Below are 66,730 nucleotides of genomic sequence, written 5' to 3'. Positions count from 1 at the left end.
GAACAGGGTGGGCGTGGGGGCGGGGAGCAGCCAGCTGGACGCCCCCAGGACTAGCTAGGGCCCCAGTGGGGCGGCTTGGGGCTCTGCAGACTGTTTATCACTGAAGCCAGGGAGATAAAGCCTTTGACCCAGAATGTCACCTGCAGGGACCTGTCCTCTAGTTAATAATTGCAGAATCGGTATGGATTCAGCCAGGAGGCCACTCACCCAGCCTCGCTCAGGAGGGAGAATGCTCAGACCACCCTACATGCCCATCAAGAGGCAACGGGTTCCGTAAATTAGGGTCCGTTCAGGCAATAGAACCTGGGGCAGCCCATGAAGTGGGCGCTCAGACTGACCAAGCCCCTTCTATAGGAGAAGCCCATCTTCCGGGGCCCTGTGGGTCTGCCCTGGGACCCCCACCCCCCAATCCCCAGGGCCACAACCCAGCATGAAGCCCCTTGAGAAACCCAAGATGCTGGGCGGAAACTAGTCTGTCTGGGGTCGGAGGGAAGCTTTTTTTTTTTGTTACCACGACCAGACAAGTTCTTTTATGGACCATCAAGGTGAAAACACACTTAAAACTTCGCTCGGACCAGCAAGGCCCCAGGAAGGGCCCAGAGGACTCGGATTCTGTCGAGAGAGGCCGGTGCACCGCTGGCCAAGGTCGGGCCGCCCAGAACAACCCAGCCTCGTGGCTCAGGCCCCGGGCACGCCCTCCTCAGGGTCTGGAGTCAGGTCATGGGATTGGTGTGGGCTCCAGGGGAGAGCTCTCGTGGCCTGCTGTGGGGCCACCATCTCGTGTGCCCTCGCAGGTGGAGGTAGGTGGGGAGACAGAGACGGAGGGTGGGGAGAACTCGGGTCTCTGCTCACAAGGGCACTAACCCCACCAGCCCCAAGGACCCCTCCTAACAGCATCCCACGGGGACGGTCAGAACTTCAACACGTCCATTTGGAGACAGGATCCAGCCCCAGTAACCAAAAGTAAGAACAGTTGCGATCAGCAGCAATGATGACAGGTTTGCGCAGGGCGCAGGGCTGACACACACGCATGCCCCTAAAAAAATCCCACAATCACATGGACGTTTGCCGGTCTATCCCCAGGCGATACCAAAGTCATCGCTGTGGAAATAGTCACGGTCATGCCTATTCTCGCCCATCTGTCTCGGTCACATGGTGTTCGGCCCCGTCACTGGTCACTGGTCACCGAACGCCGTCTCTGCCAGCGTGAGGTCTGGAAGGCGCCGCCGTCGTGGACAGAGCTGGACCCGAGGGCCACCACACGCTGAGCTGCAAGACCCTCAGCCGAGCCGGGGGTGACCCTTCCTCCCTCCGCCTGCCCCCCTCTGAAGTACACAAGCAAGGTATGATCATTTAGAAATACCGAATCCGGGCGTGTGTTACTCCAGACGGGACGGCAGCCCTCCGCATCCCCTGAAGGAGTCACGGCTGTTGGCCACCTTCTCGTGGCCTGTCCTTAGCCAGGGTGGACAAGTGCACGTGTGTTCTAGTGTGCACGCACACACACGTGCACACGCACGTTTACTAACGACACACAGGCTCATGACGAACAAACAGTCTCATTCTACACACGTGGCTTGGCTTTGCAATTCGTTTTTGTCCCTGTAGTGGGAGGAATGACGCTCCCACACCGCAGTTATGTCCCCCTAGGGGTGTGACCTTACTGGTGACATTTGCAGAGATGACCAAGGATCTCCGGGGAGGGCACCCTGGATTGCCTGGATGGGCCCTGTATCCCAGCCGGCGCCCTTCTGAGAGGAGAGGACACAGTGGGACTGTCGTCTGGGAGCCCTGTGACTCCTGCCCCGGCTGTCCCCAGGCAGACAGAGATGGCCCCAGGTGCCTGGGGAGGTGGCCCTCCACTCCTGACAGTATCCAGCCTGTCCTTCCCGACCCCCCCAACCCCTGCACACATCCCCCTGGCCTGGAGGGCTGCCCCTACTGTCATGAGATCTCCCAAGCGTCCTCTTTTCTCCGGAAGCAACCACCTCCCCCTCCAGCACCCCCCCCCCCCCCCGCACTGAAAGTGTCTCTTCTCTGCATGCATAGAAAGCACAGCCCTGCTGGGGAGGGGCCCTGGGCTACCAGCGGCCCTCAGGCAAAACCCTGTGCTCCAGCCTCTTTTCCTAGCCAGAGGGAGCCCTCTGGGGCACTGGCCCTTGGTCTGGGCAGGTTTCCACGGAATCCTAGGCTCCCCGGGCTGAAGTTCCACGTCCAGACTCCCCACCAAGCCTCCTCAGGACTGCTGCCAGCGGAGCCCTCCCCCTCCACACCCCGCTGGAACACGTACAGTTCCATTACTGGTCCAAGCGGCTGCCTCCGGGCCTCCGCGCACTCTGTTCCTCTGCCTGGAAGCCCGATCCTCCCTGGCCCCACCCCCGCGCTCCTCCTCTAGGTCTCTGTGCGGACATCGCCTTCCCCAGGCCTGACAGTCCCCAGCATGTGCTGGGCCCCTATTCTCTGCCCCTCCTAGAATGCCTGTCTGAAGGGGATGATGTGACCCCTGACCTCAGTCCAAGGCCACTTGGGGCCTGGGGCAGGGGGATGGGCTACTGGAAGGGTGATGTGTCCAGGGGCCCAAGTCTCCATTTCTCCGTTTTTCCTGTGACTTGTGCCCAAGACTACGGGGTCCCAGCTCCGTGGGACACATGTCTCTCCAGAGGAGGACGACGTTTCCACACTTTTCTGCAGCCAGGCTGGTCATGTGACGAAGCTTGCAGGGACGGAGACCAAAGTGGGAACAGAGGTCCAGGTCCTTAAATGGAAAGGCTTGAGCTTCCTCTTGCTGGAGTGTGGAGGTGACGGCTGGGGCTGGAGCAGCCACTTTCGACTCCAAGACAGAAACCATGTCTTGAGAACACCAACACGAAAAGGGCAGGAGTTTAAGTCCCTGGACAGCATGGGTTCCCAGGCCTCGGCGTGCTGCGTGGAAGACAAACACGCGCTGCTCCTGATGAAGCCGCTTGCATTCTGGGGCCCCTCAACTTACAGGAACTCTCGGCTGTTCCCTCTGTGCGGTGAGTGGGAGGGTGCTCCCGGCTTCCCAGATTTATATCCGCCGGGAAGTCAGAACGCGCCCCCTTTGGAAATAGCTCTTGGAAGACCATGTGAGGACACAAAGGCAGAGAGGGGACACACAGGGGCACAGGCAGCCTGCGAGAGGGCGAGCGGAGGCCCAGGGACGCAGCTACGCGTCCCGGAGCGGCAAGGATGGCCCACAACCCTGGCAGCGACTGTCCCCCGGCGCCCGCAGGGGCAGCGACTGTCCCCCGGCGCCCGCAGGGGCAGCGACGGTCCCCCGGCAGCCCGCAGGGGCAGCGACGGTCCCCCGGCAGCCCGCAGGGGCAGCGACGGTCCCCCGGCAGCCCGCAGGGGCAGCGACGGTCCCCCGGCGCCCGCAGGGGCAGCGACGGTCCCCCGGCGCCCGCAGGGGCAGCGACGGTCCCCCGGCAGCCCGCAGAGGCAGCGACTGTCCCCCGGCGCCTGCAGAGGGAGGCCGAGCCCGCGACACCTTGCCTGCAGACTTCTTTCCAGAACTGGGAGAATCGGTCCCTTTGTCGTCAACCGTTCAGTCCGTGACATTGTCACAGCAGCCCCAGGAAACCAGCATGGTTTGCCACTTGCAAAATCACACTTTAAAGACACCCCACTTGGGGCGCCTGGGTGGCTCAGTGGGTTAAAGCCTCTGCCTTCGGCTCAGGTCATGATCCCAGGGTCCTGGGATCAAGCCCCACATCAGGCTCTCGGCTCCGTCGGGAGCCTGCTTCCTCCTCTCTCTCTGCCTGCCTCTCTGCCTACTTGTGATCTCTCTGTGTCAAATAAATAAATACAATTAAAAAAAAAGATACCCCACTTTGGGGCTGCGCACCGTGGGCATAAGTGACAGCCGCTGGCTGACTCTGGGTCACTTCTGAATGCCCAGGACGGCAGGTGCTTGCTCTCTACCCACCGAGCAGCCCCACCGCCCCGTGGGCCACTGTTGCCCCCACAGATCCCTCGTGGCCCCACTTCCCAGAGGAGGGGCGACACATCAGATTTCGTACTCCGGATGCAGAGGTGGTCACTGCATAGCAGACGGGACTCCTGCCCACAGCGGGGTCCCCCGTCTCACAATCCCCAGACAGTGAGCCCCAGCTCCTGGCAACCTGACTCCATCAGACTTCAACCTGGTCTCTGGGCTCCTCCCTCAGCACAGGCTGCTTTCCCAAGCCGAGCCGCCGGCTGGTCATGCCCTTGTGGCCCCTGACACCGTACGGGATGCGTGTGTCAGTTCTCTCCTGTCATCTGACAACCGCGCTCCTTGTATCACAAAGGCCACCCACAGTGGGCTGGTTCACATGTCCTGCCGCCCCGGTCCCTGCTGTTGCTGAGCCTTGGGACAGCCTTCTCCCAAGTTCATGGATGAAGATTTCTGGCTCCAACTCTGGGCCCTCTTCCCGGCCTGGGCCCCATGGTTGAAACACCTCCTTGGTAAAGACCAGGATGAAAGGGTGGGGGTTGGGCCATCAGGATCCCATCCAGACCCTCCAGAGCAGGGCATCCTTTGGCCAGCCTGGGGGTCCAAAAAGGGGACTACAGATATAAACTTCCTTCTGGTCCAGCCGCTGGGACTCTCCCATGGGCTGGCATGGCCCGAAGTTCAAGGGTAATGAGCATCTGGTTGAGGGTGAGCCCGTGGTCCAAAGTGTGGAGTGCAGTGAGTGTTGGTAAGTTTGGTAAAGAAGCTTGAGTCCCTTTCTGCACCTGACCTGTGCCAGCCAGGGTCCCATCAGGTGACAGAAGCCATGCGGTGATGTACACAGGGAGTCTGCCACAGGACGGCCTGAAGAGCAGACATGGGGAGACCCGCTAGGGCTGAGCTGGAGGCCCCCGTCCCCAGGCAGAGACCGTGGGTCCCAGGATGGCAGAGAAGTCACTGTGGTGCCCACAGCATCGCTGGGAATCCGGCCGGGGGGAACCTGCCAAAAGCCTGTCCCCCGGTGCAGGGCCGTGGCCCATGCAGCACTCTGCCACAGAATCACACAGGAGCTCATCTTTCAACAAATTTGTTAGAACAAACAGACACCCATGTGCAAAAAAGCCCAACACCCCAAAACACAAAACCAAAACACAAAATCCTACCTTGCCCTATAACCCGCACCATGGACAAAAGTTAGCTTCAAACAGAATCATCGACCTACATGGAACCCCCCCCCCCCAGCAGCCGCCTGAAACCACGGAGAAAACCACGGAGAGTGCTGACCCCTATACGGACTCCGTCCTCTCCCGCAGGGCCTGAGCCGCAGTCGAGGTCAGCTTGTACAGGAGGCACAGGAAGGGAATGACCAGGCAGCTGTTAGTAAAATGGGGCCACAGTAACCGTGCGCTGCGATAGAGTCACATGGCTGTGTTCTCCCTCTCCAGATGCCATGTTGCCCTGGGCTCACCCCTCTTGGACAGCATGCGAGGACGAGAGGCCCACACGGCGGCAGGAGGGAGGTGCGGGGCGCAGGTGCGTGGCGCAGCGGGAAGCCATTGCAGGCCGGGCATCCGTCCGAAGGAGGGTCACCTGCGCCCGGACCGGGCCGCCACGGGAACTGAGACCAAGGGTAAGGGGAGACACTGCTGTAGAGAAAACCCTAGAAAAAAACACAGCAGATGTTGCGCTGCTGGGTTAGTCGGATTTCTCAGACACGGCAGGCAAGAGGCGCGCAGACTGTAAACGAGAAAAACGGGTCACTTGGACTTCATGGTGAGGAGCTCGTGCTCACTGAAAGACAAGCCCCGGGTCAGGCGGAGCATCTTGGTGCGCAGTGGTATCTGGAAGTCGGGGGACTCCCGGACCGGAACAAGGAAACAAACCCTACAGTCAGATTCGACGGGAAAGAATTAAATGTAGGTTTCGGGCGAGAAGATCTATAAGGTGGTTCAGCACCGTCTGTCCACGGGGAACTGCGGAGCGCGGAGGCCCGGCTGCGCGCGCCCCCATGGGCAGCAGCAGGGGTCGGGGCCGGCGGGAGTGCGCAGCGCACCTGCCCACAGGCCTCCCGCGCGGGAGAAACCTGCACGCGGAACGCGGCGCGGAAGTTCACGGCGGCTGCGCCCTGGCCACCCCACGTCCGCGGCGAACGCTGACCCAGCCCGGGCCCAGGGCACGGAATTGCTGGTGCTGGAGACAGGCCCGACCCCGAGGCCGCCCCGCCGCGTCCAGTTTCTGGACGCGGGGCGACGAGCAGGGCCGGGGCTGCGGGGGCTCGGACAGAGCCGGCCCGGAGGCGCCGCCGGCCCGAGCCGCGCGCGCTCGCACCGCGTCCACCGCCCCGCCAGGCCCGGGCCTCGCCCCCGCGCGCCACCACGCGTCGCCCCTCCCCGCCCCTCCCCCTCCGCCCGGGCCTCCGAGACCGCCGCGGTGACAGCCCCGCCGCCTAGATCCGGGGGGGGGGGGAGTGGGGGGGGCGCGCGGGGGCGCGCGGGGAGGGGCGGGGCCGCGGTCGCCCCTCCCCCGCGCGCCCCCGCCGCGCTCCCACCGCCCCGGCCCCGCGCCCCTCCCCCTCCCCGGCCCCGCGCCCCTCCCCCTCCCCGGCCCCGCGCCCCCGCCCCCGCCCGGGCCGGCCGGCGGAGTGCGCCCTCGCGTGGACGTGGACGTGGACGCGGCCGCGGGCGCGCGGGGAGGCGGCGGCGGAGGGCGGCCGTTGCGGGCCGGCCCGCGGGGCTGAGGCCGAGCCGAGCCGGGCCCGCGCACGCCGGGGGCCCACCATGCGGCGGCTGCGGCGCCTGGCGCACCTGGTGCTCTTCTGCCCCTTCTCCAAGGGCCTGCAGGTAGGCGCCCGCCTGCCTGGCTTTGGTGCAGGCCGCGGCGGCCAGCCGGGGGCCGGCTGCGGGCCGCGGGGTTCCACGCGCTGCGTGGCCTTGGGGCGGCTGTGGGGCCGGGAGGGGTTGGGGAGGGGGCGTTGATGGGGCGGGCGGAGGGGCGGTGGATGCTGCGGGCTGGCAGACCCTGCCCCCGGGACTGAAGAAGCCCCTCCCCCACGGCTGGACCCCCTCCCCCGCGCGGCCCCCACCCCGGAGGCCCAGAAACCACGCCTGGTCCTTGTCTCTTTCCCCACTTTAAAGAGGTAAGGTTTGCTTTTCTGTAATGGAAGACTTGGGAGACACAGAAACGCTCTCAGAAAGACAGAACCTCCCCGGGGTCATCTCCCAGCCAGCCCGAGCGTGGGGGTGTGCCTGACTCCACCATGACCTTGGACAAGTCACCGGCCCTACCGGGGCCGCTGTCTGCTGGGGAAGCCCAGGCTCCCTTGGGGACCCCGTTGAGAAGCCTGTCGCGTTTGCTCTGGGTGGTCGGAGCCAGGCCCACCCTGAGATGGCCTTGGGCACAGTAATGTTCAAGCAGCCCACACCTCCCTAGCCTCCCCAGGCTGTCCTGGGGCCAGGGAAACAGGGTCCCTGCCAGGGTCGTGCCCTTGGTCCTGGGGCCTGGCTGTCCTCAGCTCCCGCCCCAGGGGGAAAAGCCTCAGAGCCAGGAGACATTCGGGTTTTGTGTTTGTGTGGGACACCCCCCTGGCCCGCCTGGGTGCATCCTGGTCTTGGGCCAGCAGTAGGCAAGGTGGGTGCTGAGGGGGTCTGAGGACCCCCTAGGCCAGGAAGTGAGCTGTGCACTGCCCCCCCCCCCCCGGTCCCCTGAGGGAGGGGACTTGACCAGGTTGCTGCCTGGGTGGCCCAGAGCTTGCCCTAGCACTCAGGGCAGGCTGTTTCCCAGGGATCTGAGCCAGCCCCGCCTACCTGCTATTGTCAGGTCACATTCAGGGTTGGAGCCATTGTGCATGGGGGGCACTGGCCTGTGGGTAACGTGGCTGTTACTGACCCGGAGTCAGTGGCTTCACCAGGAGCCAGCGGCCTGTGGCGTTGGCGAGTGGTTGCATGGGATGCACTGAAACGCAGGACCTGCCCTGTCCTGGGGGCTCACTCATGGGGGACTCATGGGGGCCTGGGACTGCTCCTAGAGGAAGTACCCATCTAAGAGCAGGCTGTCGGCACAGTTGGAGCTGGCCAGGTGGGGACGGTGTCCTGGGAGAGCCTGGTGGAGTGGGTGGGTGTCTGGCTGGGGTGTGGCTGTTGTCCCTCTGTGAGCCTCGGTCCACCCCAGGGTCAGCCCCAGGTCCAGCGCTGCTCCAGCCTGCCCTCCTCCAGGCTGCCGGTGCCCCCCCCCCCCCCCCCCGGCTGCCAGGCCTCCTCAAGGCCGGACTCACCCCCACCAACAGCATTGTTCTTTGCCAGCCGGAAGTCTTGGGACCTTGTCCTGGCAAAACAACACCCTGCAGTCCCCCACCCGCCGTTTCTTTGCTTTCCTGTTTTCCCTTTTGAACAAATCTGACGGAAGCAGATGTGGTGCAGGACATGGGGGCCCGAGGCCCAGCCCTCTCGTTCTGCCCAGCGCACCCCAGTCCTTGCTGCTCTCAGTGGCTACTGAGGCCCCGAGCCCATCCCTGGTGGTCTCAGGGGTCCTCCTGCTGCAGCCCTTCCCAGGAGGGCCAGCTCTGTGAATAGGTGCCCGGGAATGCAGGAGGTGAGGCCCCCGTCTCTCCTGCAGGAGCCGTGAAGGGAACCGCAGCTGCCTGCCCCTGCCCTGTCCTCACGGGAAAGCCAGCCCCTGCCTTTGGCTAAGCAGGCCCCAGGGCGAAAAGGACTGGAGTCGCTGCCGAGTGGGGCACGGGGTGGTTGGAGTCGGAGAGGACGCGTAGCACCTCCTTTGGAGGTGGGGCCTCCAGCCTCCAGCTGGCCCCTGGGTCCTAGCCCCTTGCTCTGGGGGTCTCCCCCAACCCCCGCCCAAGTGAACATTGGTAACCGTGGCCCCTGGGCGGGCCCTCCTGGACCAGTGCAGGCGGCTTGTGATTGGCCTGGGCGGGGGGTGGGGCGGGGCGCTGGATGGGAGGCCCCGCCCCCGCCCACCTGCTGCAGGTGCGTCTGGGCCCCTCACACCTGTAATTCTGCTGGAGACTGAGCCCCCGAGACTCTGTTTCCACCCCACCCCACACACTGTAGGCCAGGGGCCGTCTTACTTATTCTCCATTGTGCGTACATACACAGGACATAAAAGTGACGATCGTACCCGCTTTAAAGTGCACAGTCTGGGGGCGTCAGCGCGTTCACACTGTTGTGTACCATCCCTCTATCCGTCCCCAGAACGTGGCTGTCTGCCCACGCTGGACTCTGTCCTGTTAGACATTAACCCCTGACCCCCGCCCGGTGTCTGGGTCCGACTCCTCCAGAGCCTCTTGGGAGTCGATCCTTTGGGATCGGTCACTCCCTACCGGGCAGACCTTGCTGGGGACCACGTCCTCCTCGTTCATACGCGGTGTAGCCGGTGTCAGGATTCCTGCCTCTTAGAGTGAATGATTTTCCACAGTGTTGGACGTACCCTGTTTTGTGTAGCTATTCAGCCATCAGTGGACGCTTGGGCTGCGTCCCTCTTTGGCTCTGGGGACAATGCCGCCTACTCGCGGTGTCTGAGGTGCTGTCTCTTCAAGGCTCACAGGGCAGCTGGGCCGCTGAGGCCTGCCCTGTGCACCTACAGCCTCCACCTGCTGTCCCCACCAACACCCCCTGTCCTGGGCTGGGCCTGCTTCAGCCACAACTGCCCACTGGTCAGAGGATGGTGTGCGGGGGGTGTGTATAGGGGGCAAGGGATTTTCCATCCTGACCGTGTCCAGCCTGACCTTGTGCAGAGGTTAAAGGTCATTATGAAATGAGCTAGGAGGGAAATTTGTAAAAAATATCTTTATTCATCAAAACAGAGTCGCCTCCTGTGTGTTCCCCTGCAGTCGGAGATCTATTCTTGCCTGCTCATGAGATGTAAAATCTGGGAGCACCAGGCTGAGGCCCTTGCCCCAGAGTGGGCGCACCGAGGATGCAGGGGGCCGGGGAGGAAGACCCGGGAACACCCGTCTGCTGGGCCGCTTCGGAAGCCGGAGCCGGGCAGGGTGCCAGTGTCAAGGGGTCGGCCAGGGGCACCCACACCCCGAATGTGGCACTCCCTCACTGGCCTCTCTCCCATCAGAGCCGGCTCCCGGGCCTCAGGGTCAAGTACGTCTTCTTGGTCTGGCTGGGCGTCTTTGTGGGCAGCTGGATGGTGTATGTGCACTACTCGTCCTACGCGGAGCTCTGCCGAGGGCACGTCTGCCAGGTGGTTATCGTAAGTGTCGCCTTGGGCCAGCCTTGCGGCCGGACTCCTCCCTGCCTGGTGCTGGCCCGTGTGCGGGGGCCACTTAGAGCTGGCCCTGGATGCTCAGAGGGACCAGCAGGGGACTTTGAGATGCAGCCGAGGGCGGTGGGTGTGGTGGTGGTGGGGCTGCAGGTGCACGGAGAGTAGGGCTGGGATGGTCAGAGATGTGTGCGGGGAGGACTTTAAGCAGGGAGCCTGGGGTGAACAGATGTTGGGGACCTTGAGTGCAACTCCTGGGGCCAGAGGCTCACCAAAGGAGGCTGTGGGTAGGGTCCTTGCGGGGAACAAGGGGTGGGGGGGCGTGCTCAATGGCAGCCCGTGGCCTCAGAGTGAGTGTGACGTGTGCCTCATGGGTGTGCACGAGGGAGGAGGCGTCATGAGCCTGTGTGTGCCTGTACACAGGAAGGCACATGGCCTCACGGGTGCACCCCTAGTGGGACACCCTGTGACTTGGGCTGGAGGGACCAGCCACACCAGCCCCAGTGGCCCTGGCAAGGCCCTGATTCTTCTGAGCCCGTCCCACACCCTGGCCGGCCTTCCCAGGGAGTTTGAAGCCCCCAGTGAGCTGATGGCCGGGGTTCTGATGCCCCGGGCCGGGCCTGGAGCTGCTCCTCCTGCTGTAAGATGAAGAGGGTCGCCTCTCCTGGGGGACTCTGTGGGACTGACATTGGCCATGGAAGGGCGCAGGCAGGTCTGCTCTGGCCAAGGTCCCACAGGGCCCAATTTGGGGAAGCCCAGAGGTGGGAGAACCCCTGTGACAGGATTTGCAGGAGGCCAGGCGGGCTCCAGTCCCCCCAGCTGATGGCAGAGTACCTTCTCAGAGGGCTGGGCGGGCACAGGACACCGAGGATGCAGTGCCCATGCTCGGGGGAAAGACCTCCTCCTGCCTGTTCTCGGCACACTTCAGAACAGCTCACCAGTGGCCTCCAGGGCCCAGGCCTGAGCTGGGCACTGGACTGATGGCTTTGCCCTCACAGTCCAGGGGCTTGGGAGACAGGTAAGGGTAGACATGGAGCCTCTGGCCGGGGGGGTGGGGGGTGGGTGTTGGTGAGGCCCTGCTGTTGGACTGCTCAGGGTGAGATGGGGCTGGGCAAGGCTCGGAGCCGGCGGTGTGGCCACCGGCCCTGAGAGGCAGGTGAGAGCTGGAGGGAGCTCTTGGGGTGGGAGGGACACAGGGCAGGAATGAGGGGGGGCGGGAGCGGGGGGATGGATTCTGGCCCAGGGGTGCAGGGAGCAGCAGCCTAGAGGGTTGGCAGGTATTTCTGAGCCCGAGGAAACAGTGTGCCCAGGGGTATCTCCCTGGGGTGTCCTAGGCTGTGGGGGTTCATGGTGTGTCCAAGGGTGGACCAGTGGTCATGGGCTCCTACGGGCTCTGGGTGTTTGGCAGGTACTCACTCCCCTGCAGGTGGGAAACGGGCTGGGAGGTCGGGCGACTTGCCCCAAGCCTGATGGGCCAGGACCACGGGGCACACTGATCCCCTCCGCCCGAGGCAGCCAGGCTCCTTCCCAGCTATGGGTGAGGAGGGGCGGTGCCGGGCAGAAGCCCGTCCTTAGCCGGTCCCCTCAAAGGCCCTGCAGTTCTGGGGGGTGGTTCTGGGGCTCAGAGTCAGCCCCCTGTGGAACCCCCTGCAAGTGTGTGGAACGGGTTTCCTCACGGCTGCTTTGCCGTCCTGATGAGTGGCCGTGGCTTTCTGATGCCACACGCAGATGCCTTCTTCGTGGGGCCTCTGGTTCTGGCCCCGGCCTGCGCTCCGCCCCCCCCCCCACTCTGGTGGCACCCTGCCCTGCACACTGCCCACACTCCTTCCTGCTCCTTCCTCCCGGCCAAGGGCCTGGGCTCCATGGCAACGCTGATGCTCTTCCAGGAAGGCACCCCCCCCAGCTCCAGATGGCTGCGCCTCCCTGTTGGGGGGGGGTGGGGGGGACCGAACCTGATTCCATGGACTCCAGCTTCCCCACCTTCCTGCTTGGGTCAGCTCAGACCCAGGGATCAGGGGCTGCAGGGAAGCAGCCGCTGCTCTGAGCCCAGAGCCCTGCCTGATTCTGGCTGCTAGCAGCTCCCAGGGCATCTGGCTAAGGAGGTGGCCTGGCCTGGCCCCCTCCACCACCCTTGGGGCAGGGGCAGGGGTAGGGCCCGGGCCCCATGGTGTCCCAGGCTCTGCTGCTCCTACTTCCTGCTACAGGGGAGAGCACACATTGGGGAGACCCTGACTCAGAGCAGAGGGTCTTGCCAGCATGGTCAGGTATGGCCAAAGGCTCCTGGTTCCCAGCTGTAGTGGTCTGGAGCCACTTAAGAACCAGGGGCCTCACCTGCAACCTGTGGATGTTGGGGGAGGGGCCCCACGGCCTCAGGCCACTTCCTGGTTCTCCTTCCTGTGCCCAGTGTGACCAGTACCGCAAGGGCATCATCTCTGGCTCCATCTGCCAGGACCTGTGCAGCCTGCACGAGGTGGAGTGGAAAGCGTGTCTGTCCTCTGTCCCAGGGCAGCAGGTGAGCCTTGTGGGGTCTGGCTGGGGTCACCCTGGGGGCAGCGGGAGGGGATGTCAGCTTGAGGACTCCTGTGGCCCCATGCAGGTGTATAGTGGGCTGTGGCAGGGCAAGGAGGTGACCATTAAGTGTGGCATTGAGGAGGGCCTGGACCCCAAGGCCAGGTCGGAACCAGCCCCCCGGCAGGAGCTGCTGCTGTTCGACAAGCCCACCCGGGGGACGTCAATCAAGGAGTTCCGAGAGATGACCCTCAGCTTTCTCAAGGTCAGTTGGTTCCTGGGAGCCGTGGAGTCCAGGGCAGGAGACAGGCTGGTGGGAGCCACGGCAGTGTCCAGGCATCTGGCTGGACCGCAGCTCCAGGCAGACCCTGGCTCAGGGTCAGCGAGCAATGACTGGGTGCAAAGGACCCCTTCTATCCACCCCCCCCCCTGGGGCCAACCCACCCAGGGCATCTGGGCGGGGTGAGAACTCTCCGCATGGGAAGCAGACCCAAGTGCCCACCCTCAGCTCCCTGAGCACTGTGGAGACATGGGGACATGGAGCCCCAGGAGCAGCTCCTGGAGAAAGGACAATGCTCCTGTGGTCAGCGAGGGGGCTTCCCACAGCGCCCGGTGGTTCCCTCCATGCGCGTGCTTGGACGCCGGGCTCTCCCAGGCTGGCAGAAGCACTGGGGTCCCATGTGCAGCCTGTCCGGCAGACTCCCAGGGGTCCAAGCCAACTAGGTCAAGGTGGCATCTGCCAATGCAGAAACCCACCACCAGGCCAGGCTTGCTGGTCCTGAAATGACTCGGTCTCCCTTTCTTTGGGTCCCAAATGTCAGGCGAATCTGGGAGACCTGCCCTCCCTGCCCGCGCTGGTCGGGCAGGTCCTGCTCATGGCCGACTTCAACAAGGACAGCAGGGTGTCGCTGGCCGAGGCCAAGTCGGTGTGGGCCCTGCTCCAACGGAACGAGTTCCTGCTGCTGCTGTCTCTCCAGGAGGAGCATGCATCCCGGCTGCTGGGATCGTGCGGGGACCTCTATGTCACCGAGGGGATCCCCCACAGCTCCTGGCACGGAGCCGCTCTCCCGACCCTGCTGCGCCCACTGCTGCCCCCTGCCCTGCACACGGTGCTCCAGCAGTGGTTGGGGCCCGCGTGGCCCTGGAGGGCCAAGATCGCCATCGGGCTGCTGGAGTTCGTGGAGGAGCTCTTCCACGGTGCCTACGGGACCTTCTACATGTGCGAGACCACGCTGGCCAACGTGGGCTACACGGCCCAGTACGACTTCAAGATGGCAGACCTGCAACAGGTCGCGCCCGAGGCCACCGTACGCCGCTTCCTGCAGGGCCGGCCCTGCAGGCACAGCGCTGACTGCACCTATGGCCGGGACTGCAGGGCACCCTGCGACAAGCTCGTGCGCCAATGCAAGGGCGACCTCATCCAGCCTAACCTGGCCAAGGTGTGTGAGCTGCTGCGGGACTACCTGCTGCCCGGCGCCCCTGCCGACCTGCGGGAGGAGCTGGGCCGCCAGCTGCGCACCTGCACCACGCTGAGCGGGCTGGCCAGCCAGGTGGAGGCGCACCACTCGCTGGTGCTGAGCCACCTCAAGACCCTGCTCTGGAAGGAGATCTCCAACACCAGGTACTCGTGACGGCTGCCCCAGGGCCCCCAGCCATGGCTGGGCCACACAGCTGGGCCGTACAGGCTGGACCGGGGGTGGGGGCACGAAGGAGCGCCTGGGGCCCGACCACAAGGGCTGGCCAGAGGACCCATTGCGAGAACGTGTGATGTAAATAAACCGCTTTTCTGTGAGTGTCCCTGGGTTCCCTCCCACCACGCTGGACCTGTCTCCCATATCCGCCATCAGCCCAGTGGGGTCCGAGGGGGGCTGCCCTTGCCCAGGCCGGACAGAATGCAGCGTGGTCCTTTGGGTCCCAGTCTGCCAGCCAGATAGGCCTCAGCGGGCAGCACAGGTACAGCCTCTCCTAGAGCCACGTTCTGGGGCAGGGGATGGTGCCAGAGGGGGTGATGAGCACGCCAGATGCGGACATGTTCTGTGCTGAACTGGGTAGGGTTCCCAAGAAGATACCACGGGAGACCAGGTGTCCTGGTAACGGGCTGCTCCCGTTCCAGACGCTCTGGCAGTGCAGCTGCGCAGGACTTCAACAGACGTCCGGGAACCACTGGATGGGAAACCCACCACCATCTCCCTGTCCAGCCCCAAGGGGCAGTGCAGGTGGCTCCCTCTGCCTCCGTTCTGGGAAGTGGAGGGCAAACCCCAGGAGGCTCAGGGAGCTGGGGGAAGGGCTGTGCCCCCATCCCGGGTCGTGATGGGCCAGAGAGCCTACTCCCCGTAAGTCCTTGGGGGCCGCTGACCTTTGCAGGCTTAGCTTAGCGAGTGGTTACAATGCCTGGAAAGGCGATGCGGGGACCCAGGCAGACACCGTGCGGCTCCCCACCACCATCCTCCTGCTCCGGCCCCAGCTAATCACACTGTGAGGAAAAGCCAAGTGTTAAGATGGTTTATTTAAGATCAATTTATTCTCAAGTTTTGCCAAAAGAGAAACACTTTTACTAAAAAACATATTCCAAAATTTCAACTGTAATACCCGTCTTGTTAGTATTAATTCCTAAAACTCATCCTACTTACGTTAAATAATAGCTTTCTTCCCCATCTAGATTTTTCTCCCCTGTGGGGTGGGCAGTGGATAATCCAAATATGGCACAAAAAGCAGTTTCGAACTGGGACGCCGGGGGGGGGGGGGGAACGACTCCATTGGCCGAGAGTCTGACTAGATTTCAGCTCTGGCCGCGAGGTCAGGCTCCGGGCTGAGTGCGGACTCTGCTTCAGACTCTCCCTGCTCTTCCGCCCAGCCCCCGCCCCAGGCTTGTGCTCTAAAATAAGTCCGTCTTAAAGGGAAAAGAAATTAGAATCACGGGCTCTGGCAGTTAGAAAACTCTGCCAAGACTTTCGTCCCCCTGAACACAGTGGCTGGGTTAAGAATCAGGACACAGGGTGCAGGGGAAGCCTGCTCACCCTTCGCTTGCTACACAAGGCACACGCAGGGCTGCGCGGACAGGCCTGGGGCGTCCAAACTGGGGTGCGCCCTGTCCTTGCCCAGGCCAGAGCAGCGACGGGGAGTGCCCCTGCAAACCACCCCCGGGCCCCACTTCTCCGCCTTCGCCCGCCTGCACCCTCTGGAACCCGTAACAGTGTCCGCCGACACCCCTGTGACAGCCCCTGCTGCGCAAACATGATCGCCTCCGAACACCCTGACGTTCTGTAAATGTTTTAGAAAATAAATGCGTAGTGTCTTACCTTTTTTTTTTTTTTTTTTAACCTCGAAATCGGTGAGCCTCTCCCGAGCAGCCTCCCGCGTCTCGCCTGCTTGTACCCTGCTGAGCTCTCCTCCTGCAAGAAGGCAGGAATGCCCGAGTCACACGTGTCGCCCCACTGGGGTTCCCAAGGCCATCCCGCCTCCCCGCCCTGGTTTACAGGGCTCAGTTGTGTCCCTCCCCCGCCCCAGCCTGACCAGACCTGCCTCCTGCACTGCCTGTCTCAAGGGTCCTTAAAGCAGGGGTGTCCGTGGGCACAGGGCCCAGAGCCCACGCAGGGAGCAGACCCCAGGCCACTCGGAGCAGCTCTCGGCCAGGGACGCACGACTTCCGGAAAGCGCTCCAGAGGGACCGTCTCCTGGCCCATCCCACTGCCCGCAGCCGGCCGCCCGCTCACACCCGGTCGCCTCAGAAAACCCACGCGTTTGGCGATCCGAGCTAGAAGCCCGACGCCAGGGGCGCCCGCCACGCGCCCGAGGCCCCCACGGCGGCTCTGGGGCATGTCCGGCTACAAACCATTCTTAGCGCTCACGGTTCTGAGCACTGAGCGTAGAAATAGCCGCTTGCTCTTTGCCCCGACGGCCCAGGTGCAGCAGAGCAGCTGGACCCGGGGTGCCGGCAGGTCCAGCACCTGTGGGGCCGCCCTCCCCGCGCACCCGCCACCCACCTGGAGGCCGGCCCTGCTCCTACCTGGGTCGGGAGGCCGGCGGGCGGCTCCTCTGGCTCCCGTCCGTGGGCCGGGCATCGCCCTCCTCCCTGTGTTAAGGGACGAAAGTGTAACAGAAGCCGCTGTCCACGTCCCCGGCCCGGCCCGGCCGCATCCGTCCTTCTGACCTCCGCTAGCGTTTCAGAGCGCAGAAGGCTGCCAGGGACCAGGGAACCGTGGCTCCTGCTGTCGCCTGTCAGGGCCCCACGGGCAGCCCGCGGTGCAGCCGGGCAGGACGGCACCCAGTCCGCGGCCGGGAGACCCCGCCGTCCACACGAGGCCGGGCGGCCCCGGACGCACCGCCCTGGAGCTCCGGAAGTCTCCCGCCTGGACAGCGGCCAGGGCCACCGCCTGCGTCAGGCCGCAGACCGTGGCCTCCAGCGGGTGCGGGGGCCGCAGGAGGGGCCGGGAGCGCGACCGCCCCCAGAGCCAGGCGCCCGGCGCGCGCTCGGCTGTCGGGCCGCGGACCACGGCGACGCCCCAGCCGGGACGCCGCGCGCAGACAAGCCCCGCTCCTCTCTGCCTCCGGTGACACAGGTGGGCCACGGCGACAGCCGCACCTGCAACGCCTCTGGGGGCAGCGCGGCGTCCCGGCCCCGCGGATCACCGCCGCCCGCCCCGACCGACGACCCCGAGGCCGCGGCACCGGGGGGCCGAGCGCTACCCGCCGCCGCCCTCCGCCCCCCCGGACACGCTGCCCCGGGCCCGCGCGTCCCCGAGCCCCTGCCCGGCCCGCCGGGGTCGCGGCGCCGCGGTCCGCCCGCAGCCAGCCCGGGGCCAGGCCGTCGGGCCCCCGCGCTGCCCACACCTCCCGTCGGCCGCCGCCCGGCCCGGCCCGGCACACCCCGTTACCTGGCCGCTGCCTGACCGCCGCGGAGCCGACGGCCTCGCACGAGCCGCCGCCCGGAGCCCAGCGGCCACGACCCCCGCAGCCGGCCGCCGCGGGGAAAGGGCGGCCGAGCGCGCGCCGCGCCTTTTATAGGCCGTACGGCGCCCTGCGAGGGTCACACCGCGCCGCCGCCGCCGCCGCCGCCGCCGCCGCCGCCGCCGCCGCCGCCGCGCCCTCTAGCGGCCCCTCCCGGTCTTGCCGGCGCCGGGACTCGCGGGTCGCGTGGAGGGAGGAGGGCGGGGGCGGGGGCAGGGTGGGCGTTGGGGGCGCCGGGGGCCCCCAGAGGCAGGCAGGACCCGCGGGCGGGAATTCCCGCTGTCCTGCAGCTCGGTCCGCGGCGGGCGGCCATCCCCGCTCCTCCGGGACGGTGGGACCCCGACGACGGCGGAGGCCCCAGGGTCGGGTCCTGGTGGTGGCGGGTCAGCGCGAGGCGTGGAGTCTGGGCGCCACGCCTGTCCGCGCGCGAAGGGGCCCCCGACGTGCCCGTCCGCACCCGCGAGCGGCTCCGCGGCTGCTGCCACCCCTGTTCTCTGCAGAAGGGCGTGGGGCTCTCGGGGGCCTTGCCCGCGCCCCTCCCCGTGAGCCCCCGCGAGCCCCTGCGGGACCGCTGCGTCACCCGCTCGGACGCGTCTCCCAGTGGCGGGTGAGGGCAGCGGGGGCGGGTGTGCTGTTGTCCCCTTGCACGTGCAGGGCGGACAGAAGGAGCAGCAGGGCCTCGGCTTCCAGGGGCCAGGCTGGGCTGGGGTCACCCTGGCCGCGTGCTTGACGGCTATACCGGGTCCTCGAAGCAGCTGGTCTCGCTGCTGAGCCGGTGATGATGGCGGGACGGAGGGAGCCACGTGCTCCCGGCCCTTCTTGTCCCAGCTGGAGCCAGGCAGTGGTAGGGCACCTTCTGGGGGTCAGGGGGCAGGTCTCAGCTCGGCTACACCCCCGCCCAGGATCCCAGGTCCCCTAGTCCCAGGCAGGGTCTCCAGTCAGAGCGGAGCTCAGAACCTGAGGACGTGGCCTGAGCCAATGAGGACCCCCGGGGTGCACTCTTACCCACAGAGAACGCTCAGCACAGGAGGCCAGGGGCCCACAATGGAGGTAGCCGAAGGAGCGTCTCAGTCCCAGAAGACATCTTCCCCCCCACCCTCTCCAGCACTCTCTCCATGCCCTGTGCATGTCCTGTGGCCACATACCAGGAGCTCCGAATTGGTCTCCCAGGGATTCAGGTGCCCATTGGCGGCCTAATGAGGTGGCAGCAGGCCCTCCTGGGCGGATGGGGGAGGCCAACCTTGGAGCCAGGCCCCACCCAGCTGCGTATCTGTCCGGCTTCCTGGGATGCGCCACTCGCAGTGCAGAAGCCTGGGGCCTGTCCTCTCTCCACAGTCCCCACAGTAATCTAGCCCCCGCCCCCCGAAGACTCTCCCCCAGGTCTCCCGGTTTGTAATGGCGGAGCTGGGGTTTGGGACAGGGATGGCAGAGCTGTGCAGCAGAGGCCAGAGGGAGACTCCCCCGCTGTGTGTGCCAAGCCGAGCCAGGCACGGCCTCCGGGGGTCCACAGGTCTGCTGCAGGCTGGGAGGGAGCCCCAGGCCGTGCGGCTCGTCCTCCTCACTCTGCTCCCTGCAGCCACAGGCAAACAGTCCTGACCATTGTGGGACCTGCTTTCAGAACGGGCAGTGCCAGTCCCTGGATGCGGACGGTGGGTCCCGAGCATTACAGCAGATGACCCCAGGGTCTGCCTCTCGGCACAGAGAGACCCGCACCCACCTCCCTGCTCCAGACCATTCTCTCCACCCTCTGCACCAGAACCCTGGACGCCATCCTCGATAGGCATTAGTACTGGTCCCTACTCTCCCCACCGTCGCTGTGCTGAGTACTCCGGACACTGCAGCTGTGAGAAACCTGTGCCAGAGTTTCCGGGCTGAGTCTCAGGCCGAGCACTGCTAGATGATGGGTGCCCCTGTGGCCGGGGAAGGGTGCGGCTCCCTGTTCTCCCAGGCAGGGGTGCCCATCACCCTTCTCTCCAAGGGGGACCCCCATGTCCTCAGGCACCTGAGGGCCACCCAGCCCAGGAGTTCACCTCCTCTAGCAGAGGACAGATGGGACTTCTCTCTCTGGCCAGAAATATGAACTCTGATCCAAGGAAAGGAGAGCTCTCCTAGGACTCCTGGCCCAGCCAGGCAGCCGTGGCCACTGTGTATGTAACGGAGCGGAGCGACTGGGCCTTGGAGGGAATGAGTGCCTCACACCAGCCTTGCTTCTTGGGGAGCAGTGATGTGTGCAGAAGGCGGGAGGGCCTTAGAGGAGCCTTCTAAGCCATACCACAGTGTCTCCCTTGGTCCTGAAACCAGCAGGAAGAGAGCCCTGAAGACAGATTCCAGGGGGATTCCCATCCAGGGAAAGGGGGCCCACTGGAGGGCACTGAAGCCGCCAGGCCTGCCGGCCACAGGCCATTGGCACAGGAACACCTGCGGCGCTTCCTTAGCACATTACCGTGTCCATGTGTCGACAATGATTGGCCCACTCAGTGCTGGTGCACTTCCAGAGTCAGACTAGAAACCTTCCAGGGCTGCTCGTGGGTCAGAGGACCCCAAGCCTAGAGAAACAGAGGATGTCCCTCTTCCTCCAGAGCTGGAGAAGGCTCTCGTATAAGGAGGAAGTCAGGGAAGGGGTCTCCAGGAAGTGGTGACCTCACTTCCCTGACCACGGAGCCCAACAGAATTGGAACCCCCATCACCAGGCCCCCACATTCCAGGGACGCCCCCCTGCGCAGCTCCTTGCCTTGGACATCGTCCAACCAACAACATGTTCGCACGTTGCATCCCAACGCGGGACGCTGGAAGCAGAGGACTGCGCGCTCGGCAGACACTTCCCCTCGCTCGGGAGGTCGTTTCAGGGCTGCCCGACGCCTCTGGCCATTCGGCCGAAAGCAGAGAGAGGTGGCAGCGGGAGGCCAGAGCCGGTCACACAGCCCCACACGCTCTCATCGACGGGCACAGCCCCGGGTCCCCGTCCCCCTGTGTTTGTGTGTGTGTGCATGCGTGTGCGAGTGTGGGGGGGCGTGGGTGTGCACGCACGTGTGTGCAAGGAGGACTCACGAGGGCTGGGGCCTTCCTGAGCAGGAGCAGGTGGGTGAGGGGTCAGGTGCCTGGTGGGCAGGTTTCCTTCAAGGTCAAGGCTGGCTGGTGAGACGAGGTGGAGGGATGCGAGCTCCCGGCCGGGGTTGATCCCGAGAGCCCTGCAGGTGTGGGTGCAGGGCTGTGCACACACAGGTCTGTGTCTGATGTGGGAGCCGCCGGGGGACGGGGCAAGAGCACAGTGGGGTCGGCCGGGCAGGGCTGTGATGCATCCGGGCCGGCGACCGGTCCCTGTCTTTGCAGAAGGCCACGGATGAGGAGGAGAGGCGGGTGGACAGGACCTCCTCTCTGACCCAGGAGTCTGAGGTCCCAGGAAAGGCTTCCGAACCTCCCAGGCCACCATGCGGAAGCCGAGCCCGAGGGTGAGAAGGCCAGGGCTGGGTGCCTGGGCGTGTGTGGGGAGGGGTCAGTGCTGGGCCCCACAGGGACGAGCCCCACAGGCTGGTGTGGGGCCAGGAGCAAGGCCTGGGCTCAGAGCACCCAGCGGGTGCACCGCGCTCGGGGAGCCGTCCCGCTGAGGCTTCCTTCCGGGCTGCGGCTTCTCTGGGAGGCCCCGGGCTGGGTCCCGTCTGCGCCAAGGCACACGCAGAGGCAGGCCCGCGGGTGACCTTCTCTCCTCTCCCAGCTCCGCCATCCAAGGAGCTCGGGCCGGCCCTGACATCAGCAGGAGCTGGGCACTGGGGGACGGTGCCTGCCGCCACCTCAGCCGGGGACCAGCAGCCGGCAGGTGACCAGGAACCGGGCCACGGGGAGCCTGACGCTGCCCAGGAAGAGCTGGTGCCTGCTCCCGCCCCAGGCCCTGCTCCTGCTCCAGCTCCTCTCCGGATCCTGCCCCTGCCCCTGCCCCAGACCCTGCCCCTTCCCTCCCCCCGCCCCGTCCAGGACTGCTGCACCTTCCCCTGAGCCTGCCAGGGCCCTTGCCGCTTGCCTTGCCCCTGCCCCTGCCCCTGCCTGTGCCCCTGTCCCTGCCCCACACCCATGTCCTGCCCCTGCTCCTGCCCCTGCCCCTTCCAAGGGGCCTCTTCCCCAGCCCCTTCCCCTGCCCCTCCAAGGACCAATGGTCCTTCCCTTGCCCCTAGCAGGGCTACTATGTCTTCGTCTGTCCCTCCCTGGGCCCCTGTTCCTGCCCCAGACCGAGGTCCTGCCGCTGCTCCTGTGCCTTCTGCTCCAGCCTGGGTCCCTCTTCCTGCTCCACACGCAGCCCCTGCCCCTTCCCCTGCCTCTGCAAGAACCGCTGCCCCTCCCTGGGCCCCTGGCAGGGCCACTGGCTCTTCCCCTGCCTCTGCCTGGGCCCCTGTTCCCGCCCCACACGCAGCTCCCGCCCCTGCTCCTGCCCTTTCCCGGCCCTGCCTGCGCTCCTCTTCCCGTGTCCCTGACCCAGCGCCAGCCCTGCGTCCCGCACCGGCCGCTCCTGCTGCCCCTGGCCCTCCCCTGGCTCCCGCTCCTGCCCCTGGCCCTGCTCTTGCATCTGGCCGTGCTCCTGGCCCGGCCCCTGGCCCAACCCCTGCCCCTACACCTGCTCCTGCGGGGCTCCCAGAGCCCCCTCCACAGCCCCCCCGCTCTGCAGGGAGAGCTCCCTGGACGGCTCCCCTCAGTCCCATGCCCCGACCCCGATGCCCCGCCACCGCCACCGTGTTTCATCCCCTCCCCCGTGCTCTTTCCCTCTCGTACAGTGTCACGGTCATTGTCGCTTTCCATGTCCTCTACGCTCTCTATTATCTCGTGCTGAGCGCTCAGCCCATCCCCGGCGCCCTCCCCCCACAGCCCAGAACGTCGTCGCTGGGGAACATCTCCTTCCCCAAAGGGGACCCTGAGCCCAAGCCCTCCCTGCCCGTGGCTCTCCCAGCCCGGCCCCTCGCCACGCCTCAGCTGCTTTCTCTCTCGCTTCCTTCACCTGTTCTGGACGTTTCTGGGAGGGGAACCACCCAGCAGCTGCCCTGGTGTCTGCCCACCTCTGTCCAAAGGGGACTGGGTTTTGTCCTGGGTGTCTTGGACATAGAACTTCGCTTCTGCCACACCGAAACCCCGGATGGATTCCCGAGGAGACGGGATCGTGGAGGCCCCTTGAGTGGATAGGGGCCCAATGTCGGGGCCGAGACCCCTGTTCCAGCGTGGGTCACCCTCAGACCGTCTGTGTCTGGCCTGGGGACCAGCAGCCCTGGGGAGAACGGGAGGACACGGAGGTCCAGGGCAGGTCCCCCGGAGAGAAGGGGACGGGCACCCCTGTCTGGGACAACGGTGGGCAGCGCCCTTCCCAGGCCGCAGGGGCACCCAGCACCTAGCAGTGCTCGACCTGGGACTCAGCCTGGAAACTGGCCTGTTTTTTCTCAGATGTATGTTCAGGAGAGCTCAGCCCAGCGGCGGTGGGGACAGCAGGGAACAGAACGGCGCTAATGCCCGAGGAGAAGGACGGATCCACGGCCGCCTCCGGACACAGCCGCCCCCACCACCACATTCTTTCTTTCTGGGAGCCACACCCTTAAGGACAGCCTCTGGCCGCAAGGTCCTCCATCTGCCCTGGTGATAGGTGGTGACACACACCTGTCCGCCCATATCCTCCTCCTGGGGCTCTGAGAACAGGCGTCTCCGGGCAGGGACTTGTGGCGATGGACTGTGTCTGCTGGTGCCCGAGACGTCCATCTGTCCTCAGGTCCCTGGAATAAACCACTTGTTGTCCACAGAACTGGTGTCATTTTCTTCAGTCCTTTGGCTCCTTCGGCCTTCGGGGCTGGTTGTCCTCACATCCTTTCCTGGGTGCATGTGTGCGCGTGTGCAGCCGTGCGTGTGCGGCGGGCCAGGTGGCGGAGCGCGGGCTCTTCTTGGAACCTGCTTTTCCCTGCCCTGCACGAGACCCCTCCATCCTGCTCCTCCCTGGCTTTTCTGTGTCCGCGTGAGAATCCGCCCGGAGCCCAGGCTGGGTCTGGACGGGGCCGTCCTGCTGTTTTGCCTGCGTCATGGCAATGCAGGGAGCACCCGTGACCCCACTCCTTGTTACTTAGGACAGGTCTGCCGCGTGAGCAGTCCCCGCTCAAGGGAAGCGCCTGTGAGCTGCTGGCTGCAATGTCCCCGCCTGCGGTCTCCTGGTGCACTCTGAGCCCTGTTGGGGGAAAGCAGGGGTGCGGAGACCTGCCGCCTCAGGGAGGGCTGGGGAGGTAGAGGGGCTGGGATGCGGGTGCTGAAGGTGCTGGAGGTGGCCCGCCTCCAGCCGGCCGGCCCCTGCTCAGCCCCGCCCCTCCTGCCCGGTCCCTGGGGGAGCGGAGCGCTGCCTGGCCAGACCGAGGCCGAAGGGAGGGAGGCTCCCGCCTGCTGTCCGCTCTCCCAGCGCAGTCCCTTCCCTCCGGCCAGGAGCACATCCAGGGCAGCTCAGTGGGTCGCAGCAGCCGGTCCCAACGTGCTCCGTCGGGGACACGTGCCTGGCAGGACCCTCCCAAGTTGTGAGCGCATGCGGGGCTCCACCCCGGCCGAGGGAGAAAGCCGGAGTCTGGACCAGCCCCGGGCAGTCCGGCCTCAGGCCTCCCCAGGAAAGCCCGTTATCACGCAGGGTCCGGGTTGCAGGTTGGAACAGGGGTCCCCCGCGGACGGTCTGGGACTGGGACTCGCAGGGCTGCCGGAACGGTCCCACGGGGGGCGGGGGCGCGGGGAACAGAACCCACCACCCCTCCCTGCTAACTCGCCGGGCAGCCCCCCAAGCGCGCACCCCGTGTCCGTCCTCCCTCCCCCGGGGACCCCGTCCTGTAGCTTCCCGGCGCGTCATCTTGTCTCTGACATGGAATCAGACAGCATCTGCTGCCGTGCCGGCCCCTGTGCTTGCGCTCCCGGAGTCCTCGCTCCCCTCCCAGGCGGCTGGCTAAGGGCGATGCGCGCACAGTATCCCGTCTCCGACCCGGCGCCCCTCCGTTTACCCCCGCCCCGGCTGAGCCGCAGCCGGCTTGTTTCCGGGTGCAGACGGCAGCAGGACACCGTGCTGAGCCCTTCCGGCATGCAGGTGCCCGTTGGTGTTGGGCGTGCACCTGCGTGTGCAATGGGGTGGGGGGGGGTCATGGAGTCAGCGTGTGTCCGTCTTGGGAGATCCGACCGCGGAGACCCCCAGGTTCACACTCACAGCTGGGTGTGCGTTCCCGTGGGTCCACACCTCTCCGACACCGGGTGTGCTCAGGGTGTGCGTTTCAGCAGCGTGGTCTGTGTGTGGAGGGGTCTCCCGGGGATGCCGTTGGCAAGTTCCTGGGAAGGACTGACCTTTTCATGCACTTCTTCCCAGTTTGCTCTCTTTCCTGGAAGTTGCCTCATCAAATCTCATGGCCATGTTTTCTGGCGGGTCGTCTGTATTTTGATCAAGTTATGGTAGGCACGTGTCCTAGATACGAGTCCTTTGTCCGATAAGCGGCCGGCACGTGCTCACCCCTGCTCCGCCTGTTTGACTCTCTGAGAGGTGTCTTCTGACAAAAAGTCATCCGTTTAAGTAATTCCCAATGAACCCATGTTTCTTTTTGTTTGGTACACTCCACACTATAATAAATCTTCGCTGGGCCCAAGATCTTGGAAATTATTCCCCAGGGCGCCTTTTAGAAAGATGATTGTCTGAAACTTCCGCACTTATGATCAAGATCCTCCTGGCGTTGATTTGTTCACGGCCGAGGTAAGCGTGAAGAGTTTTTTCCCAGATGGAAGCAGCTCACCCTGGACCACTTCCGTGGAGGTACCCTCCGCCGCTGCTCTGCAGAACCTTCTAGCTGTGAGTGAGTGTGCGACGGCTCTCATCTAAAAGGAGTCTTACGGGGGCCGCTGGGTGGCTCAGTGGGCCAAGCGACCAACTCCTGATCTGGGCTCAGGACGTGACCTCAGGGTCATGGGACTGAGCCCCACACTGGGTTCAAGGTTCTCTCACCCCTCCCCCCGCCCCCCCCATGCGTGCTCGCTCCGGCTCGCTCTCTCACATGAACAAACGGAGTCGATAGAAAGATTGGACTCTCACAGAAGGGGTTCTTTCTAAAAATTGTTAAAAAACCATAACGTTGATTTTGCCATTTTAAACATTTGAGGTAAAAAGTTCCAACAGCGTTGCGTATATTTACACCGCGGTGAACCATGTCTGCGGACATTTCATCTTGCGAATCTGAAATTCTATACCCTTTGCTACTATGTTTTTATGGAGAAGCTTTATTGATTTAGGCTTTAATTTAAATTTCAGCTGTTTAACAGACGGGGCGGTGCTGGATCTGCTGACTGACCGCTCACACGCAGAGCCCGGCGCTCAGCACAAGGGCCTCCCCCGTCCCGCCTTCCCGCGGCCTCAGTTGGTTCTGTCAAGAGTCTCTGATGGCTTGTTTCCTTCTCTTTATTTCCTTTCCCCTTCCCACATGTGTATCTGTTTTCTCTCTTCAGCTGCACCTATGAGGGCGACCGTACGGCATCGGTCTCTCTGGCAGACCTACGAATGTCTGGGCCGGGTAAACCACAGCTTCCCCGCCTCCCCTCCCCCGCATCTCCTGGTCGTTACCATTCTGGCTTCTCTTTCCGTGAAGATGGCTGCTTTGGAGAGCTCATACACAGTCTGTCTTTCTGTGTGGGCTCATCTCACAGAGCACCATGTCCTCAAGGTCCACGCCCCTTGTAGCAGGCGTCAGGATCTCCTTCCTCTCTAAGACTGAATGATGTCTCCAGGATGGATTTATCCATTCACCCTTGGTGGACACTTGAGTGGCTTCTGGCATCTGGCCACGTGTGTGTTGTGCAGCGTGCTGCTGCGACACGCGTGTGCGGACCTCTCTTCCAGACCTGCTTTCAGTTTTTTGGCGCACACAGTCTGAGGCGTGGCGGCTGGATCATACAGTACTTGCATTCCCTCTTTCCAAGCTCCATCAGGACTCTCGTGCACAGTGGCATGCCACGTTACAGCCGCACCGGCAATGCACAAAAGTTCCACGTTCTCCACATTTTGCCAGCATTCGGTGTTTCTGTCTCCGGTTTTTTTTTTTTTTTTTTTTTTTTTATTCTCCTCTCCGGTAGCCATCAGAATAAGTGTGAGGTGCTGTCTCCGTGGTTTTGAGTCCGTCGTCTCGGACTGTTGGTCGTACTGAGCCTACTTTCATCTGTGTGCTGGTCAGTGCATCTGTCATTGCAGAATGTCAGTTCTAGGCCTTTGGCAATTTTGAAACTGGTCATTGGACTGTTCTGTTACTGTGTCGTAGTTCGTTCCTTACCCCGGATGGTGAGTCATCGTCAGATCTGTGATTCGAAGGTGCTTTCTCCCGTCCTGTCAGATGCCTTCTCGCCGGTTGCTCCTGCGACTCGCGGCGGCTCTGTCCTGGGATGTGGTCCTACGCGACTGTCTTGTCGCGGTTGCTGCCTGCGTTCTTCGATCCTAAGAAATCACTTATATCCAGTGTCGGGAAGCTTCTCCTCTGTGATTCCTTATGGGAGACAGACAGTTTTAGGACATGCGTGGAGGGCTTTGACCCATATCTGAGTTCGCTTCTGTGCACGGTGAGAGGGAGCGGCCCGTCTTTGCTCTTTGGCATGGGCTGTCCGGCTCCCCGGCACTGTCCGCTGGTCTTGCCGAAGCCCACTTGAGCACGGACACGAACGTTTACCTCTGTGCTCTCTGTTCTGTTCCGACACTGTCGGCCCTCAGTCAACCCCACATTTCGGACTAACGTTCCTTTGTAATATATTTTCTATTTCTGCAAACAGCAGCGTTGGGATTGACAGAGACTGACCCCCGAGATCGCTGTGGTAACATGGAATCTTGACCACAGGCAGCCTGCTAGTCTGAGAGCCCGAGACGCCTTTCCGTTGCGTCTCCTTACACTTCTTTCTGCCGGGTTCTCAGCGTGCAGACCTTCTACCTGCTCAGGTGGGCTTGTCCCGAAGCACTTCACTCGGCTTCGACAAATGCAGTTTTCTTTTCTTTCTGTACTGTGTAGAGCAGCACAACTCATTTTTCTTTGGGTTGATTTTGTATCCTTTGCTGAATTCCTCTGCTGGTTCTAAAAGGTTGGCGGGTGTTTTACAGTTTTCTGCATCCGCAGGCAGAGAGAATTGACTTCTTCCCCCCAACCTGGATCCACTTTTTTCTGGTCTTGTCTAATGGCTCAGGCGGGCACTATCGGAAAGAGATGCAGAAGTGGCGGGTCTCCCCGCCTGCTCCCGACCTGGGGAAAGCGTTCAGTCTCCAGCCACCGAGGTGCTGCTCGGTGTGGCTTTTCTCCCGTGTTGGGCTACTGCTTCGATTCCTGTTTGGTTTCGCGTTTGTGTCAGGTGGGCTGCGGAACGTGCTCAGATCTCTGGGTCAGGTCACATGGCCGGGGGCGGGGGCTCTCCTTCCTGCTGGGAGTGAGGTTGTACGTCTGCGGGTGCGCCGCACCGTCTCAGAGTGTAGCCTGCGTGTCTGGCTTCCTCCGGCATGTTCCTAGGGTTCCTCGGCGCCCACGGGCGTGAGTCTGCCTTGCGCTGCGCACGGCTCCGCCTCTCCTTCCTCCCCGACCTCACTGCCCTACTCACTCCGGTTTTAGACACAGCTTGAGCGTCTGGCGGTGTGTGTCCTCCTCTGTTTTCCTTCCCGATTTTTTGAGCATCGTGGGCCAGGTCTTTTCTTGTACCTTTTGGAATAATCTCACTAGTTTCCACACAAAATTACCTGCCGAGGTATTTTGTAGCGATTGTATCGAATCTTCGCTCAAGTTGGGGGTAACGGACATCTTCCTGAGACACGGGGGTGGGCTGGACACCAACACTTAGAGGAAAAAATCTGAGGCCATAGGAAAGAGGAGAAAATGATAACATGGCACTCATCACTCGAGAAGGGGGGGCGACACCCCAGTTATAAAGAATTCCTGAAAATAAGAGCGGCCGCACAGTGGGAAAAGGGCAGAAGACATTTTCAGACCCTTCACAAAAATAACTATGGCCTTCAACACATTAAAATATGCTTCTTAGTCATAATGAGACATGTCAGAAAAGTTGGAAAATTTATTCCGAGACCAGTAGAAACAGGCACTTTTTTTTTTTAAGATTTTATTTATTCATTTGACAGAGATCACAAGTAGGCAGAGAGGCAGCAGAGAGGGAAGCAGGCTCCCCGCTGAGCAGAGAGCCCGATGTGGGGCTCGATCCCAGGACCCCGAGATCATGACCCGAACCAAAGGCAGAGGCTTAACCCACTGAGCCACCCAGGTGCCCCGAAACAGGCACTTTTATTCATGGTTGGGAAGAACATAACTCGCCTTCCTGGGCAGGTGCTCTGGCCAGATTGATGGGAACCACATGTCGCATTGCCGTCACGCCGCGTTCAGTAGAAACGTCTCCACACCAAACCTCATGGCAACCTCCTTCCTAGCAGCACAGACTGGACGCAGCCCCACAAGCCCGGGAAGGAGAGTGGGTCCACCCGCGGCCCTCCCCACGATGGGATGCAGTGGAGTGCGACAGAGATGGGAAGGAAGTGGAGACAGACCTTGGAAGTGTTGATCTGCAAAGGTCCGTCTCTGATCCTACTGGCTAGCAGGACTGACCCTCAGGGGACTGCCCCATACATGGGAGCCAGCTCTTTCAAGCACCTTGGGAAGCAGTTTGACCAGTGCGTGGTCAGTGCCCTGCTTGTTGCCACGGGGGCTGGGGCCACAGAGCTCCGAGCCTGACTCAGTCACTGACAAGAGGGGAAGCCTCCACCAGTTCTCGAGGAGACCACCACCCGCTTCCCCCAGTGACCACAACACCCGCCCTTCAGGGTGACCATGGGAACTGCTTCCTTGTAGGTCGTGGAGGATCCAGAAGACTTCATGGGGGGGGATCTAGGAACAGAATTCCTGCCATGCCCGCGGTGACTGGAACGGCCACATGGGAAGAATGGCTTCGGCGCGACTCAGACCAAGGATCCTGCCTCCCCTTCCTTCACCACCGGCCCCATGTGGGTCAGTCCTGAGCCAGTAGACCGGGCATCTGCCTACCCTGCTGCTCCCGACCGCTGCTCCCAGCTGAGCGGAGACCCTTGCCTGGGACCTGAAGTCCTCTCGGACCTCTGCTCCAGCCAGCCCCAGGCGAGCAGGGGCCATGCCTCCTCACTGCTCTGTGCCCAAGCACCCAAACATGTCACGTGTTCACGAATCCGTGGGCTCCCCTAGCAGCCCCACGACGTGGGGGCCACAGAGTGTCATGTTCACGCTTTCAGCCACTTGTGTGGCATCGGCAGCGGGTCCGGTCGCTGGGGTGCAGAGTGAACCCCAGACACCCTCCCCACCCTTGGAGCCCCCAGCCTACCCTGTGTGGCAGCCTCTCGCCGGCGGTCAGCAAGCGTGGGACACGGGGCTCGAGCAACTCCAGCACCAGCCTGCGCCCAGCTGTGGAGCGCTGAGATCTAGAAACCCGTCCTGCCCTAGAATTTGCCCTGGCGCGGGACTCGAGCCAGCCGTTGGAAGCAGCTCTAGAGGCCGAGCCAGGTCCCCACAGACGAGAGCCGCTCCGGCTTCGTCCCGTGGACGCCCCAGAGGGAAAGCGAGCGCCGGCGTCCCTTCCTGAGGACAGCCCGCTGCGCACCCGTTCCCGCCGCCAGCGCGGCTCCAGCGCCCGCGTCAGAGCCCGAGAGTGGGAGCCAGTTCTCTAGCCGGCTCAACGCTGACCAGAAGGCCGCGGCTGTTCCCTTCGTGGAGGCGCAGGGCCAGGCGGTCAGGCTGGTGACCTTCTCTCCTCCTGCTGCTTCGGCATCGCCTTAGGATGCAGAACTGGCTGCTGCACTGGAGGCCACCTAGGCGGCGGCTCCGGAGCTCGAGGTGTGCGGGTCACCGACCTCAAGGCCCCCCCTTGCCCACTTGGGCCAGCTCCAGAGCAAGTCATCTGGACCCCCCGGCCCACATGAGGCGATAATGCCCGAGGGTGCATCCACGGACACCTCGATCGGTTTCAGAACCAGCTCGAGAGCGAGCACCGGGGACAGAGGCAGCTCCCGCTCGGGCTCGGGCTCCAGCCCTTGGCTGGGCCCACGGCAGGAGCCACGGGCATCCCCAGCATGCACCACGGCTCCGGCCCCTGCTTCTGTCCCGCGCTCGAGCCCCTCCACCCAGAGCCGCCCTTCCCCTTGCCTGTGACAGAGCAATCTCTTCTGTCATGTGTTTATGATTTTTACCTGCAACGGTTAATGTGCAGATTCAGTAAAAGTTAACCTTATGTCCCCTTCAGCTGTACCAATAAAGGCCCAAGGCTTCCTTGGGCTCCTCTGGTAACTCTTGGGGAACATGCCCAGGGCCACGGCATGAGGTGGCTGATGGCCAGAGGTCCCCAAAATGCCCAAACGGCCCCCATAGGCACCCACGTTCTAGAGAAGAGTGCCCTGCGCAGTTCACCAGGCTGGAGACGCTCCAGTGAGCAAACTGTTCTTCTGTTGTATCCCGACGTCCAGAGGATGTGGCCTCAGGAGGCCCGACGGAAAGAGGCGTTTCCTACACTGCACACTCTGGGTCAGGTCTTATCCCTGACGCCTCTGGCCGTTTGCCTGGCGGTACCCAAAGTTAAGACTGAGAGGCCCAGAGCTAGCCGGTCCCACCAGACACCGCTGTGACCTGACTGTGCAGCCCCAGCTCCCCCTGCCCCCCGTATGTGTGTGTGTGCGTGTGTGTGTGTAAAGAGAGCTCACATAATGTGGGCCCACCCCGAACAGGAACAGGGTGACGAGGGGTCAGATGCCTGCTGGGCAGGTCACATTCACAGCCCAGGTCAAGGCTGGCTGAGTGGGACAGGGTGAAGGGTCTGAGCCCTCTGCTCAAGGTTTGTCCCAAGGGCCCTACAGGTGTGGGTCTGATCAGGGAGCGACAAAGGGACTGGGCAGAGCTGTGAGGCCTCCAAGCTGCGCTCCAGAGGCTGCCTTCGCAGAGCTGCGGGGAGGCTGGACTGGCTTCTGCTTCTGCACCTGGCTCCTCGAGTGTGCTAGGGGTGCTGCGGGGCCGGCCCGGGCTCCTTGAATGGCGGAGTAGCTGTGAGAGAAGAGAAGATCACCCGCGGGCCTGCCTCTGCGTGTGCCTTTGTGCAGACGGGACCCAACCGGGGGCCTCCCAGAGAAGCCGCACCCAGGAAGGAAGCCTCAGCGGGACGGCTCCCCGAGTGCGGTGCACCTGCTGGGTGCTCTGAGCCCAGTCCCTGCTCCTGGCCCCACACCAGCCTGTGGGGCTCGTCCCTGTGGGGCCCAGCACCGACCCATCCCCACACACCCCCAGGCACCCAGCCCCAGCCTTCTCACCCTTGGGCTCGGCCTGCGCGGGCTCTGCACGCTCCAGCTGGGCCAGCAGAAGGTGGGCACGGCGCTCTAGGTCAGAGCTGGGCATGTTGAGCTGCACGTAGGCAGCCAGCTGCTTGAGGCAGGGAAAGTCTGGGGACTGACAGAAGTCCTCCGAGTACTGGTCCACCCAGGTGCCCAGAATGGAGGAGACGGCACTGGAGGCAGGTGGGCAGGCGGTAGCGTCAGTGGCCTGGCCCTTCCTTCTGCACAGCCCCCTGGGGCACCCCCGGGGATGCTCCATCCAGAGGCCGGGCCCACCCCGCCCACCCCCACCGGCCATCCAGGCAGGGGCAGGTCTGGCCAGCAGGTGCGAGTTGGTGGTCTCCACGGGAGGGAGACCATTTCTGGTGTGAGCACCCCTGCCTTCCCGGGGGGGCCTGACCCACTCCTCTGTCTGGGGTCCCTCTTGCTGCACCGTAAACCCTAGGAAGGTGGGGAGGGGGCGCGGCGTCTGCTCTGTCCCAGCCCTGGGGCACACGGTAGGCGCTGCAGCAGTCTGTGGGGGAGGAGGGAACGGGCGATGTCCCTCTGCCCAGCCCGCCTGGGCTCTCGTGGCCCTGCAACCCCCAGTGCCTGCTCCGATGCCTGCCGGACCCCCTTCCGGCGCGTGGGGTCTCCTCTTCCCACTGATACTATTCTTGGGAACCGCAGGAGGGTGGCTGGCCTGGGGCACCAAGGCGCGAGGCCCCCGTGTGAGCCAGTGGCCCCCAGATTGGGTCAGGGCAGGCAGGGCTGGAGTGGGCAGTGAAGCAGGGGACACACGGCCCTCAGGGCCCAAGCCCAGCCCCAGCCTCCCCTCTGCCCCCAGGCCCCAAAGCCCAGTCATAGCCGTCTGACTCGTCCTCCTGCAGGAGAGGCCCCCACAGCTCTGCCCTCCAGCGGTGATCACAGACATGGTGGGCCAGGGCTCTGCTCAGTACCCTGGCCCCTGCCAAAGCCCCAGATGTCCCCAACCTGGGAGACAGGGGTTCTCCTCTGTGTTAGGGTCCCTCATCCTTTGGATGACGAGAGCACAGAGATCCATATATAGAGAAGGCCAGCTGTGTGTCCCACGGAGTGTCCTGTCCCCACCGCTGCTTTTTAGTTCAGGGTTCCCGGCGGACCCCACCTGGAACCGAGGCCCACGGGGCAGGGAGACTTGTCCGCCCTGTTCCCTGACTTAGGCAGGCTGTCTAGACGGGGCTTCCTGTCCATGTGCGGAGAAAACAAAGCCCCACAGCATCTACAGGTCTCTGAGTGGGTCCGCGGCCCCTCTGCCAGTCCCCAGGGACCCCCGCTCTGGCTACAGTCTGGATGGGACCCCCAGATGGAATGTGAAACCCCTCACAGCGGGGAAAGCGGCTTTCGCCGAGACACAGGATACCGAGGATTGGGGCAGAGAGCGTGTTCGTGGAGGAGACGAGCCCTCCCGGGCTGGCCACGGGATCGGGAACCTGACCCAACAGGCCCCACGGCAACCTCATGGGCGGGGTCGGGCCTCGGGGCACACGGGGTCCACATGGGACACCTGAGGCTCAGAGAGGGGAAGTGCCCCGCCCGAGACACACAGCCTGCAGGTGAGGGGGAGCCGCTGTGCCGGGCGGGGGGCCCTGCTCACCTTTTGGGTGCAGCAGGTGTGGGACCGGCCGCGGGGGTCGCTCCCGTGGGAGGTGCAGGTGCACCCGGAGAGGGGACACAGGAGAGGGCGCCGCCCTGGCTCCACCGGCTTCCTTGGGGTGTGAGCGCAGCCGTCTGCATCTCGGGCTCCCGTCCGCAGTCAGGGCACACTCGTTTTCACAACGGGGCTAAGCTTTGGACAAAGGCGGGACGGTCCCACAACAGAAATTGCACGAATATTCCCGTCCCCATCCTGAGGGGCCACAGAGTATGAAGGACGGCCGTGTCGTCCTACACGTGTGCGAAGGATGATCGTGCACCTGCCGAGGCCGGGGCTGCAGTGGGGGCAGGGGGGTGGGGGAGCAGCCCGGATCACAGCCCTGCCCCTGGGATGCAGGCATGTACACCTACAGCGCTCGGGATAAATCCTGGGGAGACGGATGGGAAGCCTGCACCCCAGCCCACCCAGTCAGCCTTGACCTGGGCTGTGAACATGACCCACCCAGCAGGCATCTGACCCCTCAGCATCCTGCTCCTGCTCGGGCTGAGCCCCCTGTCGCCCCCCCCCCCCATCCGTCTTAAACACACTCACACACGCACACACGCTGGCAGGGGAACTGCGGCTGCACAGTCGGATCACAGCAGCGTCTGGTGGGACGGGCTGGCTCTGGGCCTCCCTGTCTTACCTTTGGGGCCCTCCAGGCAAACGGACAGAATAGCCGGGTGAGACCTGACCCACAGTCTGCAGTGTAGGAAACGGCCCTCGCTGCCGACTCCCTGAGACCACGACCTACGGACATCAGGATAAAGCAGGACAACAGGCTGTCCATCGGAGCATCTCAGCCTAGTGAACTGGATGGGGGCTGCCTGTAGACTGGGGGTGCCCGTGGCAGCCCCTTGGGTATCTTGGGGACCCCTGGCCATCAGCCTGGCATGTCCCCCACCCCCAGACCGTGGCCCTGGGTATGTTCCCAAGAGACAACGCCCACACCCCACAGCCCGGCCGCCTCCAACCTCGCCCTTCTTCCCCTCGTCACCTCCGGGGTCCGCTCTCCCTTGACCCCACCTGCGGAGGGAGTCTGTGTGCGTCGGCGGGGGCGCGCGCGGGCACCTGTGCCCACACGGAGATGCCCAGAGGAACGGGCCCCACATGGGAACGGCGGGCAGGGTCCCCCAGGATCTCAGGGGCGCATTTTCAAGGAAACCCCTCGGGAAGGGGCAGCCCGGGCCTGGGGCGCCGAAACCCTCCCTGTTCCCCGAGCCTCTGCTCACCTGTCGGGTCCGGGCCAGTCCCCGCCGCTGCTGCCCTCAGTCTGCCCCTGTCCCAGGAGGGGCTGGACGAGGAACTCGACGAGTGGGCTCCGCGGGACTGGAGGATGCCACCTTCGGGGCGGGCGCGGCGCAGGACCGTTAGGGGCGGGCAGGGCGCCCCCGCCAACGGTCGGCGGTGGCAGGTGGATCCTTGCGGGCGCGCGCAGGGACCCGCAGACGGCGCATGCGCGGGACCCCGGCTCCCGAGGGCGTGCGCGGCAGGGGGGCTCCTACGGGGCGGGTCCCTGTATCCCCGTCTCCACTGCCTGCTCGGGGACCCTCCCCCCTCTTAGGCGGGGGCGATGACTGAGTGGACGTGGAGACCGGGGCACTAGAGAGAAATGACACATACCCCCATCCTGCTGTCCTGACCCCAAGTTCCTCTGCCCTGTTCCTCGCAGTGCAGGGCGGGGTCAGGGGAGGGGAGCTGGAGGGGACCCGTCTGGGCAGCAGGAGGCCAGGCCGCCTTTTCCTCCTTGGGGACCCTCCCCCTGTCTTCCTGGCAGCACCCCCCTCTCCCCAAGTCCAGCACGCCAAACACCTTCATCTCCCGCCTTAATCCCCAACACGCCCTCCTGAGGTGGGAGTCCCTGACCCCATTTTCAAAGTAGAAACCTGGGGTCCCCAACGTTACCACAGGAGCTTGCCTGGCACCGGACTGTGGCATGGCCCTGCTGTGGGTTTGAAACCAGATCCATCTGACCCAAAGCGTGAGTGTACACAGGAGCCGGAGGAAGTAGCCTCTGAGTGCAGCCTTGGGGTTAGGCCATGTGGGATGGGGCCGTGGGGAGGGGCGGCAGGGGGCTCTGAGCGGCACATTCCTGACGGGCTCCCTGGGGGCAACGCCCTGTAGAGGCTGGCGTGGGGTGAAGGGTGCACACTGGGGAGGGCATCTGGACCCCATCACGCAGGGCTCTCTGGATGTTGGGGAAGGAGGCGGGGTCCCTGCAGGATGTGGGGTTCAAGGGACACAATCCGGGCAGTCTTATCAGAGCCACTCATCCAAGATTTGGAGGGAGGTTGGTGGGCATGTTACTGCCCTCACTCAAGCGTGGATCACCAAGCACCAGCCAGGGCTGAGGAGGCTGCCTCAGTTTCCGCCTGTGTAGAGTGGGGTCCCTGGGGGTCGCCTGCCTCCTCCCAGGCCTGGGTGTGCTGCCCGGAAGGTCCAGAGATGGCTCCTGGTCAGTAGCTGTTCCAGAGCGGCCAGTACCAAGGAGGTCTGAGTGAGAGGACCAAAGGGACGCCCCTTCTGCCCAGCTGAGCAGGACACTCTTGGGCGTGGTGCCAGTCCGCAAGTCCAGGCCGATGGGGAGCAGCTTCGCCCCCCAGCTGGGTGGACAGTGGCAGTGAGGAGCTGTGGTTGCAGATCCTGAGCCACAGAGCTCGTGGGAGCCCGAGGCTGCCACCGATTGGGAGGAGGCTGAGGAGGGGGAGGTGCTGCTGCCCGAGGCTGCGATGGGGCCTGAGGTCTCCAGGGACGACCGGAATGAGAGGAGTTGCAGGACTGTCAGAAACACTGGATCGTGCCGGGCACTCCATGCAGCATCTCGCCCAGAGGCTCCTGGAGACTGAGGCTTCTTGGGTCCTGGTGGGTGTGCAGTGGGGACCCGGGCTCCAGGAAGCGATCTGTCAGGGGGAAAGGGTGGGACAGTCACCTTCTTTTCCTGGCCGTCAGGGACTCTGCGATGGGGCCCATGTGGATCTCCTCCACATCCACGTCGGGCTGGAGGAGCTGCCTGAGTGCACCCAAGTAGGGAGGTAGTGTCCCTGCTGGGTGGGGAGGGGCTGCGTCTGAGCTGCTCACAGGATGTGGAGTGGGGGCTCCTTTCGGTCTTGGCTGCTGTGTGGTGGTGGAGTCGACGGGCTGACATTGCACTGAACAGACGCCCTTGGTGAGTGGGTGCTCTTGGGTGACAGTGGCCCACACGCAGGAAGGTGTGAGGAAGTGCACAGAAGACAGTGCCCTGGGCACTGTGGGCAGTGCTCCTTGGCAAAATTCAGCCAGTCTTCTTATTCGTCGAGCACGGAAGGTGCTAAGGTCGTGCATGGTTCATGGGAAGCAGGGCAGTCTGTTGCTGGGCGTCATGCCCGGCAGCAGGGGTGGATCAGGCTGACATGACCGTCGGGGGGTGGCCTGGATTGCCAGCTGAGGTAGAATTTGCCCAGGTAGCCTGATCCACGGGGGTCTATAACTGCTTCTCCACCCAACAACCCAGACCTGGACAGTGGCCCTGAGGCTGACTTGTATTTGTGGTTATTAGTTTCCTCTGGGTCAGTAGAAGAAGATCTAAGGAAACCTAATGTGAGTAGAGCAAAAAAATGAGGAAGGTTAGAACAGAGATAATTGGAAGAGAAGAGCACTCAAGAAAATCAGCGAAAAATCGGTTCTCTTTTAGAGATTTACCAAATTCACAAAAGAGGCCAAAATGGAACCATTTTAGACCAACGTACTGGCTCACTGAGATGAAGCTGGCAATTCTGAGAAGGACGCAAACTACCCAAGTGACTCCGGGGAAATGGAAACCCCACGTAGACCTCCAGGGAGTAAATTCCCTCAGCAGCAGCGGCGAGAACTTCACAGCAATAAAAGTCCAGAACCGGAGGCTTTCACCGGTGATCTGTCCGTGCATTTCGGGAAGAGGTCAGAGCCGTCCTTCTGAAGCTGACCAAAGTACCAGAGGAGGGAACACTTCCCGTGACCCTAGAACGCCAGATCGTCCTTTCTCCGGACTGACAAAGACGTTGCAGGAAGAGACAACTGCTAGTGAAAATCCACTCTGAAGACAGAGAAAAAATCCTCAGTAGAACTCCAGCAGACAGAATCTAGCAGCACATCGAAGGACGATGCATCATGACCAAGGGTGACATACACCGGGAGTGCCAAGGCTGTTCAACGTCGCTAGTTAATGTCATAACGACATCGGTAAGAAACGTGATCATCTTGATTGATTAGGATAAGCTCGGACAAAATCCAAACCTCTTCATGATCGGTGCTCACGGTAAAATAGAAACAGAAGATTACGTTGTGATAAAGGAGGGTGCCGGGGTCGCTCCACGGGGTGAGTGTCTGACTTCTGGTTTGGGCTCAGGTCATGATGTCATGCGTCCTGCGGTCCAGCCCACGGCAGGTTCTGCCCTCAGCAGGGGGTCTGCTGCGGATTCTCTCCCTCTCCCCCTCTCTTCTTTCACGTTCTCTCTCTCTCTCTTCCCCCCTACCTCTCAAATAAATAGTCTTTAAAAATTATGATAAAGGATATTTATTTAAAAAGCTCATATGTCTATTATTCTCAGTGGTGAAAGGCTCAAAGTTTTCTCCTTAAGATCCAAAATTAATCAGCGATGCCCACTCCCACCACTTCATGTCAATAGGGTCACTGAAATTTGGTCAGAGAAAATATACAAGGTGAATTATTAAAATGGAAAGGATGAAAAACTGTTTATTTATAAATGACATCATCTTATTTGCAAAAACTCCAAAGAATTTAAAAAAAAACCACCTCTATGTGAGATTATAACGTTTTCTGAGAAGGTGTGAGCAGAGAAGACAGACACGTATGGGCCACTGGAAGACCAGTGAGAATCCAGGAATACAGCCGTGTGCGGCCAGTTGTTTCCACACATGGATACCAGGGTCATTCAAGGAGGCAAGAACACTGTTTGCGACAACCAGTGGGAGGAAACCAGACGTCCACATGCAAAGATGAAGTCAGAGCATGACCTCACACCGTGTAAAAAAGTGAACTCCAAAGGGATCAAGGAACAAACTTTAAGAGCAGAAACTCTGAGCACTTCAGAAGTAAACTAAGCACTTAGGGGCACGTCTTCATTCCTTTGGACCTGGCAGCGGTGTCTCTAATACGGCAGCCAAAGCAGAACAACAGAGAAAACAGGTACATGGGGCTTCGTGAATGAAAGGACGCTCTCAAGAGAACGTGAGGAAGCCCAAAGCGTGGTAGAATGTTTGCAAACCCTAAGTCTCACAAGGGCCTTGCCTCTAGAATGTACGAGAATTCCTACAATTTAAGAACATGAACAATCCCACTCAAAATAATTTCCCCAAAGAAGACAGCCAGACAGCCCGCAGGCACACGGGAGGGGGACCCTCACCAGATGGTGCAGAAACGCAAGCTGACACCACCGGGACACACGTTTCCCCACCCCAGGGGGGCGAGCCGGACCAAGCAGGAGGAACCGGTGTTGCAGAGGAGTCTGGGAAACAGGAGCCCTGGACCGTCTCTGGGGGAGACGTAACATGGTGGAGCTACAGGAGCCGAGGGGTGGCAGGTCCACAAGCTGGTAGGCATGGTGTCCTCACTGAGCCCATTCCGCGGGTCGTCCAAACCAAGGACTTGAACGCAGGCGCTCTAACAAAGCCGGCACAGAAGTATTCCCAGCAGCCCCGCTGACAAGACCCGAAAGAGGAAAGCAGCCCCCGTGCGCGTCCACGGGTGAGTGGATCAACACGTCGCGGCGTGTTCCTACGGGGGCTTCATTCAGCCAGAGCAGGACCAAGTGTTGGTACTCGCGGTCCCTTGGAAAACATTACACTCAGTGGAAGACTGAGTATATACTCAGAGTATATACTGCCTGATACTGCTTGTATGAAAAATTCATCACAGGTAAATGAGTGGGCCCAGTGCCAGACTCGTGGTTGACCGGGACCAGGGGGCAGGGGGGATGGCCAGTGACGGACCGCTCCGTGGGCGCAGGGGTTTTCTCCAGGGCATGAAACGTTCTGGGCCTGGATGGTGGAGATGGCTCACAGCCTGGGGAAGGTAGTTAATATCAGGGAATGCACACTTGGAAATGGTTAAAAAGATACCGTTTATTTTATATTAGGTTTGAAACATAACATACCTGAATCATGACAAGAGAAAAAAAGCAAACCCTGAAAGAAAAGGAGCGCGTTCCCCGGAGAGGACAGGAAGACGCTGGTCCTGGACCTGGCACCGGGTGTGGCTCCGCAGCGGGAGCGGCGGTGGGGCCGGTGCGGGCTCTGGCCCTGGAGCCGGGGCTGGATCTGGTCTCGCCCGCACAGCCCCCCAGCCCCAGCCCTGCGGTGGGAGCCCGCGCTGGCTCCGCGTCGGGGGTGGGGTTGGGCGCCTGGCCAAGGCCCGCGGGAAGGGCCGGATCCTGCCCCAGGACCTGGAACGGGCCGGCCTGGCATGAGTCTGCGGCCCGGGGGCTGCCCTCCCAGCTCGTGGGCCGGGGGAAGCTCGGTCTGCGCTCCTCGGCGGCCGGGGGCTCCGTGGGCTCCCCCCCAAGCTGGTTGGGAAGGCTCAGCGCCCCCGGGGGAAGGATAGGGGGAGTTACTGAAAACGGAGACCCGGGTCCTTCCGAGCCTGCAAGGGGCTGACCGGGTCGGGTTCCCGCCTTCTCTTGGGAGGCCGCAAAGCTGCCCGCAAGTCTGGAGGGTGGCGAGGTGTGGAGGGCGCGAGCGTTGAGGGGCTCTTCCCTGGCTCCTCCTTCCCCTGCCGTGTGGACAGGAGCCGGGAAAGTGTGGCCTTGGGGACTGTCGGTGTCCGTCCAAAGCCCCCCTGGAAGGGAGGAAGCTCAGAGCTGCTGCAGCCCAAGTCCAGGCTGGCACCGGCCTCGCCACGGGCAGAGGGTGGGACCAGCGTGGCTGGGACTGGGAGGGCGCCGTCCTGAGTCTCTGCAAGAGCAGCGAAGTCAGAGCTAAAGACGAACAGCCACATGGGAAGTGTTAAGACCGTGATGCCAGCTGGGGGCCCCTGGGTGGCTCCGTGGCTCAGCCGCCCCCCGACTCTCGCTTTGGCTCAGGTCCGGACCTCAGGGCTCTCGGATCAAGGCCCCATCAGGCTCCCCCGTCAGCCTGGAGTCTGCTCGCAATCTCTCCTGCTCTCGCTCAGTTCTCCCTGCTCGTGCTGTTTCTCTGAAATAAATAAGTGTTCGATGGAGAGAACACTGGTGGCCAGAGGACAAGCGGGGTGCGCCGTGCCGGGAGGAAGGGGGGGCCGGGCGGGTGGAGGGTGTCGTGCCGGAGCAGGCAGCAGACGAGGACCGCTGGGAGCCAGGACTTCCCGGGTCGGGGCGGCGGGCACCGGGGCCCTTGGCGTGTTGCCCCTCCAGCCGGCTCACAGGCTGCCTCCTGGGGTGCAGGAGGAACGATGTCCCTGTCCTGACCCCGTGGCTGCCCCCGTCGTCTGGAAAGGGAGCTCCGACGCTGACATCCTGAATGAGCAGCTCCGGCCACAGAACGCCGCCATCGGACGAACGTGTTTGCTATCAAGAAGTAAGCGCATGAGATGACAGAGGGTGGGGACAGCCAGCAGGAGTGACCAGGAACGTCACGGTGTGTGTGCGTGTGCGGCGCAGAGTGGGGCAGGGACCCGTCCTCGGGATGAATGTGACCGTGCGTGCGTGCAGCAGCCTTACGGGCTCTCCTGGGCCCACCGAGGGACACCCCCGGCTCCCTCTCAGGCTGCGCGTCACCGCGGATGACAGCTCCTCCCTGCTGCCACCCCCCTCGGCACAGTCACAGCCCTGACACCGGGCCGCTCTCCCGTGGAGTCAAGGGGCAGCGCACCCCAACTTGCAGGCTACTGGGGAGCCCCCTCCAACCAGAGAAGTGGAAGGGGAGACACGTACGTGCAGTGGATGGTCGCGAGGCTACGCCAGTCGGGCTGGATCCTCCCGTGCGTCCCTTAGAGGATGCGGCTCTGAGGGGGACGACAAGGTCAGACCCAGCAGTCAGTGCCCGACCCCAGGTCCCTGAGCAGGAGCCGAGCAGTGAGGCCATGGGACCCAGGTGACCCGTGAGCATGCGAGGCACGGCTACAGGCAAAGGGCCTGGCTCCTCGGAGCCCCTGGAAGGTGGGGCTGGGGACAGATCAGCTTTCAGGATTGCCATAGGGGGGTCATGAGAGCCCAGGGGTGCAGGGCCTGCAGCAGGCGGAACTTCCTTCCTCCAGAGAGCTCCCCAAGGCCCTCGGATCGTCCTGAGGCCTGGGTGACCCTTTCCCCAGGCTGTCTTGAGAGAGGCATTGGGCCCCGTAGGCAGGGACTGAGACGGGCATAGGTTCGGCCCAGAATCCTCCTCCAGTTCCTGGAGACGGGACTGAAATCACCAGCCAGAGCCTCGCTGCCCAGGGCTCGTGGTCAGCACAAGTGGCTCTGTCACAGCACAGCCCACGGCACGAACACGGGCTGTCCTCACATGTCCCCCCGGGGCTCTAAACGTGGCCCAGGCTGTGGGCAGGAGCCGGGCTTGCACGAAGGAGCCCTTACCTGCAGGATCCTTGGAGAGAACCAGACTCACAGAGTCCGGCCGCGAACCCACACTCACGTTGCCTGGTCATGGACTTGCCCTGGTGACCTGACTCGAGCCTGGGGGGTGTAGTGTCCCTATCCCCAGGCTCAAGATGGTGCCCGCCTTCCCAGTGGGGCCATTGACTGATCTGCCAGGAATGGGGCAGACCCAGGGAAGTAGCTTCAGAGGCTGCGGATAAAAATCCACCTCAGAGGGGCTCAGCACACCTGCCTGACCGCGGGGAGCTGCTGTCCCCACGGTGCGGAGCAGGTAGGCCCTCACAGGGGACCAGCCACGTGAGGCTGTTGACGAAGACTTCCCATGTCTTGGGGCCGAGGAGATGTAGACCTGGACCCTGAGGTTATGCCCTTGGATTCACAGCTGGGGCCCAAGCAAGCCCCCTCTTCTTCTAGGGGTCGACTTTCCCCTTCCCTGCCACTGGGCTGGACCAGATTCCTGATCTGGGGGAGTTCAAGGAATAGTTCAGTGGTGGACCAGGGACCTCGACAGCAAGAGAATCAGTCGCCTTCAAGGAGGGACAAGGCAGGAGGTGGAGCCAGCTCAGTGGGGGCCAGCTAAGTGGGGCAGGAGGCCAGCCATCAGGCTCCCTGAGGAGCTCTGAGGCTTCCCAGAGGAAGGCGTTGTGTCCTCGGGCTCCCGGCTCCCAGGAGCGCAGCTGGGGATGACCCCCCCTCGTAGCCCCCATCCGCCGGGGGTGCTGGGGTCCCGTCCACGCTGCCCCGTCCACATCTTCGCCCTTGTTCTCTGCAGAGGAGATGCACGGAGGGCAGGAGAGGGAGCCGTGGGTGGACAGCCGGCGTGGCGAGTGGGGCGCACACTCACGGGGCTGGGGGTTCCTGCTTCCGAGGAAGCCGGGGCAGGACTCCAGGCTGAGCCACGGGGAAGCTGGGGCCTGGTGGACGCCCGGTCCCTCCCCGGCTGAGGGATGTCATGGATCCCCCCCAGCCCTCTCTGTCCCTTGTTTAGGACCTCAGTCCACGCAGGGTAGCCGCTCCGACAAGGCAGGATCGAAGGTCAAGTCCAAAGACAGCAAGTGGCCAAGACGCAGAACAGTGGGGGTGTCGGTGGAGACAAGAGGGTGCGGTGGCCAATGCTGTAGAGGGTCTGGGCCTTGGCCTTGGGGCACCCGGTGTGGCGCGGCTCTGCCGTCCCGTGGAGGCCCGTGCGCCGCACGCCCTCGTGCACCGGCCGCTGGGGGAGCGCCTGCCCCTCCTCTCCGCGGAGGGCTCTCTCCTCCCCCAGCCGTGCCTCCTCCCGTGCCAGCCGGCGGCTGCCAGCCATGCAGCCTGGGAGCCTGGACATCCTGACGACCCCCTGCCCTGGGGACGGAGCGGTGCGGGTGGGACGTGGTCTCCCAGTGGGCCTGAGGTCAAGGCCCCCACGGCGCTCCCTCCCCTCCTTCGGGCTCATTGTGTCACGTCCTCCCTCAGGCTCCCTGGGCCCAGGCCCCCCTCTGCTGGGGGGCACCCTCGGCCCAGGCTGCACACGCTGGGACCGGGAGCAGGTCGTCTGGACCTTCTGGCCTCGCGCTTCCCCGCCTGTGCTACGGGCACCGGCGGGCCTCCCAGGGTGGTCCGAGGACACCCAGCGCAGGGAGGTGCAAGGCCCTGCACGGGAGATGCCTCGGGATCCCCGAGCGAGCGCACAGGCCTCGCACAGTGCTCCGGGCTTGTGGGGGGCCCAGCGCCGGAGGCAGGCGTCCTGCCATGGGGCAAGGGGAGTCCTGGCGAGGGCGGCCGTGGCGGGGGAGGCCCCTGAAGGTTCCCAGAAGAGGCAGGAGACAGGGAAGACGACAGGACAGAGCTTCCCAAGGAGGGCGACGCAAGGCTCAGAGGACCTCCGAGGCCCGTGGGGAAACTCAGAGGCCCTGGGGATGTTGGCTGCGATGCCGTCCCTGGGGCCAAACAGTTGTGTCCCAAACCCCCAGTCCACACTGCCTGAGGCACTCTTTGTTGCATCGAGGAACCAGGGCCGGGGGCCAGGAGGACTCCCAGGGCGTCAGGTCGAGGCGATCCTGACTTTGCCTCCCTTTTCAGGACTCGATGTGTCCCGAGGCAGGGCGAAGCCTCGTTCTGTCACTCTGGGTGCGGCCGGCCCCGTGGTCCGGAGCAGATTCCTGGTGCCCATCCCGCTGCTCAGCCTGAGCACTGTCCCCCGTCAGCTCCCACAGTGACCGTGAGTGTCACGGGGACAGGGAGCACGTGGTTGGGGGGTGCTCAGTTCCCAGCTGGGGGCCCAGATCCTCTGCTGGACGAGGGAGGGGGGAGGGAGTCAGGCTGGGGGAGGGGGAGGGGAGGAGGGAGGGAAAGAAGAGGAAGGTCTGGAGGGCGGGACGGCCGGCCGGACGGACGGACGGACGGACGGAATCTGGGAGGGAGGCCATGAACGCACAGAAGTGCGGCGCATCCATCAGGAGTCCTGCTTGGAGGGAGGTCCGAGGGCGTCCCAGCGCGGACCCTGGACGGTGGCTCAGGGCACGTGCATCTGTGCCTCCCCGTCCTGCCCTTCCTTCTCCTGGGCCCTCTGTCATCCTGGATCCTGTCCGCCGCCGCCTCCCACCATTCTGAGTGTTCCCAGGAGCAGGGGGGCAGGAGGGCGTCTCAGGAGGGGCTTCTCGCGTCCCGTGCCCCGGACGACGGTGGGACAGGAGCTCCAGGACGCGCTCTCCTGAGGACGGGACCGAGGATGGCGTCCATGTCCTTGGGCATGAGCGCGGTTCCATTCCCAGCTGGCCCCACTGTCTCTCCGTGCTCTCTCCCTTCGGGCGTGAGCCGCCGCGCCGGAGTTTCCGGGCTGAGTCCCAGGTCGAGCACTGCTAGGTGCTCGGTGCCCCTGCGGCCTGGGAAGGGCGCTGCCCACCGTTGTCACAGACAGGGGTGCCCGTCCCCTTCTCTCCAGGGACCTGCCCTGGACCTCTGTGTCCTCCCGTACTCCCCAGGGCTGCTGGTCCCCAGGCCAGACACAGACGGTCTGAGGGTGACCCACGCTGGAACAGGGGTCTCGGCCCCGACATTGGGCCCCTATCCACTCAAGGGGCCTCCACGATCCCGTCTCCTTGGGAATCCATCCGGGGTTTCGGTGTGGCAGAAGCGAAGTTCTATGTCCAAGACACCCAGGACAAAACCCAGTCCCCTTTGGACAGAGGTGGGCAGACACCAGGGCAGCTGCTGGGTGGTTCCCCTCCCAGAAACGTCCAGAACAGGTGAAGGAAGCGAGAGAGAAAGCAGCTGAGGCGTGGCGAGGGGCCGGGCTGGGAGAGCCACGGGCAGGGAGGGCTTGGGCTCAGGGTCCCCTTTGGGGAAGGAGATGTTCCCCAGCGACGACGTTCTGGGCTGTGGGGGGAGGGCGCCGGGGATGGGCTGAGCGCTCAGCACGAGATAATAGAGAGCGTAGAGGACATGGAAAGCGACAATGACCGTGACACTGTACGAGAGGGAAAGAGCACGGGGGAGGGGATGAAACACGGTGGCGGTGGCGGGGCATCGGGGTCGGGGCATGGGACTGAGGGGAGCCGTCCAGGGAGCTCTCCCTGCAGAGCGGGGGGGCTGTGGAGGGGGCTCTGGGAGCCCCGCAGGAGCAGGTGTAGGGGCAGGGGTTGGGCCAGGGGCCGGGCCAGGAGCACGGCCAGATGCAAGAGCAGGGCCAGGGGCAGGAGCGGGAGCCAGGGGAGGGCCAGGGGCAGCAGGAGCGGCCGGTGCGGGACGCAGGGCTGGCGCTGGGTCAGGGACACGGGAAGAGGAGCGCAGGCAGGGCCGGGAAAGGGCAGGAGCAGGGGCGGGAGCTGCGTGTGGGGCGGGAACAGGGGCCCAGGCAGAGGCAGGGGAAGAGCCAGTGGCCCTGCCAGGGGCCCAGGGAGGGGCAGCGGTTCTTGCAGAGGCAGGGGAAGGGGCAGGGGCTGCGTGTGGAGCAGGAAGAGGGACCCAGGCTGGAGCAGAAGGCACAGGAGCAGCGGCAGGACCTCGGTCTGGGGCAGGAACAGGGGCCCAGGGAGGGACAGACGAAGACATAGTAGCCCTGCTAGGGGCAAGGGAAGGACCATTGGTCCTTGGAGGGGCAGGGGAAGGGGCTGGGGAAGAGGCCCCTTGGAAGGGGCAGGGGCAGGAGCAGGGGCAGGACATGGGTGTGGGGCAGGGACAGGGGCACAGGCAGGGGCAGGGGCAGGGGCAAGGCAAGCGGCAAGGGCCCTGGCAGGCTCAGGGGAAGGTGCAGCAGTCCTGGACGGGGCGGGGGGAGGGAAGGGGCAGGGTCTGGGGCAGGGGCAGGGGCAGGATCCGGAGAGGAGCTGGAGCAGGAGCAGGGCCTGGGGCGGGAGCAGGCACCAGCTCTTCCTGGGCAGCGTCAGGCTCCCCGTGGCCCGGTTCCTGGTCACCTGCCGGCTGCTGGTCCCCGGCTGAGGTGGCGGCAGGCACCGTCCCCCAGTGCCCAGCTCCTGCTGATGTCAGGGCCGGCCCGAGCTCCTTGGATGGCGGAGCTGGGAGAGGAGAGAAGGTCACCCGCGGGCCTGCCTCTGCGTGTGCCTTGGCGCAGACGGGACCCAGCCCGGGGCCTCCCAGAGAAGCCGCAGCCCGGAAGGAAGCCTCAGCGGGACGGCTCCCCGAGCGCGGTGCACCCGCTGGGTGCTCTGAGCCCAGGCCTTGCTCCTGGCCCCACACCAGCCTGTGGGGCTCGTCCCTGTGGGGCCCAGCACTGACCCCTCCCCACACACGCCCAGGCACCCAGCCCCGGCCTTCTCACCCTCGGGCTCGGCTTCCGCATGGTGGCCTGGGAGGTTCGGAAGCCTTTCCTGGGACCTCAGACTCCTGGGTCAGAGAGGAGGTCCTGTCCACCCGCCTCTCCTCCTCATCCGTGGCCTTCTGCAAAGACAGGGACCGGTCGCCGGCCCGGATGCATCACAGCCCTGCCCGGCCGACCCCACTGTGCTCTTGCCCCGTCCCCCGGCGGCTCCCACATCAGACACAGACCTGTGTGTGCACAGCCCTGCACCCACACCTGCAGGGCTCTCGGGATCAACCCCGGCCGGGAGCTCGCATCCCTCCACCTCGTCTCACCAGCCAGCCTTGACCTTGAAGGAAACCTGCCCACCAGGCACCTGACCCCTCACCCACCTGCTCCTGCTCAGGAAGGCCCCAGCCCTCGTGAGTCCTCCTTGCACACACGTGCGTGCACACCCACGCCCCCCCACACTCGCACACGCATGCACACACACACAAACACAGGGGGACGGGGACCCGGGGCTGTGCCCGTCGATGAGAGCGTGTGGGGCTGTGTGACCGGCTCTGGCCTCCCGCTGCCACCTCTCTCTGCTTTCGGCCGAATGGCCAGAGGCGTCGGGCAGCCCTGAAACGACCTCCCGAGCGAGGGGAAGTGTCTGCCGAGCGCGCAGTCCTCTGCTTCCAGCGTCCCGCGTTGGGATGCAACGTGCGAACATGTTGTTGGTTGGACGATGTCCAAGGCAAGGAGCTGCGCAGGGGGGCGTCCCTGGAATGTGGGGGCCTGGTGATGGGGGTTCCAATTCTGTTGGGCTCCGTGGTCAGGGAAGTGAGGTCACCGCTCCTGGGACCCCTTCCCCGACTTCGTCCTCCCAGCAGAGCCCCCGAGGGCCCCTCCCCCAGCTGCCCAGTGCTCACCCTCCACCCCATGCCCCGTCCATACAGTGGCACCCCCACAGCCCACCCACGTCCCCCGTGAGTCCTGATGCAACCATTGTCCTCGCTTTGAGGACAGAATTGGGTTCAGTCCGGGTTCCTGCTTCTACCCGGGACCGTGACCCCCGACAGACCCTGTGCCTCTCAGGGTCTCCCCAGGCTCTCCATTTATCCAGCAGGGTCTTCTGGCTTCTACTTCTCAGGACGCCATCCGGGGAAGGACTCTACAGACGATCTGTCCCTGCTGTCACAGGAGGCTGGTGCACACACTTGGCAATGCGAGGGGAGCTGGGTGGGCCACGCAACACAGCTCAGAGGGGCCCGGGTGTGCTCTGGGGTCCAGGTGAAGCCACGCCCCTGCTGCCCGTGTCCCAGTCCCCATGGGAAGGCTGCCATTTACTTTCTGACCCCAGGGGCTCCATTAGGTGTAGGCCCCGGTCCCAGGGCCTCGCGTGCACCCATGGGCTGGGCCATCCCCACAGTGGTTCCTGGGCATTCCCGAGTCCTGCGCACACGTCCCTCTGGACTCCCTCCCCCCAGGCTGGACGGCCCGTGTGACTGCGCTCTCAGGAGGAGAATGGGGCGAAACCATGGGAGGTCATTTCCCAGCCGATGGAGGGAAGTCTGGGACTTCTCCTGGTTCCCGCTCACGGGTTCCTTCTCCGTGTATGTCTCTGGTCTCTATTCTCTGTCTGTCCTTGTGTCTCTCTTTGATCCAGGGCTTTGGAGACGCAAGTCCATACGGTTGAGCCGCCCTGGGAGACCCCAGTGCAGAGAACCTACCGAGGGTCCAGGACGACCGACAGGCAAGTCCTGCCGCCCCCATTCTGAACTGCTTCCTGCCAACACCCGCCAACGGTCCTGGAGACGGAGCCCGCCCCAGTCGGGCCTGAGCGGGGACTGCAGCCCTGGCCTCTGGGGGACCAGGAGGCAGGGGCTCCCCGCCGAGCTGAGTCGGGATTCTGGCTCTCGGAGGGTGAGCAGGTGCCTGGGAGGCCCGTGGGTCCCACGGCACAGACAGCCAGGAGGCCCTCCCTGCAGGCTGGGGTCTGGCACACGGACTGTGAGGCAGGTCAGATCTGTTCCTACAAGCATTGAGCTCGAGTCCTGTGTTTGTCAAGACTCTGGGAGTCAGTTCCTAAGCTGTACAAAAGGGCATCTGGGGTGTGGAGACCCTGTCCCTCAGGGGGCTGGTAAACTCCATGTTCTAGAAAGGAAATAAGTAGGAAGAGGCTGTGGCCTTCTGGAACTGTGGCGGAGGATGACGGGGCCTGCACAGAAACCCGCAGTGCCCCTGAGAGCTGCGTTGACAGCAGGGTTGACCAGAAGGCGCCGAGCTCTGCGGGGCCCGGGCATGCTCTGTGCAGACAGGCCTGCCCCCCGCGCCTTCCCCAGCAGTGGGCGGCCAAGCAGGGGAAAGTGAGGGGCGGTCAGAGAGCCGAGCCGGAGGACAGTGGATCCGGGGCCACTCACGTCCTGGAGGAACGGGGCCCGCGTGTTGCCCCAGCCAGAGCCCTGCGCTGCCGCCAGTGTGGCCATTCCGGGGCACCTCTACTGCCCATGTCACTGCGGCCGCGCTGTCTCTTCCCCCACGGAGGCTGAGGTGGCGATCTACTCTGGCCTCACACTGTGTGGTCTAGGGCGGCCTCTGCAGGTCACCAGACCCAGGATTCGATCCTACTGCCCCCCACTAGAGGGGATGGGGCTCTGGGCTGGAGGACGGGGTGAGGACACCGGGCCCACCTCCCAGGGACCGAGTGCGGCGCTGCTGCAGGCAGGGTTGGGGCCTGAGCGGGCCGCGTCTTCCCGGGCCTGTGCCCGCGGCCTGGAACGTGTGCCTCGCAGTCCCGGCTGGACTTGGGGTCTGGGGCCGCGACAGGCTTCACTCAGGCTTCTCTCATTTTGCTTCACTGAAGCAAAAATGCCAGACCCGTGCGGAGCCCTTCCTCCCCTGCCTGCTGTGGCCTCCACGGCTGTGGTCGCAGCGTGACCGTCGCACGAGCAGGACGTGGCCACTCCCGGTGGGAGGGGTGCAAAGGCAGCAGAGCAGAGCTGAACCAGCCACATCCCGCCGAGGCCCAGACACTGGAGCGAGCTGCCGAGACCCCAGCGAGCACCGGCTCCGAGACCCCGCACCGCCCAGCCGCGCCGGCCTGCACCGGCTGGCCCCACGCTGACCCCAGACGGGAAAGATAAGTGCATCTGTGCGGCTCCCAGCCCCGAGATCCTGTGGGTGGTCGCTCCGTGGCCTTGGCTGGTGGAGCCATCCCGCCGCGCTCTCCTTGGGTGACCCTCACCGCGCCCGTCGACGCCATCACCCACGACGTACTGGTGACCCCACGTGTCCAGCCTCCGCATCTCTGTCCTCTGAATTCCAGCCCCCCACAGGGCATCTGTGCAGCCCCCAGGCCTGCCCCGTGTTTCCTCTCTTGTGACGGAAACCCCCTCCGCGGCCTGCACGTCCCCTCCCCCGCGGCCTGCACATCCCCCCCCGCGGCCTGCACGTCCCCCCACCGCGGCCTGCACGTCCCCCCCCCCCCGCGGCCTGCACGTCCCCCCCCCTTCCCTCTGCTCCCACTACCCTGGGGTTCTTCGAGCGCGGTTTCCTCTTCCACAGACGCCCCCCACTCACTGCACTACTCTGTCCTTCACCCCTCTTCCCCAAGTCCCTTCCTCTAAGAAGGCCTCCCTGACCGTCCTGCCCCCCCGGCACAAGTCAGACCTGCTGCCGTTTCGCACTGGTCTGTGGACACGTTTCTCCAAGTTGCACTGGTGTGTGCACCCGGCAGCCCTGCCATGAGCCTGTCTCGGTGGCCTCACCAGGTCCCCGAAGCTGCATTTGCCTATAGGCCTCCCTGGCCACCAGCACGTGCCTGATGAGTTCCAGGTGCTTAGAAATGGTGTGTGGAGGGGCGTCTGGGGGGCTCAGTGGGTGAAGCCTCTGCCTTCAGCTCAGGTCATGGTCTCAGGGTCCTGGGATCGAGCCCCGCATCGGGCTCTCTGCTCAGCAGGGAGCCTGCTTCCTCCTCTCTCTGCCTGCCTCTCTGCCTACTTGCGATCTGTCTGTCAAATAAATAAATAATATCTTAAGAAAGAAAGAAAGAAAGAAAGAAAGAAAGAAAGAAAGAAAGAAAGAAAGAAAGAAATGGCGTGCGGATAAGTGAACTTCCTGAGAAAGTGCAGCCGTCAGGGGCCCCGGGACCGCGGCGGATGCGCTGCGCAGAAGGAACACGGCAGAGATGACGCCGGACCAGCCCCGGTCTATTTCCCAGCAGGTGAGGGGACAGCTTCGTTCCGCCGGGTAGTTGGGAGGCCATGAGCAGAGTAGGCCTGGCTGGGCCTCTCCCTACCCGGTCAGCACCGGCCTCCTACCCCCATCCCTCCATGATCCTAAAGGATCCCTCCTGGGCTACAGCCACGGCCCCAGCCATCACCCCATCAGTGGCCCCGAGGTCATCAAACGCGTCTCAGCACGTCTTGGCCCGCGCTCCCGGCGTCTGGGGGTTTCGCAGGCGGAGCCCCAAGGGAAGCAGCGAGGGGACGGCCGGCTCTCAGGGCAGGATGGTGTGCACAGGCGTCTGCGGGAGGGAGAGGAGGCCTGAGTGGGCGCGGGTCCGCGCGAGCCCATCGGCCCACAGTGTTCTTTGGCCTTCCCAGCGTCCCCCTGTGCTGGCCTGGGGCACTGCAGCTGGCCAGGCCAGGCATCCCGGGTCCTCCAGCACGCGACCAGACGGCAGGCCCGGTGCCACCTGCTCAGGCCTGTGGGCGGGGCAGGCCTGGTGCTGCTGAGGGGCCGGTGACGGTGGGGGGGTGGGGGGTGCGGGGTTGAGGGGGTGAGGGGTGTGGGGGTGAGGGGGTGCGGGGGTGCGGGGGTGCGGGGGTGCGGGGGTGGGGGGTGGGGGAGACCCTACCCAGGGCGCACCTTCCCAGCCCGCTGCAGATCTTGGGAAAGACGGCCCTGTCCCCCTCCCTCCGTCCATGCCCTGCAAGTCAGCTTTACGGGACGGATAGGGGCCTGGCGTGGGGTTGACCCAGACAGAAGGACCCGTGGCGCCTGTTACCGTCTTTCGGGAGGACAGTCACACCGTCGGCGACCTCCAAAATCTCACATATGTCTACAAATTTTCTCATGCTCGGGAAGCTGGACATGTTCTGTCTGCCTGTGGTTAGAAGCAGAATCAGCAGGCCAGTGTCCCCAGGTCCGGCCGTCTGGGGCGACACTCCAGCCCAGGGCCACCGCAGTGCCCGCCAAGCGGGCAGGACAGGTGCTGCCGAGGGAGTTGGCGGGGGGCCGGGGGGCCAGGCGTGCCCTCTGTTCCCTCCGTGCTCCAGCGCAGGCAGGTGTCCCCAACGGCCTGGAAGCGGGAACCACAAAGGACCACGTGGGGAGCCCTCTCTGCTCACACAGCCCCTCCAGCCACACCCCTGCCCCTGGCCGCACCCCCCCAAGGAGACTCCACCGGACCCCCCACCCTCTCTGACGGACGTCCCAAGGGCCTCGGTGCCCAGAGCGGGTTTGTGCCCCCTTCCCCACCCCTCCCTGGACAGAAGCTCCTATTCCCCGTCCCTTCAGCCCCGGCCCTGCTCCCCGATCCTGCCCTCAGCCCGGGGAGGAGGGGGACTGCCTCCACACGGACGGTCAGCACCCCCGCTGGCCTCCCACCTACCCTGGCATCCCCCACCCAGCCCTGCGACGGCCACACCAGAGCCCTGTTCACGTGGTGCCCGCACCTGGCCCCGCACTGGGCCCGCCCACCTGGCCACTGGCTTGTTCTGTGGCCCGAGCCTGTGCTCCCACTTCCCGCCTCCTGCCAGCCCGCCGTGCGAGGGCCGTGACGGCGACATGGACTGCGTGTCCCTGTCCCACATTCAGACACCAAAGCCCCAGAGCGAGGGGAGGAGGTGCCGGGGTTGGGGGGTGCTCACGCTGGGATCAGCACCCATGTAGGGAGAGGACGACCCCAGAGCCCCCCCCAACACGTAACACGGGGAGAAGGCGGCCATCGGCAAACCAGGAAGGGGCGCCCCCCCAGAACCCGCCAGGCTGGCCTGCTGAGCCGTGAGAATCAACGTCCATCGTGGGCACCAGGGTCGTGGTGCTCTGCGGTGGAGCCCACGCTGAGGCGGGGCCTCCTCTGGCCACACCTTCCCCTCTGGGCTTGCCGCCCCCCCACCCCCAGGGGCGCCCGCCGGACTCACTGAAGAACAGCAGGGTCCTGGAGGTCCGGCCAGCCCGGCCCAGGCGCACGTAGACCACGCCGTAGCTGTAGTCGGTGGCCAGCACGCGGAAGCCCTCCACCCCCTTCACTGGACCGGGAGACAAGTGCGGGGACATGGGGTCACCCTGCCCAGCAGGGGCGTCTGGAAAGGGCCAGGAGGGCCCCCCATACCCAACCACCGTCCAGGCCCAGGCTGCAGGCTCTTGCACGCTTGTGGGCTCTGGAACCGCGGCTTGCCCGATCCCCCATGGGCCGCGGTCCTTCTCACCCACCCAGCCCTGGGACAGAGTCTCTGGCTCTGCGGCCCTGAGACCGGGGACATGCCCCCCACCCAGGTCTTTCTCTCTGGGCCCCGGGCCACCGTACGCACAAGTATTCCTGAACATCGCCTTTTTCCTGTCTTTCCGCAGAATTAACGTGTGTGACCGGCACCCCTGTGACCTAGGGGGGTAAGGCGGGAGCCCTTTGTTGGCTCTGCGTTTCTGGGATTTTCCAGACGGGACCAGGGCCAGTCCCACAGCTTAAGAGGAGCACCCCAAACACCCATGGTCTGCAGAACGTCCCGCACACCTGGTGGCATCTCCCAAAAGCAGTCCTTGAATTTGAAGGGCAGGAGGGGGTTGGGGACCACAGAGACAGTCTGTTAGATTTCCAGATGGCCGTGGTTCTGGCTCGCCACCCCTCACCAGCTCCCTTTTCCCCATGGACCCGGAGATGCCCTGGGCTGTTTGTGGCCAGGGCTCCAGGAAGTGTGCCGGGCCCCCGCCTCGGTCCGCTCACCGGCCGAAGGCCAGGACCACCTCCAGCTGGCCTGTGGCGTGCACCTTCACCACGGACGCCCCCAGCTTCCTCCTGTCTCTGCCCGGCAAGAATCCGTGGCCCTCAGAGGCGATAGCCAGAATGTACCAGAACCCTGAAAACTGTGGAGCGCGTGCTGGGGAAGCTGCCTGTGCCAGGCTCCCAGCCGGGCCCCCAGGAACCCAGCAGGCCCTGACACTGGCCCGAGGCCCAGCCCGGGTCCCACACCTCCAGGCTGGCACAGCCTGTATGCCAGACCCCGGCTGCCCACCCGGGGCCCTGGTGGGCAGGTGCCAGGCTGGCCGGAGCCCCAAGGGCTGGGCCCTCGGTCCCTTCCGCCGAACTTCCTGCCACAGACCCACGTTCCCGGGCAGCCAGTGTCCCTGTCCACCCCCACTAGAACCTTCCACCCACCCGCCATCTCGTTATTCGGAACATGCTCTGCTCGTCCTGCCTCTGCCCTCTGGCATCTCCGGTGCCCTGAGGCTGCCCCTGCCTGGGCACTTCCCTACCCCCTCCTGCAGCGTCATGAGCTTCTCCAGAAAGGCCGGGGCCTGGAACTCCCGCCAGCCTCGGGGCACTGCCGGGTTTCAGGGAGTGATCGTCCCGCCACACGCTGCATCCCTGGCCCCACTGGCCCGGCGGTCTGGCTTGGGCACGGCAGGCGCGTGCGGCTCACCCTGTTCCAGTTGAGGTTCTGGGACTCCCTGAGTCGCTGCTCCTGCGGCCGGGACCCCAGAGCCAGCACAAGCGCCAAGACCAGCACAAGCGCCAGCCTCCAGGGTCCCATCCTCACCCTCCTTCCTCAGCCGCCGCGGCGCTGGGCTTAAATCTCCCCGCCCACCAGACCCTGCCGCGGGCGTCCAGCCAACCAGGAGCCTTGAGCCAGCCTCCGGTGGGCCAGCGGGAGGGAGAAGGGCTCTGGGACCCAGACGGACTGCCCGGGTGCTCGGCCTGGTAGGTCGGCCTGAATTCGGAGGCCATCGTGTTCCCACGGGAGGCCCTGGGCCTCGCACCCCAGCCTCCCCAGAGGAGAGGTGAACAGCCTGGAGGCATCCCTGTGAGTCACTGCTGAGGCTTACTTGCATGTGAGAAACAGGACGCCCGTGAGGACAGGGCTCAGACGGCGCCAGCAGGACCCCAGGGCTCTCTGTCCAGGCAGGTGCTGATGGACAGGGCTGCTGGACGTGTGTGCACCTGCCCAGCCCCGACCCCGCGGGCCCTGCCCCTCTCCGAGAGCAACGGCCAGCCCCCAGCCGCGCTTCCGCCGGTGGACCATGCTCTGGCCACGATGTCAGGCACGGCCCCACCAGACCATGGGAGGACCGACAGCCTCTGGAATCCTGGCCCTGCCCTGGCCCCGAAGCCCAAGACCGGGAAAGCCTTGCTCTTGTGCCCTGGACGCCATGGCACCCCAGTCGTGCAGCCTGGTGGCCCCCACGCCCACCCCCAGGATCTGCTCTAACTCGGATGGTCCTCCCACCAGCTGGGGATCCTGGTGACCTCTGCTTGAGGAGCCGCTGCCCCCAGCCCAGCCCCCACTCTGGAGCCAAGACCCGTGTCCGTGCATCCCTCCTCCAGAGCTGGCTCTGTGCTGCATGATCCAGCCCTTGGCGAGCCCACGGCACCCAGCCTCTGCCCCTGCACCGACGGGAGCCCCATCAGGGCAGTGCCCCGTCTGGTGCTTCTGTCCGCCCTCGGCACACAGGTGAGAGGCATCTGTAGGCGCCTGTGGAATTGCTTTATTTGGAGCTGCAGCCTGAGTCCTGGGGGCACGGCGCCGCATGCGGAGCTCCCAGGAGGCCAGCGCCCGGCCGGCCTCACACGACTCAGCAGGCACTGTCGCAGTAACTGGAAACCAAGAAGACCCCTGGGGGACTCCAGACTCACTGTGAGGGGTGTCTGCCCCCATCCCAGTCCCCGGCCCCTCACAGCGGCGAGGCTCTGGCTGTAGGTCTGGGGTGATGCTCGGAGAGGCGGCTTACCCGGAAAGCCTTGTGTGCACAGGTGACTGCAGGGACAGGAAGACCTGGGAAGGCGGGCTCCCAGGACACACTGGGGCCGCCCTGCTCTGCCCACAACCTCGCCCAAGACGGGGCTGCCCCTGTCTGGGCCTGGCTTGGGCAGGAACAGGTGACCCCATGAAAAGCTCCCCACCCCAGTCCTGCCTAACTCCCTGAGGACCCCGAGACCAGACAGGGGCCTGTGGACCGCAGGCGACACTCACGGTCCTGCTGCAACACGGCCCGCTGCTGGGACAGGAAGCCCAGACCCTTGCTCCATCTGGCAAAGCGATGCATGGCCTCCGGGCTGGCCAGGTCCGTCCGGCCTGCGGGGCAGGACAGGGGCCCTCACCACATGAGCCCTGTGCCCCAGCCATCCTTCCTGAGGGGGAGGGGGTGCTGGGATGAGCCTCTGGGACTCTGGGGGCACAGCGTAGCGGTGGGCATGGTAGCCCTGGCCCCTGGTCTCCAGCACGTACTGTACAGCTCCACGGTGCTGAAGGCCTCGCCCTTGAACTCCAGCTGCGTGAACACAATGGCGTAGTCCCTGAAGTTGGTGCCTAGCACCCGGTAGTCCAACACGCCCAGGGCTGGAAAACACGTGCCCCCCAGGGAGCATCAGACTGCGCGAGATGCTGCCCGGAAAGCCGAGGGCTCCCCAGCATTGTCTCCTGGTCCCGGAGCCAGCACACAGAGGGTCTCCGAGACGGGTCGCTGGCGAGTACCTGTCCCAGCTCATGCGGATCCTGTCCCCTCGGGGGCACCACCACAGAGGGAGGCCCGGGGTCCCCATGGGGGCGTGCCAGGTATAGCCCTCTTGTCCTCAAGATTGGGGTAAAACCTCTGACAAAATGAGTCCTCTCGCTTCCTGGTGGAAGTCTTGGGGACGGACCGGACCGGTCCCCTCCTCATGGCACTGGGCGGGCGGCAGGGGACCCCAGCCTGGGCCGCAGGCAGTGGAACCCCCTGGGGAGGGCCCAGGAGCCAAGCGCCCCCTCCCCCGCCCCGTGCCCCCCATGAGACAGCAGAGGCCGTCGCCTTACAGGGGTTCTCAAACGCCCATCCCGGCTTCCGCCTCCGCAGCTCTACCACGTTCACGTCGCAGCTCTCCAGCCTGGAAGAGACACCGTCCGTCCTCGGCTGCGCGTCGGGACTCCGGACCAGGAGGGGCGAGGAGTCTACCTCCTGGATCTGGCCAGTCGCCAGCGTGCCGCACAGGGGGTCCTGGCGGCCCAGCCCCCGCTGCCCGGAAACCTCGTGCTCCGGCGGCTCCCACCCGGCCTGGGAAGGAGCTGGTGTGAGAGCCAAGTGCAAGCCGGCTTCCTTGCGCAGCCCCAGCGCCCCGTACTGGGGCCGCGCGGCGGGAGCCTCAGACCAGCACAGCGTCGGCTGCAGTTTCGGGTGAAGACAGTCAGCGTCCGGAGGGGCCGACGCGCCCTGAGCGGTCAGTCCGTGAACTGAACAAAGCCGGCGGGGTTGCCGCGGGGTCTGCCCAGGAGGAGCTCGCGGCTGGGACCTTCTGGAAGGAGGAAGAGCCGGCAAGAGCCGTGCGGGAGAGGACGCAGCGGAGCGCGGGCTGCAACCGGGCACACACGGGGTCTGCACAGTCAACAGACCGAGCGAAGGAACGAGCGGCAAGTCCGAAAGCCGGGGCGCCGGGGGGGCGCCGACCGCCCAGCGTCCGGCTCTTGGTTTCGGCTCCGGTTGTGAGGTGGCGCTCGAGCGCCCAGCACGGCCGGCTGAGGTTTGCACCCACGCGCGGCGCGTGTCGCTCACTCTCTCTAGAATAAACACACGAATCTTTTTTGTTCAAGTCCGAAAATAAAGCAAAATGGGAGCGTGGGAGTTTGACACGTGACAAAGTCAGCCTGAGTCGGGGGACGGCGCAGCTCAGTGAGCGACGTTAGAAACCGGGCAGTCGTCTGGGGAAAAACAAAGTGTTCCTCCTGGTTTCCCAGGGTCAAGCCCCAAAGGCAGCAAAGGGGCCCGAAGCGCCAGGGGCTTGGAGCAGTTTCCTAGACAACCGTGCTGCAGGAGAAAGCTGGCGTGCGTCCACGCAAAATCGGAAAGAAACCCTTCCTGCAGCTAAAAAAAGAAAAAACGCCCCTCGACGTTATAAGAAAAATGACAGACTGGAAAATATATTTGCAACGGTTTCTGTCGCAGACAAGCATCTAACGTCATCATACATTATTCCTACGAACCGGGAAAAACACAGCCCAGAGAAAACCACGCCGGACACGGAAGGAGGCGGCGCGCCGGGCCAGCCGTGTGGAGGGCGCCCACCTGCGCCCGGGCTCTGCCGTCGTCACCGGGGCGCGTACGAGCTGCCGGGGTCACCTGGGGCCCATCCGACGGCGGAGGATGACGGAGGACCAAGAGCTGGGGAACACGTGTGACCCGGAGCCTGGCAGCTCCCAGGGACTGACCCTTCAGGGGACCCCTCAGAGACAAAGGCCCCCAGGCCCCCTCCCTAGAGGGTGTTTCCAAGTACAGACGGTCGGAGAGCGTGGTCTGTCCAGCGGCAGAAGGCCTGAGGGGGGCCACCCTGCAAAAATGTGGAGTGGAGCCCCCGGTCCGTGTGGGGGACAGTCACCGTCCGGCCAGCAAGGCCCCTGCAGGGCACACGAAGAAGAACCCAGGGAAAGGCTCAAAAGGGAGACTCGAACACCCATGCTCGCGGCAGCACCGTTGACAGAACCAAACGGTGGAAGCAGCCACAAGGCCCGTCCACACGATGGAACATGACTCAGCCTGAAAGAGGCAGGAATCCCGACACCGGCCACACCGCGAGGTCTGCCCGGCACAGAGGGACCGACCCCGAAGGAGCGACTCCCAGGAGGCCCCGGAGGAGTCACCGCAGACACCTGGCAGGGCAGGGACGGAGGTGGAGTGGCCTGGTGGCGAGCGAGGGACGGCGGCCCAGCAGGTGAGCGTGCTCCGCGCCCCCGCGCCGCGCTTCCAGGGGTGAAGGCGGCAGTCTCGGCGCTGTGTTCATCTCACTGCAGCTTTTAGACATTTCATAAAGACCAAAGAGAACAAAACCTGAAATGCTTTAAAAGAGAGCAAAGCCTCTGTGCGCTGGTAGGGAACAACCCCCAGCACGTGTGGGCAAATGACACACGTGTGCGGCCGTGCGCCTGCCCACGCCTCGCAGACACAGGCTACCCGCCGGGAAGAGACGGGCTGGCCGGGCAGCGGGGAGCACCCCCACGGTACGCCCCGTGGACCCTGACTTTGGAGCCGTGCACATGTATTTCCTGTCCGAGGGCCAACGGGTGAAACGGAATGACTCAGCCGGACAGAGGCCCGCGCCCTCCTTTAAGCCCTGATGCGACTGTGAGTCACAGGCGCCGGCTCGGCACAACCCGCCTTTCCTAATCGGGGTCTGGCCTGGGGCCCCCAGGCCCTCTGTCTCCTGCAGGCGGACGTGGGAACGAGGGGTGGCCGCAGGCCCTGGAGAGCCCACGTGCGGCAGCAGCTTGTGCGTCGCGGAGGGCCCCCCAGCCCGGCCTGAGCCCCACCCAGACGCGGGGGCCCAGCCTGCTCACCGGTGCCTGGAGGACAGCATTCTCAGGTGGTTTTCTGAGGTCAGGGTCACCACGACGCCCTCGATGTTCTTCGTGGCTTTGTCCAGTGCAAAGCCCTTCTCGCCTGAGGCCACGGCAAGAACATACCAGGGCCCCAGCAGCTGGTCGGGGAGGAGCACGTGAGGGCCTGACCCTCCAGCCCTTGGAGGCTTCCTCCCTCTACCTGGGAACCCAGGGCCCCGACCTCAGGCTAGCCCATCCCCCCATAGCTGGTGCCAGTCTGGGCTGCCACTGGGAGGGTAGCCCCAAGGCTGCATGGCCCCACAGGAGGGGCCTGGGCCCCAGGACAGATGGGCCTCCAGGCCTGTGCCATCCCAACAGGGCGGCTGTTACCTGCTGGGGGTCCAGCCTCCCTAGCCACACTGCCTGGGTTCTGGGCGCGGAGACCAAAGCCAGGAGAGCCGTCAGCAGGACAGCCAGCATCGTCTCTGAGATCCTCCCACCAGCACACATGCCTCGGGGCCAGGGGGTGCCGTCCATCCAGCCGCTGAAAACCCATTTATGTGCCTCCGAATGGGTCACTGTGGGCGGCCTGCTAACCACAGGACACCGGCCCAGCCGCTCTTCTTCCGAGGCGGGGAAATCACCCAAGGGTGGGGGCATTATTATTCTGCGGTGGCCTCTGCGCCCTGCCCAGGTGAGCTAGAGCGTGGGGAGTGGGCCCCCAGGGAATGGGTGCCAAGCGCACACCAAGCATCCTTGTCAACGTGGCCGTGCCGGTTCCTGCTCCCTTCCGTCGGAAGCTTCCGGAACGAACACCCTAATCCCGGTCACACGACCTCCTCTCCTCCCGGAGATCCAACGCTCTCCCATGCGCGGTCTGCGAAGGCCAGAGACCCTGGTCGTTAATCCCGGCTGGCAGTAGGTCAAGACCAAGAACAAGGGGAGGCACAGCTAGTTCTCCAGGAGATGCAGACCGAACCTTTTCTTTCAGTCATCAACAATTAAAAATATATATATATCTAAAACTTAAAACAACAACAACAAAAACAACCCCTCCTGGTTCACCCATTATTCTTGCTCTGGTGGCCTGGCCTCCCGCCCCCACCCACAGTCAACACCCCATCCAGAACGTCCAGTTCCTTCTGCCCCTCCAGGCCACCCGTCTGAACGTGTCCACTCTCTGGCCAGCCTTGGTCCTGCTGCCTCCCACCTCGTGCTCCCTGACCCGGCCAGACCCGTCAGGAGCTGCATGTGCCCCAGGGTCCCATGGGAGCTCTGTGTGGGCCTGACTTCTCAGCCTCCATCATCTGAGCCCCTACCTGGGGGCAGGGGACAGAGGGCTTAGTAGGATCTCTCTGAGCCCCTGGAACCCAGAGGGAGGTGGTAGGAAGACCCTTCACTGGGAGGCTGGAGGAAGTGGTGGAAAGTGCAGACCGTATTGCCGGGCCTCTGCCCGTTGGCTTCCGGGGTCCATCAACACAGACACAGGGAGGGTTGGGAGGGTGGCGGAAAGATAAAGCTTTTGTCTTGTCAGGCCTTTCCAAGGACGTGCCTCTGTGAAGCGGCCGCTCCAGCCCCCTCCTGGGAGGAGAGGCTGCCAGGGAGCAAACCAGCCCTTGCGTAAATTTGCAGCTAAACTTTCCACCGCACCAGGGCCTGGGGGTCTCAGACCTTGAACATGGATTAGGGTGTCCTGTGACCACCAGCTTCCCTGATGCCTGGCGGAAGAAGACGAAATACAAGGACAAAACTGTCCCCTACGCTTCAAACCAGTCCTGTTCAACATGTGTTTTCAAGTGCAGTTTCCTGACACGACGTTTGAGGAGACCAAGATGGAAGAAGAGAAATGCTGCAAAGAAAGAGACAATAGAAGCAGACCCGCCAATGCTCCCGGCCTCGAAGTTACAAGGCCAGCTCTCCCACTCCGCCTGGGCTGACATCACAAAAATACACACGTGGGGTGGCTTGCGAACAACAGATGCTTAGTTCTCAATTCTGGGGGCAGAGCGTTCCAGTCGGGGTGCCAGCAGGGTCAGGGAGGGCCTCTAGTGGGTCACAGACCTCTCAGTGTCCTCATGGCGGAAGGGGTAGCAGCGTTCTGTGGGGTCTCTTTCATCAGGGCACTGATTGCATTCATGAGGGCTCCACACTCATGACCTCGCCACCCTCCGAAGGCCCGCTGCCCCACAGCACCATACTGGGGGCTAGGGCGTCAGCACGGATGTTGGGGGGAGACACACACATCAGGACCACACAGATTGTGAAAACAGCTATGATCACCTTGCTTAACAAGATGAGAGCCATATTTGAAATTATATTGTATTTTCGTAATTCTCATCATACAGCTGGAAATCATAAAAAATGGTCTACGCAAATGACACCTGTGTCACCCAAAATAATCTTACAGATTGTGGATTTGGGGAGAAAACATATACAGCGGGCTCTTGTGAACCAAAATGAACAGGTTGTACTACAAAAGAGACATCTTAAATCCTGGGAAAAAATAGAGTTTTATAAATACGTGCTGTCAAGACAACCGGAAATCCAAAGGGAAGGAGATTAAAATGGAGCACAGTCTCCTCGTGCGTGGGAGTAAGCGCCAAACGGATCAGAGACCCAAAGGCTAAACGTGGAAATGCAACCGTGTGAGTAATGAGAGAAATCACCGGTGAGTTCCTCTACGATGTGGATGTAGGGAAAGGCTTTCTGGTTGTGTCGGAGTTCAGTCCTGAAGGTGGAATCACTAGGAAGCCTATGTCTTCACAAGGAACGGTTTTGGGGCAGGAGTTTGAGCTCATGTCAGCACTGTGGGAGCTCATTCTGCAAGCCCTGTAAGGCTCTTGCCTTCTAGGAATTCTGGAGAATATCACGGAACCCAGGCAGATCAACCCCTACAAACCCATGAGCCGCACTAAGTGTGCATCAAAATCCAGATTTAATGAAAGGAAGTACTGGAAAATCACTTGACTCTATTTTTAAGCTTCTTTTTTATACCAAAGCCCTAAACAAAGTCAAAAGAAGAATGACAAGGCCCGAGAAAATATTTCCAACACGTGTCACATGTGAGGGCTAATAGCCATACTCTAGAAGAAACTTAAAAATTAACGAAAAGAGGACTGGGGTGCCTGGATGGCTCCGTGGGGTAAAGCCTCTGCCTTCGGCTCAGGTCACGATCCCAGAGTCCTGGGATCGAGCAGGCATCGGGCTCTCTGCTCAGCAGGGAGCCTGCTTCCTTCTCTCTCTGCCTGCCTCTGCCTGCTTGTGATCTCTGTCTGTCAAATAAGTAAATAAAATCTTAAAAAAAAAAAAAAAAAAAGGCCTGAAAACCCATCAGAAAAATGGACAAATGACATCACCAGATAATTCACATGAAAAACTTAACATGACCCCCAAACATACGAAGAATCGCCTTCCCCGCTCCCCACCAATTTCTAGGCTGGAGTCCTGAGCCCAGAAACTCCGCATACGACTGGTGGGACGCGGACACTTCACAGGGCAATTAAGTCAAAATGAGGCCATTCAGATTAAACACACCTGCGGTCCTTATCCGAAGAGACTGAGGCACACACAGGGGCGACCGCGCGAGCACCGCGGGAGCAGACGGCCACCTACACGCCGAGGAGAGAGGCCTTGGGAGGTCCCCGCGTGCGCCTGGCCTCAGCTCCAGCCTCCAGATCCGGGGGAGCCCGTGCGGCTGGTGTAAGGGTCTGGTGCTCTGTCACGGCAGCCCTGGTGAATGGACACCAGGCGCGTTTTCATTCAGTAAGAGGAATGCAAACTGAAACAACGCGGAGACGCTGCTCCTCGGCTGTCCCACGGCCAAACCCGCAGAGCTCCGCCGCGCTCGCACGCGCCCGCACACGGCTCGGCCGGCGGCCCACGGGGCCGTCACCGTCCAGGGGAGTGTGCAACATCGTAAACCTTAGCTGCATGCCCGTTTATCTTTTGTTCTAGAAACCCCCTCCCAGGAACCTACCGTGGGGAAGCGCCCGGGACGGCGGGCGCGACGGGACACCCAGGGCCGGGCCGGGCCGGCGCCGTCTGTGCCGCTGCTGTAGGCAGTCGGCTCGGGGCCACACCCGGGAGCCCGGCCGAACGGCAGATGCTCCACCACAGGCCCCACGGGGCTGTGGAACAGAACCCGGAGGTCTCTGTCGACCAGCGTGCAGGGACAGGACACCCAGGTGTACCGCAGGTGCCGGAGGGCAGGTGACGCGCACAGCCTTCTAGGGGACACTGAAAGGGGCGATGAGAAACCACGTCCGTGTCTGCTTATTCCCGCAAGAAGAGACACAGAAGGACAGATGGACAGAGCTTAGGCGCGCCCGGGGGCGGGCTGGGAGGACGTTAAACCCCTCCCACTGCACACCTGCTTGTTTTTCTTACAGATTTATTTATTTATTTTAGAAGGAGAGCGAGCAAGCAGGGGGAGGGGCAGAGGTGCCAGGAGAGGGACTCTCCGGCAGGCTCCCCGCGGGGTGTGGAGGAGCCCCAGGGACGCGGGGCTCGATCCCACCACCCTGAGAGCGCGACCTGAGCTGAGATCAGGACTCGGACGCTTCACCACCTGCGCCGGCCCCGAGCAGACCTTCTTTGTGTAGTTGTGCCTTTGGGATCACATTAATCTACGGCCCTCGAGAGTGCATGCGTGGGATCCCACCGCGTGACGAGTCATGACGTCACCCCGGGAAGGAGAGCCACAGAATCAGCCCTGAGAAACTTCGGACGGAGTGTTGTTTCTAGAAGTTCTCGGGCTGAACAGTAAAGGAGCGATAAACGAATCTGAGTCGCAGCCTGCCCGAGGCTGGCTCTCCGCCGGGGTGACTCCTCGTGTGCTCGGGACGGGTCACAGGACAATGGTTGTCCCAGGGTTGGGAAGGCAGGTGGAAAGGGGCGCTCGCTCTGCTAAGAAGGCTTCGACCCCCCGCCCCCCGGCCCCGGGCAGACGCAGAGCCTAGCGTTCCCGCAGCCCAGACCTTGGTTCCTCGGTACCGTTTTCTGCAAAAGGGAATAGGCTCCTTGGAGAGGTGATTCAAAGGTAGAGTCACAGGAAGCAAAAGAGGAACTAGGGGTGATTCTGGTCCCAGACAGGAAACACGTGCTTGAGGAATCAGGGGAACTTGTCAGAAAGACTCCAGGGCCATCCTAAACGAGTGACCCTGGACAAGTCCGCACAGGTTTGCTCGCCAAGACTGAAGACTATGGTGGGCGCTGAGCCGTGCAGAAATGAGGCCGGCCCGAGCCTGTGCTGACGGACGGGACACACGTGGGGAGAAGCGCAGGCTCGAGGCCCCGGGAGGGCGCTGACTGGCCCCGCTGAGCCCCGCTCTCCCGGCCCTCCTGAGCGCCCCTCGGGCCTGCATGGGCATCGCCTGCGAGGTCCCTCGGCCTGGGGCCACAACAGCTCCTCCTTCTCGTACTGCCCATAGGTAGTGACACACTCTCTGCACTTTGGTCTGCGTAAATAGCTTCGTTTCCTGCAATTCCCCGTCGTCTGGAGGGCGCCCCCGGCTCCATTGGTGTCTGCAAACCGGGGAAGCCACGGGTGGCCGCGTCCCTGGGCGTGGTGCCCCCCTCCTGCGCCGGCCTCCCCGAGCCGCAGGGCTGGGATTCTTTGAGCATACTTTGGCCTCCATTTCTTCAAATATTTTTCTGCCCCATTTTCTCTGTTTTCTCTTGCGGGATGAGTCCACATGCCCAGCCTTGCCCCCCGACCCCCCAGGCCAGTCTCTCTCCACTCTGCTTCTGGGTGCCAACAGTCTGTGTTGGTTTGTCTGGGTTCCTGGCCCTCCGCAGTCCGCTGAGCCTGTCCCTGGCCCGCTGACCCCGAGCACTGCCTGCGTCCGGCCTGGCTCTCCGCGTGGTCGCCGGCCCGCCGCCCAGGGGCCCTATCTGTTCCCATGTTCACTCCCCGAGCAAACACTGTCGAATTCTGCCTTCTCCTAGTGCGCCAGCTCCTGGAGCCTGACTCCCTTTCGGCCTTGAACTTACAGCCGGTGTGTTTGAACGCCGCCCGCGGGCCGGCCGGGACCTCCTGCTAGCCTCCTATGCAGCCTTGTTTCCTCGCGTGTGCGGAGGCCTGTGTACTCACGGTGACTTCCCCAGGCTCTGGCTGCCCCTGTCGCCCTCTGAAAGCTGTTGGCTTTTGTTGGGGATGAAACTGCGTCCCCAGAAACGCCACTCTTGAAGCTGCAGTCGCCGCGGCAGCTGTGTCTGGAGCTGGGGCCTCTCGGGCAATGACGGGGTGCAGGGAGGTCGTGCAGGTGGGACCCCATCTCCTGGGACTGGTGCCCGTCCAAGTGGTGGGGAGCCCCATGCGTGGAGCGGAGGCCACATGTGGGCCCCAGGGAGGCGCACCGGCTCCGGGCCAGGAAGCCGGGTCTCAGCAGAGACCAACCCCGTCAGCACCCTGACCTCGGGTGTCCAGCTTCTAGATGTCTGGGAAGTAAACCCTGATGTCCGGGGGCCCCACCCAGCCCACGGCGCTGTCATGCCCGCCCAAGCCGATGAGGCTGACTGTCGCCTCTCAGGCAGCTCACTGTGCACTCACTGCAAGCTTGGGCCGGACAGATCCATGGAAAGTGCAGATCGTCCCCAAGCTGTCGGACGTCGCTCCTGTGGGTCTTCGCTCTGGCAAGGCCCAGACAGGCCCTACCCTGGGGGCAGGCTTCACGATGGGCCGCCAGAGTATCACTGGGGTCTCTCTGTTCTGGGGCAGCACTGCTGGGCCTTAGGGACCGCTCACCCCCGAGGCCGCTGCTCCCCAGAAGCTTGGACTGTTCTGGGCTGTGCTCAGACCGTGGGGCTGACTCCTGTCTCACTATTCCTTCCCTGACCAGGCCGCCGTGTCTGCCGTCCGGTCTCAGACGCGGCTAACGGAAGAAAACGCAGGCCGTGGGGTGACAGGGCGTGACGGAAAAGGCTGGCCCAGCCACGCACAGCGGGGCGCAAGGAAGCCATCAGGGGACAGAAGCACAGAAGCACAGGACTGAAGGGCCTTGGCCACCGTGCCCACGGGGATTAACTTTAGGGCAGTGGGGAGCCGTGCAAGAATGTGGCTGGAAATGCAGCCGGCAGATCTGACCTACAGTTTTGCTCTGCTGGGGCCGCTCAGGCTCTCCGGGGGCAGGACGGCAGCCTGGGACGGACCGTGGGGCCCACGCACCCGGGAAGCCTGGCCTGCGGGCTCTGAGCCGGGCAGGGCTGGGCATGACCGCCAGCGGGAAGAGGGAGACGGCCCGTCCTCCTGCACCGAGCAGTGTGGTCCCCGGGCTCCCCGGGAAAGAACCAGGGAACGCACCAGAAGCCAGCCCGGCCAGTGGCCTCCCCCAGCTCAGCCCTCCCGG

The 66,730-nt window shown here is 63.8% G+C and overlaps 3 protein-coding genes, 2 long non-coding RNA genes and 2 other non-coding genes across 13 annotated transcripts in view; 1 reads left to right on the top strand and 6 right to left on the bottom strand.

The window, feature by feature from the left end:
• LOC131812439 (uncharacterized) overlaps positions 1-6,303 on the bottom strand; it is a 7,734-nt gene extending 1,431 nt beyond the window's left edge. The window contains exons 1-2 of one of the 2 annotated variants that reach the window (XR_009346348.1): positions 6,042-6,303; positions 5,427-5,618 (exon numbers count right to left, since the gene is read on the bottom strand). This is a non-coding gene — a long non-coding RNA (uncharacterized LOC131812439). The remainder of the gene's footprint in view (positions 1-5,426; positions 5,619-6,041) is intronic. The other variant, XR_009346349.1, reaches the window with a different exon arrangement.
• On the top strand, positions 5,574-15,073 carry DIPK1B (divergent protein kinase domain 1B). 6 transcript variants are annotated; one of them, XM_059141994.1, is made up of 6 exons: positions 5,574-5,874; positions 10,037-10,162; positions 12,585-12,692; positions 12,777-12,953; positions 13,510-14,309; positions 14,802-15,073. In XM_059141994.1, the coding sequence occupies exons 1-6, from the start codon at positions 5,638-5,640 to the stop codon at positions 15,061-15,063; spliced, it is 1,710 nt and encodes a 569-aa protein (XP_058997977.1). In that variant the 5' UTR covers positions 5,574-5,637; the 3' UTR covers positions 15,064-15,073. The 6 variants fall into 6 exon arrangements, with proteins under 6 accessions (XP_058997977.1, XP_058997976.1, XP_058997979.1 ...); XM_059141993.1 differs by having other exon boundaries at positions 10,037-10,171; XM_059141995.1 differs by lacking the exon at positions 5,574-5,874 and adding an exon at positions 6,648-6,798 and having other exon boundaries at positions 10,037-10,171.
• Positions 15,074-15,176: 103 nt separating this feature from the next.
• On the bottom strand, positions 15,177-17,673 carry LOC131812438 (uncharacterized). The gene is made up of 3 exons (XR_009346347.1): positions 17,563-17,673; positions 16,695-16,760; positions 15,177-15,949 (listed from the first exon to the last, which is right to left on the bottom strand). It is a non-coding gene; the product is annotated as an uncharacterized LOC131812438 (long non-coding RNA).
• On the bottom strand, positions 16,503-16,638 carry LOC131813400 (small nucleolar RNA SNORA43). The gene has a single exon (XR_009346800.1). It is a non-coding gene; the product is annotated as a small nucleolar RNA SNORA43 (small nucleolar RNA).
• LOC131813402 (small nucleolar RNA SNORA17) lies at positions 17,162-17,292 on the bottom strand. The gene has a single exon (XR_009346802.1). It is a non-coding gene; the product is annotated as a small nucleolar RNA SNORA17 (small nucleolar RNA).
• A 33,543-nt stretch (positions 17,674-51,216) lies between the features above and the next one.
• On the bottom strand, positions 51,217-54,638 carry LCN10 (lipocalin 10). The gene is made up of 6 exons (XM_059143018.1): positions 54,528-54,638; positions 53,831-53,970; positions 53,382-53,491; positions 53,031-53,138; positions 51,893-51,991; positions 51,217-51,409 (listed from the first exon to the last, which is right to left on the bottom strand). Exons 1-6 carry the CDS (start codon positions 54,636-54,638, stop codon positions 51,288-51,290), a joined length of 690 nt encoding a protein of 229 aa, XP_058999001.1. The 3' UTR covers positions 51,217-51,287.
• A 1,138-nt stretch (positions 54,639-55,776) lies between these two features.
• LCN6 (lipocalin 6) lies at positions 55,777-59,864 on the bottom strand. Its single transcript, XM_059143017.1, has 6 exons — positions 59,775-59,864; positions 59,403-59,542; positions 56,895-56,965; positions 56,331-56,441; positions 56,076-56,177; positions 55,777-55,859 (listed from the first exon to the last, which is right to left on the bottom strand). The coding sequence occupies exons 1-6, from the start codon at positions 59,862-59,864 to the stop codon at positions 55,777-55,779; spliced, it is 597 nt and encodes a 198-aa protein (XP_058999000.1).
• Between the last annotated feature and the right edge of the window lie 6,866 nt (positions 59,865-66,730).

This window comes from Mustela lutreola, chromosome 12 (genome assembly GCF_030435805.1).
Source record: "Mustela lutreola isolate mMusLut2 chromosome 12, mMusLut2.pri, whole genome shotgun sequence".
Lineage (NCBI taxonomy): Eukaryota > Metazoa > Chordata > Mammalia > Carnivora > Mustelidae > Mustela > Mustela lutreola.
This window is presented reverse-complemented; position numbering and strand designations above follow the sequence as displayed.

Coding starts and splice junctions, on each gene's coding strand:
- DIPK1B (XM_059141993.1), top strand. CDS start 5,638: ATGTTGCGCTGCTGGGTTAGTCGGATTTCTCAGACACGGCAGGCAAGA. Junction 5,875..10,036: donor TCGACGGGAAAGAATTAAAT/GTAGGTTTCGGG, acceptor CTCTCCCATCAG/AGCCGGCTCCCGGGCCTCAG. Junction 12,693..12,776: donor CCTCTGTCCCAGGGCAGCAG/GTGAGCCTTGTG, acceptor GGCCCCATGCAG/GTGTATAGTGGGCTGTGGCA.
- LCN10 (XM_059143018.1), bottom strand. CDS start 54,638: ATGGGACCCTGGAGGCTGGCGCTTGTGCTGGTCTTGGCGCTTGTGCTG. Junction 51,992..53,030: donor CAGGACCCTGCTGTTCTTCA/GTGAGTCCGGCG, acceptor TTCTAACCACAG/GCAGACAGAACATGTCCAGC. Junction 51,410..51,892: donor GACTGTCCTCCCGAAAGACG/GTAACAGGCGCC, acceptor TCCCTCCCGCAG/ACGCCTGTGCACACCATCCT.
- LCN6 (XM_059143017.1), bottom strand. CDS start 59,864: ATGCTGGCTGTCCTGCTGACGGCTCTCCTGGCTTTGGTCTCCGCGCCC. Junction 56,442..56,894: donor ATGGGCGTTTGAGAACCCCT/GTAAGGCGACGG, acceptor CGTGTTTTCCAG/CCCTGGGCGTGTTGGACTAC. Junction 55,860..56,075: donor GGCCGTGTTGCAGCAGGACC/GTGAGTGTCGCC, acceptor CTGTCCCTGCAG/TCACCTGTGCACACAAGGCT.